General features: G+C 44.8%; 7 protein-coding genes and 2 non-coding genes across 11 annotated transcripts; 7 read left to right on the top strand and 2 right to left on the bottom strand.

Annotated features, from left to right (window-relative positions):
* The first annotated feature begins 4068 nt into the window (after window positions 1-4068).
* Window positions 4069-4860, top strand: LOC125523669 (pathogenesis-related protein 1C). Its single transcript, XM_048688727.2, has one exon. It carries the CDS (start codon window positions 4141-4143, stop codon window positions 4660-4662), a length of 522 nt encoding a protein of 173 aa, XP_048544684.1. The 5' UTR covers window positions 4069-4140; the 3' UTR covers window positions 4663-4860.
* Window positions 4861-16525: 11665 nt separating this feature from the next.
* Window positions 16526-16598, bottom strand: TRNAR-CCG (transfer RNA arginine (anticodon CCG)). The gene has a single exon. It is a non-coding gene; the product is annotated as a tRNA-Arg (tRNA).
* A 2409-nt stretch (window positions 16599-19007) lies between these two features.
* Window positions 19008-19080, bottom strand: TRNAR-CCG (transfer RNA arginine (anticodon CCG)). Its single transcript has one exon. It is a non-coding gene; the product is annotated as a tRNA-Arg (tRNA).
* An 11452-nt stretch (window positions 19081-30532) lies between these two features.
* LOC147962638 (uncharacterized) lies at window positions 30533-31770 on the top strand. Its single transcript, XM_087537446.1, has 2 exons — window positions 30533-31012; window positions 31099-31770. Exons 1-2 carry the CDS (start codon window positions 30533-30535, stop codon window positions 31768-31770), a joined length of 1152 nt encoding a protein of 383 aa, XP_087393572.1.
* A 1615-nt stretch (window positions 31771-33385) lies between these two features.
* On the top strand, window positions 33386-35347 carry LOC125526760 (putative UDP-rhamnose:rhamnosyltransferase 1). The gene is made up of 2 exons (XM_048691397.2): window positions 33386-33981; window positions 34063-35347. Exons 1-2 carry the CDS (start codon window positions 33538-33540, stop codon window positions 35068-35070), a joined length of 1452 nt encoding a protein of 483 aa, XP_048547354.2. The 5' UTR covers window positions 33386-33537; the 3' UTR covers window positions 35071-35347.
* A 1372-nt stretch (window positions 35348-36719) lies between these two features.
* LOC125522050 (putative 4-hydroxy-4-methyl-2-oxoglutarate aldolase 2) lies at window positions 36720-38612 on the top strand. 2 transcript variants are annotated; one of them, XM_048691399.2, is made up of 3 exons: window positions 36720-36879; window positions 36974-37049; window positions 37839-38612. In XM_048691399.2, exon 3 carries the CDS (start codon window positions 37860-37862, stop codon window positions 38364-38366), a length of 507 nt encoding a protein of 168 aa, XP_048547356.1. In that variant the 5' UTR covers window positions 36720-36879; window positions 36974-37049; window positions 37839-37859; the 3' UTR covers window positions 38367-38612. The 2 variants fall into 2 exon arrangements, with proteins under 2 accessions (XP_048547356.1, XP_048543078.1); XM_048687121.2 differs by having other exon boundaries at window positions 36970-37049.
* Window positions 38613-42796: 4184 nt separating this feature from the next.
* On the top strand, window positions 42797-45076 carry LOC125518571 (putative 4-hydroxy-4-methyl-2-oxoglutarate aldolase 2). 2 transcript variants are annotated; one of them, XM_048683387.2, is made up of 3 exons: window positions 42797-43125; window positions 43400-43543; window positions 44257-45076. In XM_048683387.2, exon 3 carries the CDS (start codon window positions 44297-44299, stop codon window positions 44801-44803), a length of 507 nt encoding a protein of 168 aa, XP_048539344.1. In that variant the 5' UTR covers window positions 42797-43125; window positions 43400-43543; window positions 44257-44296; the 3' UTR covers window positions 44804-45076. The 2 variants fall into 2 exon arrangements, with proteins under 2 accessions (XP_048539344.1, XP_048539343.1); XM_048683386.2 differs by lacking the exon at window positions 43400-43543 and having other exon boundaries at window positions 42808-43125.
* A 239-nt stretch (window positions 45077-45315) lies between these two features.
* Window positions 45316-49308, top strand: LOC125518570 (PPR containing protein). Its single transcript, XM_048683385.2, has 8 exons — window positions 45316-45726; window positions 46357-46480; window positions 46558-46896; window positions 46999-47161; window positions 48081-48201; window positions 48282-48344; window positions 48499-48756; window positions 49013-49308. The coding sequence occupies exons 1-8, from the start codon at window positions 45607-45609 to the stop codon at window positions 49112-49114; spliced, it is 1290 nt and encodes a 429-aa protein (XP_048539342.2). The 5' UTR covers window positions 45316-45606; the 3' UTR covers window positions 49115-49308.
* Window positions 49309-57903: 8595 nt separating this feature from the next.
* Window positions 57904-59151, top strand: LOC147962637 (uncharacterized). The gene has a single exon (XM_087536824.1). It carries the CDS (start codon window positions 57904-57906, stop codon window positions 59149-59151), a length of 1248 nt encoding a protein of 415 aa, XP_087392950.1.
* The last annotated feature ends 11059 nt before the right edge of the window (window positions 59152-70210 follow it).

Raw genomic sequence — 70210 nt, 5'->3', positions numbered from 1 at the left:
AGAGGGATGAAGCCCAAATGGCAGGTTTTCAAGAGGCTGCCGATGTGTGTGGCCTAGCTGACATCGGCTACATAGGTCTTGATTGGACGTTTGAAAATAAAGTAAGAGGAGGGCAGTACTATCGTGTTCGGCTGGATAGGGCGCTGGTCTCAACGGAGTGGAGCTCCATGTTCCCGTTTGCCACTCTACGTCACTTACAAGCAGCAAAATCAGATCATTGCTCGATCGTCTTATGTAATGAGTTAGATGCTGTAAACAATCGTATTGCAATAAACAAGCCTTTTCGTTATGAGAAGATGTGGGAGACGCATGATGATTTTTCCCCTATGGTTGACCGGTTTTGGGCGGCTGAGCAGGGCGAGACGCTACATGACCTGAAGACCAAAATGGAGCGTTTGGCAGGCTCACTGTCGAGTTGGGGCTCTAAAACCTTTGGGCATGTGAGGGCTGAGCTACGACGGCTGAAAAGGTGGCTGACTAATTTGAGATCGGACAACGCTAGATCTGGGCCATCCTATGAGGAGATCAAAGTTCAGGATAGAATCGTGGAGCTCAATTTTTGTGAAGAAATAATGTGGAGGCAACGGTCAAGAATTCAGTGGCTAGCGGAGGGGGATAGCAACACTAAAAATTTTCACCTAAAAGCTTCTATGCAGAAGAGAAGGAACCGCATATCTCAGCTTCGGCGGGAGAATGGTACTGTATGCAGCGATGAGGAGGAGATTCGTGGTATGGCCAGAGAGTATTATAAAAACTTATATACATCTGAAGGTACTATAGGAATGGAGGAAGTGTTGTCCCACATACCTAGAAAGGTTGATGATGGTATGAATGACATGCTATGTGCTCCATTCAAAGATTCAGAAGTCTAGGAGGCCCTCTTTCAAATGTTCCCGACTAAGGCTCCGGGCCCGGATGGCTTTCCAGCACATTTCTTTCAAAAGAATTGGGGCGTTTGTGGGGAAGAAGTTACCAAGGTAGTGCTACGGGTGCTTAATGGGGAAGAGTCTCCGGAGGTGGTTAATAGGACTTTCATGTCATGATCCCTAAGGTATTGAATCCAACCACCTTATCTCAGTTTCGACCGATCAGTTTGTGCAATGTGATCTTTAAAATTATTTCAAAAGTTCACGCCAACCGGTTGAAAAGGATCTTACCAGAGATTATTTCACATGAGCAGTCAGCATTTGTTCCTGGGCGACTTATTACTGACAATATCATAGCAGCTTGTGAGTGTTTGCACTTCATGAAACGATCTAGGAGTAAGAAGAATTCGCATTGTGCGTTAAAACTGGACATGATGAAGGCTTATGATCGCGTGGAGTGGGAGTATTTGCAAGCAATGCTGGAGAAGCTGGGTTTCAATCATTCGTGGGTGATGAAAATCATGGCATGTGTATCTACAGTCTCATTCTCAGTGCTAGTAAACGGGGATATAACAGAGGAGTTCAAACCCTCTAAGGGGATCAGGCAGGGAGACCCTATCTCCCCATATTTATTCTTATTGGCAGCAGAGGGTTTATCTTGTCTGTTGAAATCAAAGAGTACCAATGAGGATGTGAAGGGAGTGGTGATAGCCCCAACGACGCCCCCAGTTAACCACCTATTATTCGATGATGATTGTTTGCTCATGTTTAAGGCAAATTCAGGGGGTGCCCAGATTATTAGAGACACCATTCATCAATACTGTGAGGCATCCGGGCAGAGAATCAACCTCACAAAATCTAGCATCTTCTTTGGAAAGGGATGTCGAGAGGAAATAAGGAATGTAGTGAAAGGCATTCTGGAGGTCACCAATGAGTCACTCTCGGAGAAATACTTGGGCTTACCTACTGAGGTGTGCAGATCAACAAATGGGACTTTCAAGTATATAAAGGACAGACTATGGGGGAAGATTCAAGGCTGGATCGAGAGGTGTCTAGCAGCAGCAGGTAAAGAAGTCCTGATAAAATCTGTTGGTCAAGCAATATCAACTTTTTCCATGTCCTGTTTTCTACCTTCCCGAGGGTTGTGCCAAGCTATAGACACCATGATACGATAATTCTGGTGGGGAAGCAAAAATGGCGAAAGAAAGGCATCATGGGTCTCCTGGGATGTACTTACTATGCCTAAGTACATGGGTGGCTTGGGCTTCCGTGACACGCATCTTTTTAATCTTGCAATGGTAGCCAAACAAGCGTGGCGTTTGATACAAGATACTGAATCTCTAAGTGCGCGCTTGCTGAAGGCCGTTTACTACCCTTCTTGTGAAGTTTTAGATGCAGAGCTTGGGAATCATCCATCTCAAATATGGAGAGCTATTGTTCAGGGAAAGGAGGTCCTCAAGCAAGGCCTAGTTAGAAGAATAGGAGACGGGAGAACCACGAGCATTTGGAATGATAATTGGATCCCGAGGGATTTTATGCTGTGTACTGTACATCCTCGGTCCACTAATCCACCTGAGTTGGTAGCAGACCTCATCGAAAGCGTGGAGAGGTGCTGGAACAGAGGAATAGTTCTTGGAACACTTACAACCTATTGACGCCCGGGAGATACTTGGCATACCATTATCGACCATCCCTACAGATGACTTCTGGGCATGGCAGTATGAACGCCATGGCCATTTCTCTGTAAGGTCTTGCTACCGAATGCTTAAAGAAACCAAGAGGAGAAGAGAGGATTGGCTTGAGGGGATTGGAGGGAATTCAGATAGCAGTGCAAAAAAGCAACAATGGTGCGGCTTATGGGGGACTAAGGTTCCAGCAAAGTTGAAAAACTTCTTATGGAGGATGGCTCATAACTCAATACCAACCGAGGGAGTCAAATGTCATAGACATATTTCTGATTCTAGTTTGTGCAAAATATGCAATGGAGCCGAGGACAACTGGAAGCACGCCCTTATTGATTGTCCAATGGCAAAGTGTGTCTGGGCTATGGTGGATGAGGAGCTAGTTGAATATATGATAAAAATTCAAACCGGAGATGTAAGGCTATGGCTTGGTGAGCTTCAGCGGACAACTAATGAAGGTCAGTTTTTGAAAGCGATTGTGACACTATGGTCCATCTGGTGGGCTAGAAGGAAGGCCATTCATGAAGAACAATTCCATTCGCCTCATTCAACTCTGTGCTTTATCAATAGTTACATCGCAGACCTGGCTCTAGTACCAAAGAAGCAAGAGGTGAAGCATGGGGTTTCGAGACGCACTAGCTCAGTGCAGAAGTGGCGTCCTCCTCCTGCTGTGGGTTGGGCGAAGATGAATGTTGATGCTGCGTTATCTCGCAATGGTGAAAGGGGAGCCCTGGCAGTTGTGAGCCGGATCATACAGGCTTCTTCCTTGGAGCATCGGCACTGATGTGCGAAAGTGTTACTGATCCAGAGATCCTAGAGGCAATGGCATGTTGCAAGGGGCTATCTCTGGCTCTTGACTTAAACCTGCCACAAGTTCAGATTAGCACCGATTGTTCAGCAACAGTCAAGCATATCGGAGAGGCATACTTGGGGCCCAGCAAAGTTATTATGGACTAGATCAAGATGAAGAAGAATATGTTCCAAACCATGGAGATCATACATGAAAAACGCGAGTGTAATGTTGAAGCGCATGTGCTTGCAAAAACTGCTACTTCTTTGCCCTGTGGACGCCATCTTTGGCTCACGGGAACCCTCGAAATTATTTGTATATCTACTATGACTGTTAATCTTTAATAAAGCAGCTTTTATCCCTAAAAAAAACCACAACCCGTGCAAAATGTGTGCGCGAAATGCAATGTATTGTGTGGCTCTAGCTTCACTGCAAGTAATGGTCAAAACTGCTGCTAGTTTGTCCAGTCATGCAGAATTTCTGGGCCACTATTGGCAACATCTAGATAATTTCTCAAGCTTAGGCTTCATTGGTCATACTTTTCTTCTCATCTGCTATTGCGTGGTTCTAGCTACACCATAAGTAATGGTCAAACCTGCTGCTAGTTTGTCCACTCATGTAGAATTTCTAGGCCAATTGGCAACATCTGGAGAATTTCTCAAGCTTTGGCTTCATTGGCCATACTTTTCTTCTCATCAGCTATCTATAAATACGCATGGCTCTGTCCTAACAAATTCACTCATCCTCCTACAGCAAAGCTCGAGCACAGCAAGAGCACTAAAGCTAACTAGAGCTTCCAGCAATGGCGACCTCCGCGGTGCTCTTCCTCCTCCTCGCTGTTTTTGCCGCCGGTGCCAGCGCGGCCACCTTCAACATCAAGAACAACTGCGGCTCCACAATTTGGCCGGCGGGCATCCCGGTGGGTGGGGGCTTCGCGCTGGGCGCAGGCCAGACGTCCAGCATCAACGTGCCCGCGGGCACCAAAGCCGGGAGGATATGGGCTCGCACCGGGTGCTCCTTCAATGGCGGCAGCGGGAGCTGCCGGACCGGCGACTGCGGCGGCCAGCTGTCCTGCTCCCTCTCCGGGCGGCCACCAGCAACGCTGGCCGAGTACACCATCGGCGGCGGCAGCACCCAGGACTTCTACGACATCTCGGTGATCGACGGCTTCAACCTTGCCATGGACTTCTCGTGCAGCACCGGCGACGCGCTCCAGTGCAGGGATCCCAGCTGCCCGCCGCCGCAAGCCTACCAACACCCCAACGACCAAGCCACACACGCCTGCAGTGGCAATAATAACTACCAGATCACCTTCTGCCCATGAAGGCTGTTCACGTCGCACCACGAATCAATAAAAGGCGTACGTAGATATACGGCCCTATAAATAAAAGGCGTGCTGCTTAATACATCACATTATCATATTACAACCACTGTACTACTACATGTTAGCCCACTACTATGAACGTTTCATTGATATTTGAGTACACAGTACAGGGCAATAAAAATTTACCTATCTACCCTAGATTGGACAGCACCCTGACCCAGTAGGGTCAGCCATTACTATTACTTGCTCATGCCGATGTCACGACTTTGACATCGGTGTGGCAAAGGAGCCACCCCATGTGCGTGAACAGCACATGAGGCCCTACGCGGGCCACTATGTGTACAGCTAGCTTGTTTGTTTCAACATCAAAAGAAGTGGACTGTTCTCCTGCATGTTGATCTGTGGTGTTTGTTTTGAAGCGACTTGTTGTTCTTCTTTTCTTTCAGATTTGCATCATGTGAATAAAAATGAGACCAATTTAAGGGCTAATTCAACTTCAGCTGTCCAGTCAACGGGTCGACACCCTGTCGTCAGATTTGTGTCATGTCAAAGGCCTTTTTGCGGGCACGGAGGGGGGAAAAAGGCAAAGGATTTGCCACGGGAGGCGAGTTTTTGACCCGAAGCCTCTTCCTTTTCCTTTGCATCAAGTCAATTGGCTCACATCCTTTTTCCCCTGGTCCCATCAGCCAAGGCACCCAACATGAAATATCAACATGGATGCAGAGTTGGTTCGCTGCCGCAAGCGACGCTGACAGAGAGTTCATGATCCAGGGACTATATGGGCTGTGGTTAGCAAGGAATGAGGTGGGAGATGGTAAGAAAATTACAGATCCCCGGGTAGTGGCAGAATGTGTTTTCAATCATGCACTGGAGTGGCTCTCGGTGCATGCAAAACAGGCAATGATGCGAATGGAAACAGCATGGCCAAGGATGGATTAAAGTTAATACAAATGGTGCTATGTCGAAGGTGCAACACAAAGGGGGAGGCGGATATTAGTGCTAATCTTGTTACAAGGTCTGTCAGATATTGTATTAGACTTCAACTCCATGCATTTGTTCAGTATAGGCTAGTTTGTACGTGCATGCATTGGCTTTCTGTTTAATTAGTTCGCATGTACTCCCTCCGTTCCAAATTACTCGTCGCAGAAATGGATGTATCTAAAACTAAAATACATTTAGATACATCCAAACATGCGACAAGTAATTCGGAATAGAGGGAGTAGCAAATAACTAGGACCTGTCACGCGTATGTGCACGTACAGGTATAGATCGAGTCATAGTGAATTTGGTCAGCTTCCGAACGATTCTCCGTGGGATGGCGTGGGTAAAAAGGATCCTGGGGAGGTTTTGCATTGTAATCGGCCACGTTCAGTTGTGCGTGCTGCCGGAAAGAATAAGAGGAGAAAACAAGATAAGAGGACGGCAGTTGCGCCTTGCAAAATCTTGTGTCTTTGTGTTCCTCTCTCGTTTTTCCTCCACCGTGTAAGCGTCTGTACTCCGGCCTGTGATCCAACATTTGGTATACAGAGCCTAGTTGTGGCCGGAGGCGAATCGGCGGCGGTGTGTAGCGATGGGAGATCAGTCACCGAAAAAGAGTGACGCTGGTGGCGGCGAAGAGTACACGCCGCCGAGCAAGAGGCTGGGAACCAGAGGCACCGGCGATGGGATGATCATTGTGGCCACGCCGGCTGATCCAATACACGCAGCTGACAAAAGGTAATTATCAGTTGTGGGCAGGAAAGATGAAGATCATCCTCAAGCCAATGGGTGTGTGGTCTGCGATCACCGAAGAAGACGTCCATTAGGCCAAGGATCAAGGAGCCATGACTGATATCTCGCAGTCTATTCCCGACGACTTGATGATGTCCATCGTGGAGTACGAGTCAGCGAAGGAGGCATAGGCGATGAATGTGTAGTGCAGGCGCGCATCAGCTACTTACAAGGCGCTTCGAGCGGCTAACCATGGAAGATGGCGAAGAAGTTGGCGCGTTTGGGCGCCGACTCACCGCGCTCGTCGGAGAAATTTGAGCACTTGACGAGAACTTGTAGGAGTACGCTGTTGTCAAGCGGCTGTTCGCGGCGGCCCCGGATCGCTTCCTGCCGATAATCGGGACAATCGAGCAATGTGGCGACGTCAAGAAGAATCGGTCGTCGAGGCCATTGGGCGGCTGCGGGTGTTCGAGGAGAACGACTCCGAGCGGCGCCAAGACCATGGCGACGACGGCGAGAAGTTGATGTTGGTCTCACGCGCGCAACTGGAGGCATTGGTCCGGGAAGAAAAGAAGAAGGGAGAGGGCTCCAGCAACGGCGGCAAGGATGGCGACTGGCGTGACAGTGGCCGCGACCGAGACGGCGACAAGAAAAGGTCCCGCTGCAAGTTCGACAAGTCGAACCAGCTTCGAGTGCGGGCAGAAAGGACACTTCAAGTCCGAGTGTGGGGTGTGGAAGAAAAAGAAGGCACTCCTAGCTGCTGCCGACGTGGACGACAAGCCGGCGCTGTTGATGGCCGTGGCATGTGAGGTTGCGCCAGTCGTGGAGGTGAAGGAGGTGCTTCGCCCCTTGGCTGTCGAGGCCGAGTTGGAGGCTGCTAGGGCCGAGGCTAAGCAATTATGCGGCAAGCTGGCCGAAGCCAATGCGAAGCTGTATCCTATGTCCCACGGGTACATGACAGAGGCAAAGGATGTAGCGGCTGCAAGTGTTGATGACGAGTATATGTTGCTCCTCGAGTCCGTGAAGGCTGAGATGCAGGAATCACAACGCCTGCTCCATGAAGAGAATGTCGAGCTGCATGTTGTGGTGAAGAATGCAATGGCAATTGCTGTGCAAGTTGGCACAGCAATGCTTGCAACAACACCGGCGGCAACGACAGTGACTCGTACCGGCTTGCAGTGTCCAGCGCCAGACCAAGAGAGGGTTCGTTCTTCTCGAAAACAAGGTAAAGCCCAAGAGCTAGTATCATCCATATCTCAGTTATGCAAAGTGAAGGTGCATCCTGTAGCAGATTGAGTAGAGAGGATTTTCCTGCATGAAAGGAAAGTGAAGCCAAAACTGGGCTCTAGTGATGTGAATCATAAGAACACTTGGTATTTGGATAGTGGTGCGAGTAACCACATGACCGGCAGCCGAGAAAGTTTTGTTGTGCTGAATGAGTTCATAAAGGGAAGTGTGAAGTTTGGTGATAATTCAGTGGTGAAAATTCTTGGCAAAGGCACAGTGTTCCTCCAGAGTGTAAGCGGGCAGCAAATACTTCTTCATAATGTTTATTGTGTCCAAGCTCACAAGCAGTATACTGAGTCTTGGGCAGCTAGATGAAGAAGGGTGCAAATCAGTGCAACGCCATGGATTCATGAGTGTATTTGATCCATAGATTAAGATCGCGGGAGAAACGATTTCGCAGCGGCCTCTCCCAGCAGCTATTGCGGCCGCCATAGCGGGCAATCGCGGCAAATAGCGGAAATTTTTCTGGTGGGAGAGATGATTTTGAAGGGTTTTACTGATTTTTGAGCTATTTAGAGGGATATGTAGAGGATTTCGCGGCAGCTGCCATAGCTTAGCGGCAAGGCTCCCGGGCAGCTATAGCGCAGCTATCGCGGCTATTTCGCGGGCTATTTTAATCTATGATTTGATCGCTCTGGGAAGCTGCTAGCCAGAGCAAGGAAAACCAAGAATCGACTCTGTGCTGAATCTGAAGAAAGCGGCAGATGTATTCAATTCAGCTACAATGACAGCAGCTCAAAGCGGATGTTCTGCTCGGTGGCGCAAACGTGGAGCCGGCATGAGGGTGCTCGGTATGCAAAGAAATAAATTGAGTAACAAGATTAGGGAGATGATGTTGGTGCTAATCTTGTTACAAAGTCTGTCAGATATTACATTAGACTTCAACTCCATGCATTTGTTCTGTATAGGCTAGTTTGTACGTGCATGTGTTTATACGTGCATGTATTGGCTTTCTGTTTAATTAGTTTGAATGTAGCAAATAACTAGGACCTGTCACGTGTATGTGCATGTACAGGTATAGATCGTAGTGAATTTGGTTAGCTTCCAAACGATTTTTTGTCGGATGGCGTGGGTAGAAAGGATCATGGAGAGGCTTTGCATTATAATCGGCCACGTTCAGTTGTGCGTGCTGCCGAAAGGAATAAGAGGAGAAAACAAAAAAAAGAGGACAGCAGTTGCGCCTCACAAAATCTTGTGTCTTCGTGTTCCTCTCTCTTGTTTTTCCTCCACCGTGTACGCGTCTGTACTCGGGCCTGTGATCCAACAGTGGAGTGACCCTACGGGATCATGAAGTATGGGGGAGGAGCTGCAACGTTCTTACCCCGCGCTACTGACCGTGAAGTTGCTGAAGTGTTGGCTGCAAGTAAGAGGGGGGTTAAACTAGCGACAGAATTAGGAGTACAGAAAATTCAACTGGAACTTGACAACAAAGGGGTTGTCTCCATGTTGAATGACCGAAGCAAGAATCTCTCAGCACTGGGGCCTTATATAGAGGAGATCAAAGAGATGCTTCGATCTACACAAGAGTACAAGGTTATCTGGACTCGGCATACAGCTAATCTAGCTGCTAATGTTTTAGCTAGAGAGGGTGTTAGCAATGATTTAGAGATAGTTTGGCCTGATGTGCCACCGGAGTGCATTTTACATATTGTAGGGAACGAGATTCCCGACGTTGTTTAAGTAATAAAGTTGCAAATATACCTAAAAAAGCCAGATTTGGCTAATCGAGCAAAACATATAACTCTGCCTAATATGAACAAGAAATTTTGCTTATGATTTTTTTTGTCAAGACCTAGTTAATTAGTCAGAAACTGGTGAGTATATGATTAACGAGCGCTCCTTTGAAAGCCTCGCAACAATCAGCGCCACTCGGCACGCTCTCAGTCGTCCGGCACATGTCGTGCTCTGGGCGCTCCCTTCAGATTTTGTTTTTCTTTTTTTTTGCACGCGTTTTCGGCTTTTAAACCAGGTTTTTCGACGTTTCGGTTTTCCACCGGTCTTCCTTAACTTTTGGATCGGAATTTTTTTTCTGAAAAAATAATTTTTGCATGAATAAACGCGTTTTCTGTTTTTTTTCATTCCGCGAGAGGCACGGTTTTGCTTTCGAGAGAGGCACGGTTGTGCTTTAGTGAGAGGCACGGCCGTGCCTCTTGGAAATGAAAACAAACGCAACGCGTTTTCTGTGTTTTTTCCTTCCCAGAGAGGCATTGTTTTGCTTCCGCAAGAGGCATAGTTGTGCTTTCACGAGAGGCAGGGCCGTACCTCTCGGAAACAGAAAAAAAACACGTTTTTTTCTTTCGCGAGAGGTATGGTTGTGCTTTCGCGGGAGGCACGGCCGTGTCTCCTCGGAAACGAAAAAAAACGTGTTTTCTCTTCTTCTTTTTTCCTTCCGCGAGAGGCACGGTTTTGCTTCCGCGAAAGGCACGGCTGTGATTTCGCGAGAGTCATGGACATGCCTCTATCGGAAAGGAAAAAAACCCGTGCTCCCGGTTCAGTGTTTTTGTCCGTTTTTTCGTGAAAAAAAGTTCGTCAAAACCTATCAAGATAGGATCTAGTTTTGAAAATCTCGACGCGAGGAATCCAACGACGAAAAGGGTTCGAGATTTGGATGCACGGTTTAAGAGATAAAATGTTTTGAATAAACGAATCTACGAAAAAAGGGAAAACTTCCAGATTGCGACAAGTGGCGCCCATGCAGTGCGCCACTTGTCGCAACCTGGGAGGTGAGGTGATCTTTGCAATGAGTACTCCTCAACTAGTGATTTCGTCTAGCGTGTACTACAAGACTACACGACAAGCCTCTTTAATGGCGGAACACGGACGAACGTGCATTGAATGGGCGCAGTAGAAATCTGTCTCGTCCCGTCTAGTAAACGTCTCTCCGGCGTTGAATAGGTGCGGACACCGGGGACGCGGCATGGGCGGCACCCTAGGCCAGCGAGTCGCTTCAATGCCGGCATCAGTGAGAGCTCACATCCTCTCTGAGCCGACATCAATGCGGAGTGGCTGCTCTAGAGCGGTATGAATGCGGGCAGCTGGCTTCAGGCGGGAGAGGGTTTTTGGTGTGGGCGTGGCAGCAGTTCGAATGCCCGCGAAGCCTTCCCCTGTTCCCGGTTTTCCGGTTTGTAGTACAAAGCACGTCCGGGCTGGTCGGCGCATCGATATAGGATCACGTTGGATGGCAAAACATTTCAGGTCCGCGCGTTCCGAACACTTACGGATGGTTTGAGGGTCAGTGTTGAAGATGCTCTTACCGTTTAAGAAGAAAGAAAATCTAACAAGAACTAAGAAAAGAAAACCAATGGTGGCGGCAAATTAGGACACACCAGAGAGCACCGAGTGGCTTCGCTTTGTAAGGTGAGACATCGCTTGCATGCAACGCGGGCAAGGGAAGGTGAAATATCACGTGCGTGGTGTTCCGCTTCTTACCCGATCACACCAATAATTCCAGATCATGAAGAGAGATGAAACAAACTGCAACCTAGTACTTCCATTGTTGCGGCGACACTAAAAAGGCGGACTTGAGTCCTATAAATTCAAAGGGGAACATCGTCATACTTCATCATGGTGGAAAGCATGATGAAAGGGTAGTAAAATCACAACAAAAGACCCCATATTTCTAAATATAAGCAACTTATCCGGGCTGGTCGGCGCATCGATATAGGATCATGTTGGATGGCAAAACACTTCAGGTCCGCGCGTTCCGAACACTTACGGACGGTTTGAGGGTCAGTGTTGAAGATGTTCTTACCGTTTAAGAAGAAAGAAAATCTAACAAGAACTAAGAAAAGAAAACCAATGGTGGCGGCAAATTAGGACACAGCAGAGAGCACCGAGTGGCTTCGCTTTGTAAGGTGAGACATCGCTTGCATGCAACGCGGGCAAGGGAAGGTGAAATATCACGTGCGTGGTGTTCCGCTTCTTACCCGATCACACCAATAATTCCAGATCATGAAGAGAGATGAAACAAACTGCAACATAGTACTTCCATTGTCGCGGCGACACTAAAAAGGCGGACTCGAGTCCTATAAATTCAAAGGGGAACATCGTCATACTTCATCATGGTGGAAAGCATGATGAAAGGGTAGTAAAATCACAACAAAAGACCCCATATTTCTAAATATAAGCAACTTATCCGGGCTGGTCGGCGCATCGATATAGGATCATGTTGGATGGCAAAACACTTCAGGTCCGCGCGTTCCGAACACTTACGGACGGTTTGAGGGTCAGTGTTGAAGATGCTCTTACCATTTAAGAAGAAAGAAAATCTAACAAGAACTAAGAAAAGAAAACCAATGGTGGCGGCAAATTAGGACACGGCAGAGAGCACCGAGTGGCTTCGCTTTGTAAGGTGAGACATCGCTTGCATGCAACGCGGGCAAGGGAAGGTGAAATATCACGTGCGTGGTGTTCCGCTTCTTACCCGATCACACCAATAATTCCAGATCATGAAGAGAGATGAAACAAACTGCAACCTAGTACTTCCATTGTTGCGGCGACACTAAAAAGGCGGACTCGAGTCCTATAAATTCAAAGGGGAACATCGTCATACTTCATCATGGTGGAAAGCATGATGAAAGGGTAGTAAAATCACAACAAAAGACCCCATATTTCTAAATATAAGCAACTTATCCGGGCTGGTCGGCGCATCGATATAGGATCATGTTGGATGGCAAAACACTTCAGGTCCGCGCGTTCCGAACACTTACGGACGGTTTGAGGGTCAGTGTTGAAGATGCTCTTACCGTTTAAGAAGAAAGAAAATCTAACAAGAACTAAGAAAAGAAAACCAATGGTGGCGGCAAATTAGGACACGGCAGAGAGCACCGAGTGGCTTCGCTTTGTAAGGTGAGACATCGCTTGCATGCAACGCGGGCAAGGGAAGGTGAAATATCACGTGCGTGGTGTTCCGCTTCTTACCCGATCACACCAATAATTCCAGATCATGAAGAGAGATGAAACAAACTGCAACATAGTACTTCCATTGTTGCGGCGACACTAAAAAGGCGGACTCGAGTCCTATAAATTCAAAGGGGAACATCGTCATACTTCATCATGGTGGAAAGCATGATGAAAGGGTAGTAAAATCACAACAAAAGACCCCATATTTCTAAATATAAGCAACTTATCCGGGCTGGTCGGCGCATCGATATAGGATCATGTTGGATGGCAAAACACTTCAGGTCCGCGCGTTCCGAACACTTACGGACGGTTTGAGGGTCAGTGTTGAAGATGCTCTTACCGTTTAAGAAGAAAGAAAATCTAACAAGAACTAAGAAAAGAAAACCAATGGTGGCGGCAAATTAGGACACAGCAGAGAGCACCGAGTGGCTTCGCTTTGTAAGGTGAGACATCGCTTGCATGCAACGCGGGCAAGGGAAGGTGAAATATCACGTGCGTGGTGTTCCGCTTCTTACCCGATCACACCAATAATTCCAGATCATGAAGAGAGATGAAACAAACTGCAACATAGTACTTCCATTGTTGCGGCGACACTAAAAAGGCGGACTCGAGTCCTATAAATTCAAAGGGGAACATCGTCATACTTCATCATGGTGGAAAGCATGATGAAAGGGTAGTAAAATCACAACAAAAGACCCCATATTTCTAAATATAAGCAACTCATCACTAATTCATTTTTGGGTGTCTCCTCGAGTCCTCCTAACCACATCAGACGACCGAATGACGCCATAATTAGTATTGACTGTTCCAATGAGCACCCGATGCATATGGCACTGGCTTAACTCATGAAGAACGGTGCGTTTCGAGACTTTGAAGTGGGCTATCATCAAGACCGAGGAAAAGCATCCCAATAATAATCTGGTGTTGCGATGGATTAATAAGGATAGCAAATCCAACTTTGTGGGTTCACTAATTAAGTTCCTAGGCAGGCCGAACACTTACGGACGGTTTGAGGGTCAGTGTTGAAGATGCTCTTACCGTTTAAGAAGAAAGAAAATCTAACAAGAACTAAGAAAAGAAAACCAATGGTGGCGGCAAATTAGGACACAGCAGAGAGCACCGAGTGGCTTCGCTTTGTAAGGTGAGACATCGCTTGCATGCAACGCGGGCAAGGGAAGGTGAAATATCACGTGCGTGGTGTTCCGCTTCTTACCCGATCACACCAATAATTCCAGATCATGAAGAGAGATGAAACAAACTGCAACATAGTACTTCCATTGTTGCGGCGACACTAAAAAGGCGGACTCGAGTCCTATAAATTCAAAGGGGAACATCGTCATACTTCATCATGGTGGAAAGCATGATGAAAGGGTAGTAAAATCACAACAAAAGACCCCATATTTCTAAATATAAGCAACTCATCACTAATTCGTTTTTGGGTGTCTCCTCGAGTCCTCCTAACCACATCAGACGACCGAATGACGCCGTAATTAGTATTGACTGTTCCAATGAGCACCCGATGCATATGGCACTGGCTTAACTCATGAAGAACGGTGCGTTTCGAGACTTTGAAGTGTGCTATCATCAAGACCGAGGAAAAGCATCCCAATAATAATCTGGTGTTGTGATGGATTAATAAGGATAGCAAATCCAACTTTGTGGGTTCACTAATTAAGTTCCTAGGCAGGCCAAACAGTTCACACACATGCATGTTATGTAAAGAAAAAGGATAAAAGTATGAAATGATGGTGTGAAAAAGGATTACAAAAAAAGAGGTGATCGATCACCCGATGACGCCGTAATTAGTATTGACTGTTCCAATGAGCACCCGATGCATATGGCACTGGCTTAACTCATGAAGAACGGTGCGTTTCGAGACTTTGAAGTGTGCTATCATCAAGACCGAGGAAAAGCATCCCAATAATAATCTGGTGTTGTGATGGATTAATAAGGATAGCAAATCCAACTTTGTGGGTTCACTAATTAAGTTCCTAGGCAGGCCAAACAGTTCACACACATGCATGTTATGTAAAGAAAAAGGATAAAAATATGAAATGATGGTGTGAAAAAGGATTACAAAAAAAGAGGTGATCGATCACCCGATGACGCCGTAATTAGTATTGACTGTTCCAATGAGCACCCGATGCATATGGCACTGGCTTAACTCATGAAGAACGGTGCGTTTCGAGACTTTGAAGTGGGCTATCATCAAGACCGAGGAAAAGCATCCCAATAATAATCTGGTGTTGTGATGGATTAATAAGGATAGCAAATCCAACTTTGTGGGTTCACTAATTAAGTTCCTAGGCAGGCCAAACAGTTCACACACATGCATGTTATGTAAAGAAAAAGGATAAAAATATGAAATGATGGTGTGAAAAAGGATTACAAAAAAAGAGGTGATCGATCACCCGATGACGCCGTAATTAGTATTGACTGTTCCAATGAGCACCCGATGCATATGGCACTGGCTTAACTCATGAAGAACGGTGCGTTTCGAGACTTTGAAGTGTGCTATCATCAAGACCGAGGAAAAGCATCCCAATAATAATCTGGTGTTGTGATGGATTAATAAGGATAGCAAATCCAACTTTGTGGGTTCACTAATTAAGTTCCTAGGCAGGCCAAACAGTTCACACACATGCATGTTATGTAAAGAAAAAGGATAAAAATATGAAATGATGGTGTGAAAAAGGATTACAAAAAAAGAGGTGATCGATCACCCGATGACGCCGTAATTAGTATTGACTGTTCCAATGAGCACCCGATGCATATGGCACTGGCTTAACTCATGAAGAACGGTGTGTTTCGAGACTTTGAAGTGGGCTATCATCAAGACCGAGGAAAAGCATCCCAATAATAATCTGGTGTTGTGATGGATTAATAAGGATAGCAAATCCAACTTTGTGGGTTCACTAATTAAGTTCCTAGGCAGGCCAAACAGTTCACACACATGCATGTTATGTAAAGAAAAAGGATAAAAATATGAAATGATGGTGTGAAAAAGGATTACAAAAAAAGAGGTGATCGATCACCCGATGACGCCGTAATTAGTATTGACTGTTCCAATGAGCACCCGATGCATATGGCACTGGCTTAACTCATGAAGAACGGTGCGTTTCGAGACTTTGAAGTGTGCTATCATCAAGACCGAGGAAAAGCATCCCAATAATAATCTGGTGTTGTGATGGATTAATAAGGATAGCAAATCCAACTTTGTGGGTTCACTAATTAAGTTCCTAGGCAGGCCAAACAGTTCACACACATGCATGTTATGTAAAGAAAAAGGATAAAAATATGAAATGATGGTGTGAAAAAGGATTACAAAAAAAGAGGTGATCGATCACCCGATTACGCCGTAATTAGTATTGACTGTTCCAATGAGCACCCGATGCATATGGCACTGGCTTAACTCATGAAGAACGGTGTGTTTCGAGACTTTGAAGTGGGCTATCATCAAGACCGAGGAAAAGCATCCCAATAATAATCTGGTGTTGTGATGGATTAATAAGGATAGCAAATCCAACTTTGTGGGTTCACTAATTAAGTTCCTAGGCAGGCCAAACAGTTCACACACATGCATGTTATGTAAAGAAAAAGGATAAAAATATGAAATGATGGTGTGAAAAAGGATTACAAAAAAAGAGGTGATCGATCACCCGATTACGCCGTAATTAGTATTGACTGTTCCAATGAGCACCCGATGCATATGGCACTGGCTTAACTCATGAAGAACGGTGTGTTTCGAGACTTTGAAGTGGGCTATCATCAAGACCGAGGAAAAGCATCCCAATAATAATCTGGTGTTGTGATGGATTAATAAGGATAGCAAATCCAACTTTGTGGGTTCACTAATTAAGTTCCTAGGCAGGCCAAACAGTTCACACACATGCATGTTATGTAAAGAAAAAGGATAAAAATATGAAATGATGGTGTGAAAAAGGATTACAAAAAAAGAGGTGACCGATCACACTGGGACTCGAACCCAGAATCTCCCGCTCCGGAGGCGAGCGCCTTATCCATTAGGCCATGCGACCAATTTGTCAATTCTTCACGTTGACTCTAGAAGTAGAACATATTCGCCTGAGCCAGCTATGTGCCGGCTTCTGGGTGGATTCGAGAGAGAGGACACTCAATGAACACCATCTGTAGAAAATTAATGATGACATGATTAATCTTATTCCAAAGACACATTAATTTTCAATGAGGTGACGCGATTTCTGGTTGGTGCAGGACCAACATAAATGCTGAAAGGCCAATGCTATGCGTAGACCGGCTGATGGTAGGGGTTTCTAAACCGCCTTGCCAGCCGTTGATCTGCGTTAATTTGGGCCGCTTGATCCCTGAACCATAACATTACTTCCATCCCAACAAAGCATATATCTTTCCGGCACAGATTGGTGCATCCTCGCTCCCACAGGATGAGCTTCAGTTGGCCAACATGCACTAGCCGTAGCGCTCAGGTAGCAGCAGCTGCATCACCTGTCATCTCATGCCAACAACGCCGACAAGCTCACCATGCACGGTCCACGGCTGCAGTGTCCGGTTGCAGCAATGTCACTGCTGTGACCCCCCTTGAAGCACCGGAGCACCGACAATGCTCCGGCGGGCCGGCAATGCCCCAACACAGCGCCGACGATGCTTCGTTGCAACACCGGCAAAGCTCCGGCGGCCCCGATGATGTTCCATTGCAGCACCTGTGAGGTTTCGGCGGTCGATAATGCTCTATCATAGCACCTGTGATGCTCCGACGGCCCGAGAATGCTTCATTGCAGCACTGGTGATGCTCCGGTGGCCATGAAGACCGAGGAAAAGCATCCCAATAATTAGTATTTGGTGTTGTGATGGATTAATGCGGATGAAGAAGGAAATCAAAGCAAACTTTGTGGTTTCGCTAATTATAAGTTTGTAGGCAGGCCAAACAGTTCGCACACATGAAAAGAGCTACTGTCGACACCAAGGAAAGCAACCAATATTATCTTGCATTGTGATGGATTAACAAGGGATGAAGAAGGTTAACAAGGAAACTTTGTAGTTTCCTAATTAAGTTCTTAGGAAGGCCAAACAACTCGCAAATGCATGGTAACCTTTTGCTTATTTGATACTGATCAGAATTACTATATGTGGCATAAAGATCTGTGTATGCATGGAATCAAACAATTTTGTGGTTGTAGATTTCATCTCTCTTCTTACTTGACATGACATGTTATCCCTTCTGCTGAATTAAGAGATATATTTGTAAATTACAAATGTACAAAGGAAAATGGGATAGATAAAAATATTACCCGATCACACCAAAAATTCCAAATCATGAAGAGAGATGAAATGAACTACAAGATAGTACTTTGATTGTTGCAGCGACACTAAATAGGCAGGCTGAAGTACTATAAATTCGAAGGGGAACATTAGCATACTTCACCATGCTGGAAAGCATGATGAAGAAGTAGTAAAATCAAAACAAAAGACCCTATATTTCTAAATCTAAGCAACTCCCCACTAATTCGTTTTTGGTTGTTTCCTCCTAACCACATCAGACGATCGAGTGAAGCAGTAATGAGTATTGAGTGTTCCAATGAGCAGCCGATGCATACGGCAGTGGCTTAATTCATGAAGAACGGTGTGTTTTGAGATTTTGAAGAGGGCTGCCATGAAGACCGAGGAATAGCGGCACTGGCTTAATTCATGAAGAGCGGTGTGTTTTGAGACTTTGAAGAGGGCTGCCATGAAGACCGAGGAAAAGCATCCCAATAATTATTTGGTGTTGTGATGGATTAATGCGGATGAAGAAGGATAGCAAAGAAAACTTTGTGGTTTCGCTAATTATAAGTTCCTAGGCAGGCCAAACAGTTCACACACATGCATGTTATGTTAACCTAAGAGAAAAAGAGACATTTACATATTTATATATATTTGTAATGTAAAGAAAAAAGATAAAAATATGAAATGTTCGTGTGAAATAGGATAAAAATAAAAGGTGATCGATCACACTGGGACCACATCAGACGATCGAGTGAAGCAGTAATGAGTATTGAGTGTTCCAATGAGCAGCCGATGCATACGGCACTGGCTTAATTCATGAAGAACGGTGTGTTTTGAGACTTTGAAGAGGGCTGCCATGAAGACCGAGGAATAGCGGCACTGGCTTAATTCATGAAGAGCGGTGTGTTTTGAGACTTTGAAGAGGGCTGCCATGAAGACCGAGGAAAAGCATCCCAATAATTATTTGGTGTTGTGATGGATTAATGCGGATGAAGAAGGATAGCAAAGCAAACTTTGTGGTTTCGCTAATTATAAGTTCCTAGGCAGGTCAAACAGTTCACACACATGCATGTTATGTTAACCTAAGAGAAAAAGAGACATTTATATATTTATATATATTTGTAATGTAAAGAAAAAAGATAAAAATATGAAATGTTCGTGTGAAATAGGATAAAAATTGAGGTGATCGATCACACTGGGACTCGAACCCAGAATCTCCCGCTCCGGAGGCGAGCGCCTTATCCATTAGGCCATGCGACCACTTTGTTAATTTTGGCAAGCTTGATTTTAAGAATAATAAACAGTAACAGCGTGAGCCAACTCCATACAGACTTCTGGATGAATTCGAGAAAGAGTACTCAAGGAGGACGTGCCATTTTATTTTCTATTTAGAAAAAGGTACTCCCTCTTATATTATGGGACGGAGAGAGTACCATTTTTATTCGTAAGACACACTAATTTTCAATAAGCTGACACACGATCAACAAACTAGTGCTTCTCGAACTACCAATGCTAGATAGAAGGTTTACGTGGTCCAACAAACGATCTATGCCAACCTTAAAACGTCTAGACAGAGCCTTTTTTAATCTGTCCTGGAACACCTGCTTCCCCAACACCATCCTATCTTCATTACCACGCACCACATCCGATCATTGTCCCACTAATCTTACATATTCAGACTCGTGTGCCTAAGCCACGGCATTTCCGTTTCGAGTCCGCTTGGACTCATGCCCCAGCTTGTCACCAAATCGTACAAAGATGTTGGGCGCCCAAACCCCGCTCAACCCAACGATCAAACTCAGCTGTGACCCTGTCAAAAGCCCTAAAAACAACTCGATGCTCTCTCAAGCACTGGGCATCCACACGATCACCAGCCCTCTTCCGCGAAGAGGCTGCAAAGAAAATTATAAATCTACTTGACCTAAAAGAAGAAGCTCGGCCTCTATCAAAAGCCGAATTCAGGCTAAGAATTGTCGTCTCAGATGCACTTCACTTGGCTGTCGCTGAAAAAATGGCCTTCTGGAAACAACGTGGAAAAGTTCGCGCTGCGATACATGGTGAAGAGAACACACAATACTTCCATGCCGCCGCTTCCCAACGGCTACACAAGAACACAGTAACTTCTCTCCTAGTTAACGGGACAGAGTTCCACTCTCATGATGAAAAAGCGACTATTCTTCACGATCATTTCACTTCCATTATCGGCTCGCCTCCAACCACCACCTGGTCTTTCCAACCACAACATTACTACCCCCACCCGCTACCCCAACTCCTCACCCTGGAAACACCCTTTAAGATCGAAGAAATCAAAGAGGCATGACAGCAAAGGGGTGTACACTACTAGCTCTCTATACAGTATAATCAACTTTAGAGGAGTACAACATGTTTATATCCCCTCTGTTTGGTTCATTGTTGCCCCACCTAGAATTCAGGTTTTTCTTTGGCTTTTGTCTCATAACAAACTTATGACTAAAGATAACCTGCTCAAGAGGGGGATTGAAAATCCTCCAGAATGTGTTTATTGCTTAGAACATGAATCCATAGATCACCTTTTCTTTGGTTGTGTTGTAGCTAAGCAAATGTGGAGTGACATTTCCAATATCCTTTCGCATGAACTAGGGACCAATTACTTGTCAATCGCCAGATTCTGGCCTGCACATAAAAAACATATGGTTTTGAATTCTGTATGTGCATGTGTGTTATGGTGCATCTGGAAATATAGAAACTCTTTGGTTTTTTACAAGGTTAACTGGTCTGATTTGAAACAGATCTGGTGGTCGATTCATTTGACAATCAAAAAATGGATGATCCTCTTCAAAGGAGAGCAGCTGGAGGAGATGAGAACAATCTCTTCACAAATTTCTTTGATCCTCAGATCGCCATTCATGCTGACAGTGGGGTGAAGGTTTCTGACTTAGACACCGGAGGTGGCCCTGTTCAGGATACGATCACCCTAAGATCAGTGGAGTATGGCCTGAAGACATCCAGGATGAGGGACACTTCCCACTCCGAGTCGTCGCCTCCTAGGAGCCCGGAGATGATGCTTAAGCAACCTGAAGCTCCCAGTCCTGTCACCCCTCTGGATCTGCAACTCTCGCCTACACAGCCGTTGAAGAAGATGAAGAGTGAGCTCCTGCATCAACTTCGGGCGGTGCGGCTGGAGATAGTCTTGCGTGATAGGGCGGGGATTATGCAGGTCTGAAGCGTCAAGGAAATAGCAGTATAATGATATCTAGTTTCTGCTGCCTTGTGGTTCTTGCAGGTGGCTGTAATAATTAGCATAGCTATTCTTGGATTATTGTAGTTGTGCCAGTACTCCCTTTTCTTTCCGTTTGCTGCTATGCAGCCGTTGGACATGCGTCTTAGCGCGTGAGTACTGTTCTTCTGGTCTCCTTTTCAATGAAAAATGGGACCGGGAAGGCCTTGAGCCTTCCTTTTAGTCTAAAAAAAGCTCATAAGCAGCAGCAGCAGGTAGCATGCATGGTCTAATATCATAACTCATGTGATGCACAATGTTTCTGAAAATATAGGAGCCTGTGATCAAATTTAGGTTATGAGGACTGGAATACATATCACATACTAGCGACGAAGAAGCACGGCGAACGCCGCGCCCGTGGCCGATTCCGTCTGTATTTTGCCAAATAAGTAAGAAAACAACATGTATTATGCAAGAAAATAAAATAAAAAGGAGAAGAAAATTCTATCTTTACTATGATCCGTGTAGGCGAGTAACAAAAATTAAATGATTTAACAAATTAAGTAAACCGGTTGGCCTATTAATATTTCTTTCATAAGCACCTATTTTCCCTTTTGTAAGTAAAAAGAATGTGATGGACACGGTAGCAATATGTATTTGGATTCATTCTCATATGGCATGTTTCATCAACAGTGAGATCGAATGGGATTGTTACCAATGTACAAATGCTATAGTAGGGAAATATTTCTTGTCTAGTTTGTGCATATTCTTCACCTACATTTCATGCCCAGTTCCTAGTCGCCACTCTTTCATTCTCTCTCAAACATGGATTTATTTAATAAAATTCAAATTTAAAATTTTGTAAGTAATTTAAACCATAAATTTGTCATGGTGTAAAAATGAATAGTAATTGACGAAGAGCTTATTTAAACGCAGTATCTATGAATGGTAATCTGATAATAGGATGTCAACCCAATGCACTTTTGAAACAGTGATATAGGATAAGTGGTATATCCATACTTCGGACAATTTTGGCGGCTGAGGAATAACTAGTTCTACAATAGTTTTTTTAGCAAACACTACCCTCCAGGAATGATCCATTGTCTTGTATTTTTCTTTTTCTCTTTGAATCGGTCGGAGAAATAGAATAAGGAATGGAGTGAAGAGGTTGGTCGAGTGACAGTTTTTATTTTCATGTTGTCTTTTCTCGTTGGCTGCTTATAGATTGTCGTGATAGAGCGCGTCGTAGTGGTGGCTTCAGTGACATCAGTGTTGTTGGAGCCTCGATCTGGTTGGCCACAGGGAAGGAGAAGGCGAGGTAGATGACAGCAACAACATCGGTTGTTCTCCTTGCATAGGTGAATGCACCGAGGGAGAAGGAGTCTTAGTGTTTTTTTTTGGTATTTCTTCTGGATTACTGTTCATGTGAATGCATAATGCCGATCTATTGTTTTTGTTGCTCTGGTTTATTTGGGTGTGTTGCTCTGGGTTACAGTTTGGTTACTGTTTCGGGTGGGCTAATGTTTGTGAATTATTCAAGTGTTGTTTTGTTTCACTAGTTTTACTATTCTGGGTTAGTCGGTTTTGTTGTTTCGGTTTATCTGCACTATTGTTTCGGTTAGCAGTTATGGGTTTATTCACATATTGTTTCGGTTTTTACTCAGGTAATTGTTGGTGCACTGTTCATTGATGTCATGGTATAAAAAGGAACTGTAATCAGTCAAGGACTTATTTTTTTTCCACGTGATATTGTTCATGCAAATATACTGTTCTGGTCTACTATTTTGTCCCTTGGCAGCACCATCAGCGAAAAGGAATGGGAGACGATCGAGGCAGCTCTACATCGGTACACCAGTTAAGAGAAATGATGCGTAGAAAAATCTTAAATCTTAAACCTCTATATAAGGGCGCGAGGATGGACCAGGTGCAGAGAAATGACATTTTAAAAAATTCCAGTCTTTTTAACAAAGGGGTATTTTCTATCTTTGGAAACACTGTTCACATGGGTACTATTCATTGCTTGCCACTGTTCATATGCGGTATGCGGGGATACTGTTTCATGGTTATACACTTATACTTAGTCCTGGCCATGGGCAGCCCGGCCCAACCCAGCCTGAAAAAGCCCGACCCGGCCCGGCCCGACGCCGCTCCCGGGCCAGGCTCGGGCCTAGATTTTGAGCCCGAAGGCCGGGCCCGGGCCCATCGTTTTCATGTTTTCCTGAAGGACGGGCCGGGACGGCCCGAAGCCCGACGGGCTTTTACATGTTCAGGCCGGGCTCAGGCCCAAAAAGCAAGCCCGACGGCCGGGCCGGGCCGGGCTCGGGCCTGGGTTTTTTGCTTTGGGCTTGGCTAGGCCTGGCCCGAAGCCCGGCCCGGCCCGAGGTATGGCTAGGTATAACTTATACTGCTCATGTGCGGTTACTGTTAGGGGACTGTTCACGCATGGGTACTGTTCATTCAAGGTTGCTGTTTAACACCATCATTTACTGAAACCACGTAAATAAATTGAAAAAAAATCAAAAAGAACAGAAAAAGGAAATGCTTCGGCTGTAGTATAGTTCTTATTCCGACCGGCGTCCGAAAACCTTACTCTCAATTGATTAATCTGCCTTGCCATTCCTTCATTTTTTTTCTGGTTGCAATGCATTGTCATGTATGTTAGTATAAAATAAACTACGGTGGTTGTTCCTCTGTTCTCCACGCGAATAAAGGCAAGCTGGGAACAAAGTTTGTCAGTTCTTCCTCTTTCTCTTCTTGGATAAATTATTGTTGCGAGCCACACGCTGCCTTGCCTACGCAAAATGTGATCGGTATTATATTCCGCTCATCGACTACGGGAGACGACCGAGCAACCGACGATCATTAGCAGGATCTTTCAGACAAGAACCGGTTTGGCCTTTCACGGTGAGGCCGGAGCATGCAGGTCTGGGCGGAAATTTCTTACTTTAAAAACCTAATCTTTTTTAAATAGTCAAAGCGATCAAATTAAGGCCTCCTTTAGTTTATAGGAATTTCATAGGAATTCTAGAGGATAGGATTTTTATAAGATTTTTTCCTTTAGAGCCCTTTGGTTCATAGGAATGGATTCCTATTCCTACATAGTTTCTATCTTCCACATTTTATAGGAAAATAAAAATGAGCCTAGACTCAATGGAAAAATTCCTTTGGTGTCAACCAAATGACATCTTATTTCCTATTCCTACTCATAAAATTTAAGATTCATGTCATCTTATTTCCTACAAGATTCCTATTCCTACGATAATCCTATCATATGAATCAAAAGAGGCCTAAGTATCACACCTCCGCCTGTAATAACGTGCTCTACTTTTGGTTAGATCATTGAGCCAATGATCAAATATACTCGTGACACTGCATGGTGGTACAAGTTGAACACCGAACATGTAGCACACACAAACTTGTATTAAAAAAAAGATGTTACATGGTCCAGTCATGGTAACATAAGTAATATTTTTTTAATTCCAAAGCAGTTGCAGTACGTGAGGTTATTATTAATCAGATTAACCCTTGCGAAGGTACCAAAAAATATTTTAATCATTAGTGGCGCCTTCGAATTTCATATTTTATTATTATTGTCCACAATATATCTGAATGAGTGAGTGCATGTTACATCCCTAAAATCTTTACGCAAATGTTAACGGCCACATGTGTGGCACGAAGCAACATGGTCCAAACGTCTCCAGTACCATTCATTTTGCCACATCAAAACAGATGATATCAGCGGGAATCTTTTTGGTTTTCGGCTTAAAAATGTTTTATCTCCTAATTAAAAGTCCAATTAAAAATCCATTTTCACCATTAAACCCGTCTCGACGAGATCTTCAAAACTAGATCTCATGTTGATATGTTTCGACGAATTTTTTTGGCCAAAAGTTGCCATGATGTTTACACTGTAGTTGCCATAGTGTTACACTAAAGTTGCCATGTGGCAATTTTAGTTTATAGAGCATGGAAATTTTAGTATTTTGACCATGGCAATTCCAGTACTTTGACCATGAAAAATAATTTTTGTATGAACCATGGCAATTTTAAGTGCATGTATCATGGAAATTTTAATTTATGGTTCATGGCAAGTCTAGTTTCTTCATTCCCCGTTTTATAATATATCAAAATTTACTTTTAAATGTAGAAGAAAATAGCTGAAATATATCATGAACTTCAGTGTAAACACCATGGCAATTCATGTGCAATAGACATGGCAACTTTAAAAGTCGTCGAAACATATTGATATGAGATCTAGTTTCAAAGATCTCGTCGCGATGGATTTAATGGTGAAAACGGATCTTCAATCGGACTTTCCATTAAAGAGATAAAACAGTTTAAAAACTAGAAATCCAAAAAGATTCCCACATGCATGCATGCACTGACGTGACGTAGTCTGTGTGTTATAGGATATGTGGGCGGGTGTCGCTCCCACCACACGTGTGGGCATTATCAGCGTCCAATCTCTAAGCTCCATGGGAATAGAAGCCTCTAAGGAGTTTTGGACTTCCTTTGTGATGTGGACCCCGCTAGTCAATGGGAGGTCGTGTGTGTGTGGGGGGGGGAGTTGTAAACTGGTCAAACCTTGCACCGTATGTCGCTCATGCGAGGGAAATTCACCGGTGCCATCCATCTCCTACACCGCCGCAAGAGGAAAAACTAAGATTGCTCTCTCCTTTCTTTCCAGAACTGCACTGACAGCTCGCAACATGCAACATGCTGAAAGTGGATGACCACCACTTCCGTGTGCAACCCACTGCTTTGTGGAGGATTAAAACCCTATAAGCACGTCATCTCTGTACAGACTGAGCCATGCTCACCTTCCAGGTTGGCAAGGTGATACGTCTCCGTCGTATCTACTTTTTCAAATACTTTTGCCCTTGTTTTAAACTCTGACTTGCATGATTTGAATGGAACTAACCCAGACTGACGTTGTTTTTAGTAGAATCGACATGGTGTTATTTTTGTGCAGAAATAAAAGTTCTCGGAATGACCTGAAAATCAATGGGGATTATTTTTGGAATATATAAAAAATACTGGAAGAAGAATCCATGTCAGGGGGCCCACACCCTGTCCACGAGGGTGGGGGCGCGCCTACCCCCCTGGGCGCGCCCCCTGCCTCGTGGGCCCCCTGACGCTCCACAGACCTCAACTCCAACTCCATATATTCGTGTTCGGGGAGAAAAAAAATCAGAGAGAAGGATTCATCGCGTTTTACGATACGGAGCCGCCGCCAAGCCCTAAACTCTCTCGGGAGGGCTGATCTGGAGTCCGTTCGGGGCTCCAGAGAGGGGAATTCGTCGCCATCGGCATCATCAACCTTCCTTCATCACTAATTTCATGATGCTCACCGCCGTGCGTGAGTAATTCCATTGTAGGCTTGCTGGATAGTGATGGGTTGGATGAGATTTATCATGTAATCGAGTTAGTTTTGTTAGGGTTTGATCCCTAGTATCCACTATGTTCTGAGATTGATGTTGCTATGACTTTGCTATGCTTAATGCTTGTCACTAGGGCCCGAGTGCCATGATTTTAAATCTGAACCTATTATGTTTTCATGAATATATGTGAGTTCTTGATCCTATCTTGTAAGTCTATAGTCACCTATTATGTGTTATGATCCGTTAACCCTGAAGTGACAATAATCGGGACCATGACCGGTGATGATCGTAGTTTGAGGAGTTCATGTATTCACTATGTGTTAATGCTTTGGTCCGGTACTCTATTAAAAGGAGGCCTTAATATCCCTTAGTTTCCAATAGAACCCCGATGCCACGGGAGGGTAGGACAAAAGATTTCATGCAAGTTCTTTTTCATAAGAGCGTATGACTATATTCGGAATACATGCCTACATTACATTGATGAACTGAAGCTAGTTTTGTGTCACCCTATATTATAATTGTTGCATGGTCGATCGCATTCGACATAATTCTCCATCACCGATCCAATGCCTATGAGCTTTTCCTATATTGTTCTTCGCTTATTTACTTTTCCGTTGCTACTATTACAATTACTACAAAACCCAAAAATATTACTTTGCTACCGTTACCACTATTATCATGTTACTTTGCTACTAAATACCTTGCTGCAGATATTAAGTTTCCAGGTGTGGTTGAATTGACAACTCAGCTACTAATACTTCGGAATATTTTTTTGCTCCCCTTGTGTCGAATCAATAAATTTGGGTTGAATACTCTACCCTTGAAAAATGTTGCGATCCCCTATACTTGTGGGTTATCACAAGGCAATTGACATTTTTTTGTGGTATTCAGTCAGTTGATGGATTAAAGAGTTTCCCATTTCTTTGGACACTACACTACTTTTAAAGATGGTGACAACATCAGTACGTAAGTGTGTTAGAAAAATGTACATAAACATACTAGAAGATATTAGAAACTTGAAGTTGCTAGAAGCTCTTCAACTTCCCGGATGCAAGTTTAGTGGAACCATCCTTTGGCCAATTGGTCTCATAATTTAAAATTTTTCCTGTGCAAACATGTTTTTTCTTTAATTTGTGTGGTTCATGTAGCCTCTATTAGTTTGTACTAGAAATTGGCCGGTTCATTTGTAGTCCAGTGTGCAAACTAAAAGTTTCAAGTGAAGCTCATAAGCATTACTGGTAGTTGTTTGAAAACTTTGATTTAAGTTTCCATCAGAGATGATAAACTGTGGATGTTCGTTGATGCATTTAAATATGTTGTGTGTATTGATTCCGTAATGATTTGCCAATATGCATCATAATAAAAGGCTCCAAATGCAATTGTTGTTAGGTCATGTGTCTCTTGTTATAGTTCTTTGTGCACTTGCTTTACCCCTACATGTCTCCACATTTTTATTTGTTGTGCTTGTTTCAATATGACTTTCCTCTTATATGAAGTAAATTAGGGAATATGATGGTATAACAATATCCCATTGTCCCAATTACATTCTCTAGAAGTTTTTATTTCAATTTTTATTGTAGCATTCATGGACAGCCAACTGTGGCTTGTGTTCCGAATGTCTGGGGTTGTGCTACCATAAGTTAGCACCTTGCATTGTACCATTTTGGTATGTCCACTTAACTAAGTGAAACTGTGTCTATTTTACAAAATAGAAAATCTATTATAAAAGACCACGCGCAATTTTTTACCCGACGTGTTCCACATATCTTGTTTTTTATGCTTACCTCTTACTGTTGGATAGACTAAAACATTTTTCGGTCACTTTATCTTGATGCAGTCTGATTAGAGTCAGATGTGTGTGTTAGTTTTTAGAAAGTTGACCGTATACATTATTTGAACTTGTTCTCCGGAATTGAAATTGTGTTATGGTTTCAATTTTTTAAAGAATTAGATTATTGCTGCTTACCCAATCAGAAATGGCTTATGCAAACTCTTGGATGGCAGTTCCATTTCATAAGGTAAGTATTATCTCCATTGCTTAATCCTGATTTGTGTAGCTATATGATATGCAATTCCATCTTATGCTAGTCATAGCTTCCAAATTCAAATGATTAGTACCAGCCACTAAACTGATAGAAGAAAGTAAATTATAACACATTTATTGGATGTATCCATATGGTTTGCATAGTTCTGCAAAGTTTTTAAACAACTGGAAGGAAACGTGCTTTGACCATTGATCATAACATAGTAATGATGCCTTAAAAACACATTGGTGTATACATAGAAAATTTAGGGTAAAGTTTGCTTAAAAATTTGCCCCTCCCTCCAATGAAGGTATAATAATGTGATCAAACATTGTTGCCATGCCACTGGGAAACAATATTTAGAAATGAGTTCTTCCAAATAAGTTTGAACCATGTGAGCAGAAAATAGAGTGAACTGATATGAAAGTATGCTTTAGGTAGAATGCAAGCACCTCAGGATAATATTTGATGCAAATGCACAAGATGACTTCTTTGTTGACCCAATACGCATGCATGGGCATGTGCATTCCAACCATTTTCATATTGTACCAAAATAGAGTTACTCTTAAATTGTGCTTGTAGAAGTGACCATTGATTCTATATGAATTCAAAGATGACCTGGTTTCTCCATGGGCTTATATTGTTGTCCTATATTATACTTAAGTAGGTTGTGTAAATGTAACTTTTATTACATTGACCTTGTGTAAATGAGTTTCTCACTTTTACTTCCATGCAAATATCATATATAATTTTAAAACTAGAGGTTTATTTTTTTCTTATTGATGTGCTTCTTTGTCATTTTTTGTCTAACGTGATCATGTGATCGATTATGTTTGTTCACCCAGGACTGTTTTTCTTATACAAAAGAGGAATTAATGTTGCTTCTATAGGCACACAAAATAATATTCAGTCCAAAACATAAAATTAAACATATAGACAAACAATATAATGAGAGTAAAATGATAAACACGATGGAAAAATGGCATGAGAAAGTTGTGATTGCTTCTAGCAGATTCTATTGTGAAAGCACCACTCATCGTGAGATTCCAGCACAAAAATATTGGGCTTGAGGCAGTTGGACTATAGCAACCGCCCCAACAACACATGCCATGATGCAAGGCGGGGACAAGCCAAATCTCGTCTGCAGGAGATGTTAGGCGGCAACATGCTACTCGCAAGTTTTTCACGATACAAGTTATGGACTAATTAAATGTTCTAAGATAACAACATTTGGGTACTGAAATAAGAAATCAGAACACCATAAGTCAATAAGAAATCACAACGCAATAAATCAATTGTCAATGATCAAACTACACCACGACATTTGGACAACCATCCAATTATCAAAAATCCCACATACCCAAGGTAGACTACGCAAGCATGATTAACAGGTGATGAAAATGTACATTCTCCGTGAATAGCGGATAACAACACCTAAATATGATGACATGTCATTGTATGGGCTTTGGGAATCTTCAAGATCACCCGTACTCTATCTTATCTTAGAGCAAGTCTAGTAGAGCCCTCAAACCCTCAAACCCCTAAAAATAACCGCTTTTTACAGTTTTCGCCAAAAAAACGCCATAGACTAGAACCTCAAAACCCTCAAACCCTAAAAAAAATTTAGAGGTCCAACCCTCAAACCAGTTTGCAACCTGTAGAAGTAGGGGTTGAGAAGAAAATCTCCCCCCCCCAACCCGCACTCCTCCTCCTCTTTCGCGCGGGAGGAAACTTCCTCCTCCTCCCGGCCTCCTCCTCCCGCCGCCTCCCGCCGCCTCCTGCCGCGCCGGCCATGGAGGGCCCCGCCGCCGCGCCCCCGCCCGCCCGCCTCGCCCGCCCCCGCCCACCCGACCGTGGCCGACATGGTGGCGGCGACCCACGTCGGGGCCAAGCGGCGGCGGGCGGGCCTCGCACCTCCTCCTGCCGCCTCCCCGGCTCCCGCCCCGGCCACCAAGAAGAGCCGGCCGAAGGCGGCCTCTCATGAGCCACGAGGGGCGGCCTCCAAGGTCGCCGGCTCATCCCCGGCCGTGAACAAGCCGCAGAAGAAGCCCGCGGCCCCGCCCGCCGCCGTCGCCGAACCTCCTCCCGCCGCGCACGAGGTGTTCGAGGAAATGGCAACCCCATCCTCGTTCATGGACCTCCTCCAAAACGCGGAGGTGGACCTCGGAGCTCCGCCTCTAGACCCCTTTAGGGTTGGTGATGACTTGGAGGAAAAGGAGGAAGACGAGGAGGATGAAGGGGATGACGAGGAGGAGGTGGCCGAGATAGGGGAGGAGGCATTCACCGCCGCTTCCCGCCCACACGCGCGGTCGACAAACTACACCGAGGCGGAAGATATCCTCTTGGTTCGTGCTTGGGCAGATGTGGGAATGGATGCAACCACCGGCACCGATCAAACCGGTAAACGGTATTGGCAAAGGATCGAGGACACCTATTGTAGGATCAAGCCAAAGAATAGTGGGTTCATCTCTCGCACTTACTGGTCGTTTCAAGGCCGGTGGGAGTTGATCAAGCCCGCTTGTGCTCGTTGGAGTGCGGCCATGGACCAAGTGAGGGATGCACCACCTAGTGGAACCGTGGAGAGTGACTATGTGAGTACATATTTCTTCACTATTTTGATTATGTGTGTGCACTATGCTATTGGTGGGTTCTTATGTGATTTATGTGTGGTTGATAGGAGACAATTGCCGGCATGAGGTACAAGGAGATGGCCGCTTCCAAGGGCAAGCCATTCCCATTTAAGCATGCTTGGACAATTCTTCAAACCTTTGACAGGTGGAAGTTGAGGGATCAAGAGACCGCACCCAAGAAGTCGACAATGCTTAGGATGGATGATAGTGAAGATGAGGAGGAGAGGAACTTGGGTAAGCCCGAGGGAACCAAGAAGGGCAAGCTAAGGGTGAAGATGGAAGAAGAGGCGTCAAGCCTAAGGGAGAAGATGGACCACATGATGAAGGCAAGAGAGGAATTGACAACGGAGACATTGGAGACGAAGCTTCTTATCACCGAGAAGAAGAAAGAGGTCAAGCTTGCACAAGTTGAAGCAAAGCGTGAAGAAGCAAAGCGTGAAGAAGCAAAGCGCAAGGCCGAGTTGGAGGAGAGGATGATCAAGCTCAAAGAGGCAAAGGTATGGAAAGAACTCATGGTGGAAGAGAAAGAGCACATGATGATGTCCAAGAAGGACATGGATCAAGACCAATTGCAATGGTGGAAGGACTACAAGGACGACATCGCAGAGAGGAAGAGGATGTTCCGTGTTGCGTCCTCTACTTTTCGAGGTGACACTCCGATGAGTAGTTGTGGTGATGGCGGTGTGTACGACTCCACCGGTGCCCATGGAGATGCTTGATGGAGCCCGCATGTGGTCTAGGAGATGGCGCCGAGGTGCAACTTTTTGGTGATGGTGCCGATGAGAGGAGGAAGATGATGATTTTGTGATGTAAACTATTAAACCATGCATCAATGATTGTCATTTGGTAGTTTGTTTGGAAGTTGATTGTGTTCTTGTTGTTATAAATTGTGAGATGTCAAATGATAGATATAAAGGTTGGGGTCGAGGCAAAGACTAGAACCCTCAAATCCAATCCTTAAAGCAGTTTAAGGGTTGGGTTTGAGGGTTCTAATATTTGCCCCTGTTTTTTCACCATTAAAAGTGTCAAAAAGTGGCACTTCTCAACTCCCTTAAAACTGCTTTAAGGATTTGAGGGTTTGAAGGTTCTAATAGTAATGCTCTTACTAGGGAAGGGCTCGGTGCGGAAATGGAAAATATCTAGTGAAATCCAACATCACAAAGATTAGGGATATTGTTCCTTATTTCTGGTATCATCCGTCTACGATCACAATTGAAGAGAAGATTGGGTCTAGCCCTCCAAGGAAGCGCATATATAAATAAAATATTATACATCTACGAATGCAAATCATAGATCCACAGACCAGCCCTATCCCTCACTAATCACCCACCCTATTTCTAATCAACTTTTGGCATCTCAGCCTACCAGTGGTTGGCAGAGGGGAAATATGCAGGAAATTATTAAACAAAATGCAGTTTCCACGTCTGACTTTGCACAATAGCTCTTGAAACAACAAGTAAATTATGAAAAATAAGAAACAACAAGTTGCTTTGTTTCTTCAAGTGGAAATTCATAACAAAGCTCCCAAAAGACAGTTTGGCATAGAGTTAAGAATATACTATATCAAGTGGTCAAACTGTGAAGGAGTACTAGTACCAGTAGGCCCGCAAAGTTTTTATCCTTTCCAAAAAAGGCAACTCCTAAGCGACAAGTGCTTCCTACAACAACAAGCTTTGCCCGGCATCGATGAGGGAGGGGCACTGGCGACGGTGCGCCTTGGACTTATTTATAATTGATCATGTATAGTTATAAAATATTTATTGAATATAAATACAATTTTTTTCTTTGCGAATACGCAAAGGTTACGTATCTTTTTATTGATATAAGTACAATAATAGAATGGAAAAAATTCTCATGCATGGTTGCATATGATGGCGGATTTTTTTCATGCATAGTTGCATGTTGGGGTGAGCTTTATCCCATGCATAATTGTATGGTGATGTGGCGTGGTTGCATGTTAAGTTAAATAAGATAGTGAGGATGAACTTCTTAGATGTTACCTCCGTTTTTATTTAGTATGCATATTAGATTTGACTAAAGTCAAACTTTGCAAAGTTTGACCAAGTTTAGAAAAAATAATATAAACAATTGTCATAACAAATTTATATGATGTGAAAGTACGTTTAGTAATGAATCTAATGGTATTGATTTGATATTATATATGTTAATATTTTCTGTCTATAAACTTGGTCAAAGTTTGCAAAGATTGATTTTGACCAAAGCTAATACGCGGAGTAAATATAAAATAGAGGGAGTATATATATAGGACATTAACAAGGTGGAAGAAATGTACCACACCGCATTATTGGCAGTGGAAGATCTAGAAAGTAGGACTAGGACATATATTTCTAAACAACTAAAGCACACATCACAAATGGTTTTGATATTGAAGAAGATAGGAAGTACAAGCACATCGTTGAAGTTCACAATATAGCTGTGGCACGGTCGCGTACGTACGTACGTACGCATGTCTCCTCCGGGACGCCATGGCAGAAGCCAGCAGAGAGGCCACCGGTGCAGCGCCTCCGCCTCTCCACGTCGTGGTGTTCCCATGGTTAGCGTTCGGCCATTTCGTCCCCTTCCTCGAGCTCTCCGAGCAGCTCGCCAGGCGCGGGCACGCCGTCACCTTCGTCTCCACGCCGCGGAACGTCGCCAGGCTGAGGCCCGTCAGCCCCCGCATCCGCCTCCTCCCCCTGCCCCTGCCGAGCGTCGACGGCCTGCCGGACGGCGCCGAGTCCACGGCCGACGTCCCGCCAGAGAAGGTGGACCTCCTCAAGGTGGCCTTCGACGGCCTCGCCGCCCCTTTCGCCGGCTTTCTTGACGAGGCTTGCGCCGGCGGGGACGGTGCGACGGAGTTCGGCAGGAGGCCCGACTGGATCTTCGTCGACTTCGCACACTACTGGCTCCCGCCCATCGCTGAGCAGCACAAGGTACATGCATAGCTTTTTCATGGCGTGCGTGCATGGCTCCCATCCCATCAGGCCATCACCATGCTCCATGCTGGCTTGCAGGTGCCGTGCGCCTTGTTCCACATCTGCCCGGCGCCGTTCATGGCCTTCATCGGCCCCAAGGCGGCGAACGACGCGCACCCGCGGACGACGGCGGAGGACCTGATGGCGCAGCCGCGGTGGATCCCGTTCCCGACCACCATCGCCCACCGCCTCCACGAGGCCAGGGACATGCTGGTCCAGACGTTCCGCGCCAACGCGTCCGGCCCGTCCGACGCCGGCCGGCTCTGGCAGACGGAGCAGCGCTGCCCGCTCGTGATCCTGCGCGGCAGCCGCGAGGTCGACGGCCCGCTCGGGCCCTTCCTGGCCGACCTCTTCGGCAAGCCCGTCGCCCTCTGCGGCCTCCTCGCCCCATACGACGCCGCGCTCGCCGCCCAAGAAGGAGCCGACCATGTCGACGACGAGAGCGAGAGCGCGAGCCTCATGCGCTGGCTGGACGAGCAGCCGGCGAGGTCCGTCATCTACGTCGCGTTCGGGAGCGAGGCGCCGCTGACCGGCCACCACGTCCGCAAGCTGGCGCTAGGGCTGGAGCTCGCGGGCGCGCGGTTCCTCTGGGCGCTGCGGGGGCCGAGCGCCGCGCTGCTCCCGGACGGGTTCGAGGAGCGCGTGGCCGTGTCCGGGCGCGGCGTGGTGCGCGTGGGGTGGGTGCCGCAGGTGCGCATCCTGGCGCACGGCGCGGTGGGCGCGTTCCTGACGCACGCCGGGCTGAGCTCGCTCGCGGAGAGCTTCCTGTTCGGGCACCCGCTGGTGATGCTGCCGCTGTTCCTGGACCAGGGCGTGACGGCGCGCGGCATGGCGGCGAGGGGCGTCGGGCTGGAGGTGCCCAGGGGCGAGGGCGACGGGTCGTTCGGGAGGGACGACGTGGCCGCGACGGTGCGGCGGGTGATGGCGGAGGGCGAGGAAGGGAGGGCGTTCGCGCGCAACGCCGGGGAGCTCCAGGCGGTTCTCTGGGACAGAGCGAAGCAGGACGAGTACGTCGACGAGCTGGTGGAGCACTTGCAGCGCCGGTGATGCTGAGCCTGAGGGAGGCTCGCTTCTCGTGGACAGTGAGTGTGCGATGGTGGCCGAAATCAAAATGCACGTCGTCTCATGCTCAGTGCTCAGTAATGCTATTCGTACGTACTCCCTCTGTACAAAAAAATATATAAACGTTTAGATCAGTAAAATAGTATATAAAACAGTATAAACAGTAAAAAATATAAATGCTATTTGTACGTACTTCCTCTATACAAAAAATATATAAGCGTTTGTATCAGTAAAATAGTATTGTAAATGCTTTTATACTTCTTCACGTACCAGTCTTACAAAAAAATCTACGCACTAGTTCAAATCTAGTGCACTCTGCTTCGGGGACTCCCTCTCCTCCTTTTCACCCTCACTGACGCCTTCCCGCGCATTGTCGAACGCACCTTCCAGACATACCGCACCTCCTCATCGAGGCCGCCATCGCGCTCCCTGGTGGCTGGACCCCAACCGTGTCTTCCTCTTCCGGGGTGAGATCCACGTCCCGCCGCCCTCCCTCTTTCCCCCGACATGCCCTCCTTCCACACCTAATACTCCAACACCGTCTAGGCCACCATAAAAGCACTGCATCATTGGGACGTCGGATAGGGCCATTGCCGACAACCTCCGCACAACATGCGTCATCGTCCCAACGCCCGTGGCCAAGGTGCTCAAGGAGGATCCCTACCGCATCGTGCGGCCGGTCGAAGGGTTCTATGACCGACAGGGGTTCCATACATCGCCACATCGTCGGGACGCGCTTGATTGCGCGTGAGGTCGAGGTGCAGTCAACGCAGACAAATAGAGAGGAGAGAGTAATTTTTACATTTTTTGGGACGGGTCCCACATGTAAGGAGGTTCCCGGTCAATAGTCAAATCAACCTCTAATGAGTCAAAGCCGAGCAAAGGGATGATTGCTGAACGAGGTAGTTAGTTTGGGGTTATGGTGGTGAGCCGAAGAGGACTAAATACGGTGTGAATCGGCGGGTAGTGACCCAATTCCTCCTCCAGCTTTTTTGAGGACGTGCACGAGCTTGCGCCATCTCCCCACTCGCACAAATTTGACGCCACGGTTCCCCACCATGCACTCTGAGAGCCTAACTGAGTGGGAACGGCTGATTCGGTTCTTCCTTGCGGGGCCTGTCTGAGATGTGCTTTAAGTTTCGTGATATGTAGACCCAACAATGCTTGCAGGCAACCGTACGGGCCAAAAATGCACCCCCGAGACCTAGCTGGAAGGTATGCAGAATACCAAGCACGCCTAAATTGTTTCTCGCACAATGGTCTTCTTTCCTCGTAAATGATGCTTGGAAGAAGATGCAAACCCCAAAATAATTGTGTGACCGCCTACGCAAAATGGCATGAGCATCACGACCTATGATCCAAGCTGCATATGCGGCTGGTTTGGCCGCACGCCTTCGCCGCCGCCGGGAAGGAGACAACAAAGGAGGGGCGCACAATCCTGGCAAACGGCAACGAATGTATTTTCGAACACAAACATCCGAATAAAATGAAAAATGACGGGCCATCAAAATGAAATAGGGGTTTTCGGTATTCGACGATATTCGTTCGTTCCCGTGCCCGAATTCCATTCGTTTTCAAAGAAAAAGTGGGACCGGTGGGCTCGTGCCGCGGACTACTCGTGGTTCGCCACCCACCCACCACCACCACCACCATCGCCATCACACCACGGGAAAGAAAAAGGAAAAAAGGAGCTTCCTTTCTTCTCCCCCGCTCCTCGGATTGGATCCCTCCCCTTCCCTCCTCTGATTCCATTCCGTTGGAGCCCGGCAAGGTGACGGCGGAGTGAAGATCTCGGTAACGAATCCGAATCGCCTTTTTTTCGGGTTTCTCCTTCTTCTTCCAATCCCTCCTTTCTTGATCTCATCTCTCCCCTGATTGGTTCAGACAGGACTGCCGGCGCCCCTCCCTCCGCTGCCTCGCTCCCCACGGCGGCGAGGCGAGACCCACCGGCGACGCGCGGCCAGGTAACGCTCCCTCCCTTCCCCTTTCCTCCGCTCCGTCCAATCACCTCGTTCGAGCTCTTCGATCCGTATTCCATAGGCCGCGGCACTCGCGCGGATTCGGTAGAGGACGATGGGATCCACCATTGGAGATGAGAGGCGGATCCGTTTCTCCCTCCCATCTTGGCGGAGAGAGTGGACATTTGAGAGAGAGAGAGAGAGGGAGAGGGGAGAACGCGTCGACTTACCCAGTGGCGGCTGTACTGTCGACATGTATGCTGAACCTCATGTCTCAACAGTGTCAGAGCTTCAGGCCATGACAACCTCTTTCTTTACTGTATTGCCTCGATCATGTGAATGTATCTCTGTTTAGCCTGGTTCCTCCGCGTATCCGTCTTCTTTAGGAATATCAAGCCTCTTATTTTTCTTTGCTGAGTGTTTGTTTTGCTCAGCTCAGTGACAATCAGACAGAAGTGGTCTGCTCCTTGCCTAATTGTCTGAGACCACCTACTAAAAAGAAAAAGAAATGCCCGATGCTTGTTGGCCGATGGAATCGCCTCATTTGTTCTGTTTGAGATTGACGCACAATTGCTTAGCTGCGTAGTTCAGGATGGTACTGTATATTCCTTATTGCCGTATGACTGGTATGAGCACAGGTGCATGCATAATTTCCATGTCTTTTACATTGGGGAATATATAATATGTTGCCATGTTGAAGAAATTAGCTGCTTTGGTGGTTACTGCTGTCAGCAACGTTTGCCCTTGACTTTGTTTTTGGTGAATAATGTGCCTCTTCTGTTCATGTCAATGCAGCCCTGAATTGAATCAGCTACCATGGCGGCCTTGCCGTTAGCCACGGCGGAAGTCTGCGACGCCAACTCGCACCTCATCACCGGCGGCGAGCTGCGCGCGCTGCAGCCCATCTTCCAGATCTACGGGAGGCGGCAGGTCTTCGCGGGCCCCATCGTGACGCTCAAGGTGTTCGAGGACAACGTGCTGGTGCGCGAGTTCCTGGAGGAGAAGGGCCAGGGCAGGGTGCTGGTGGTGGACGGCGGCGGCAGCCTGCGGTGCGCCATCCTGGGCGGCAACCCCGTCCAGCAGGCGCAGAACAATGGGTGGGCGGGCATCGTGGTGAACGGGTGCATCCGGGACGTGGACGAGATCAACGGGTGCGACATCGGCGTGCGCGCCCTCGCCTCGCACCCCATGAAGGCCAACAAGAAGGGGATGGGCGAGAAGCACGTCCCGGTCACCATCGCGGGCACCAGGATCTGCGACGGCGAGTGGCTCTACGCCGACACCGACGGCATCCTCGTCTCCAGGACCGAGCTCATCGTGTAGGAGAGGCTGACGCCTCGTTGGCCGTGTTGTTCCACTCTGTGGTTGTATTTGCTTGTCTGTAACATGATGGATGAACTGGGCTCTGCATAAGAGAGGAGGGTGCTTGCTGTTGCTGCCTCTGCCCTCCCTTATTGAATGATGTTGTATCTGAACTTCAGATTCAGAAGCCTGTAATAATTGTAAGCTTATCTTGCCTGATCAAATGGAATGAGGAATGGGAATAAAATTATTAGTTGGGTGCCTGCATTGCGCTGTCAAAAATGTCAAAGAGAGGAGGGCTGCTGCTGCTGCTTCAGAAGCTCTGAACTGAATGGCCTTGTATCTGCACTTCAGATTCAGGAGCACTGAACTGAACTTAATTTTTTTTTTTTTTTGAGGGAGCACTGGACTGAACTTGTAATAATGTTAGGCGTGTCTTGCTGAATCAAACGGGAAGAAGACCGGGAATAATAATATCAAGTGGATGCATGCATTTCACGGAATGAAGCTTGCTGAGACTGATAAAAATGTACTGCAAATACATTCATTTTGCCAGTGGATGAGCTTAAGCCCGTCGTTGGTCAATTAGTTATCCTCACACACATCCACCTAATTATTTGCGTTGGGGCCGCTCGAGGTCTGCTCATGGCGATTCCGGGAGAGACTACGCCGGCGTTGGGCGCAGGGTGAGTAAAACTCTGCCTGTAGTCGGTGGATGGGCTGTGCTGTTTCTGTTCTCCATATTCTCTCGTCCTTACCAGCTGGCATGCGTGCCGAAACTGCAGATCGGCCAGAGAGGCACATGCTCTGGTGGTGCGCGAGGTTGCCGAAGCGGAGTACGCCGGCGCTCCCATCCTGCCTGAAGCGCCCGTTGGCGGGGGCACGCCGGAGAGGGGACCGGTGGTTCAAGGGCAGTTCGGAGCCTTGCCAAGACCAAGAGCATGAACAGGCACAGCATCATTGTGTTCCTCGCTGTGTGATGCGTATGTCGTCCATGGCGCCGTCCATCACGAACATGACGTTGCTTCCCCCTCCGGCCACCTAGATGAGTGGGCTCGAGCCAGTCTGTGCTGTCCGGCGACGTGTGCGAAGGTCGTCTTCGGCCATTTGTCAGGGAGCGTACATCCTTTGTGTCAGAATGTACTGTCAGATTGGTCTTTCGAATACGGATAGACGACGCACGCCGAAAAACAACTTCCACCTATACTCTTACTAGCACTTTATCCTGATACGAATCGCGAAGGGGGGCACGCCGTCGATGGCCTGCGTGCAGATGCCGCTGCGTCCAGCGCTGCACTTCTCGTGATAGCAAGATATACTAGACATAAGCTAGTAGGCGGCTAAAAGTGTACAAACCTTGGTAAGGAGGGCTGAGCTCTGAACTGAATGGTCTTAGATCTGAACCTGAGATTCAGGAGCTATGAACTGAACTTGTAATAAAGGTAAGCAGTTGGATGCCTCCATTGCACTGAATGAAACTTACTCGGGCTGGCCCAAATGTACTGGTGTTTTTCAGTGGAGCAAAGCAACCAATATCAAGTTTTTTTGTAATATACGGTGAACATTTAAAAAATTGAAATGAACATTTTTTTAATATACAGTGAACATTTTTAAAATTTTATTATATGGTGAGTATTTGTAATAATGATAAGCTTGTCTTGCTTAATCAAATGAAATGAAGAACGGGCATAATAATAAAGCCAATTGGGCGCCTGCATTCCGCTGAATGAAACTTACTTGGACCGATGAGAGTCCCTTCCTCCGTTGCATTCCGTTGTAAGAGCATCTCCAACAGCCGCGCTAAACTAGCGTCGCGCCGCAAATTAGGCCGTTTTAGCGCGCGTGCAATGCGGCGGGTCGCTCCAGCGGGCGCGCAAAAACGGCGCGCGCGCTATAACGGGTTGGGCGCGCGGTTAAAAACACTTACCCGCGCGGCGTATTTCGGGCGCCAGCTACATGGAGGAGAGGAAAGTGAGCAACGAGGAGCGAGCAACGAGGAGCGAGCTAAGTTGTTGGAATGGGAGAAGCACTTATTCTTCTTGGACACATCTAACCTCAATGCGGCGCAAAAAGAGTATGTCAATCTTGCCCAACAAAAAGTCTTAATCCAAAAAAGAGCCTTGGTTCGTGCAATGGGTGGCGGTGGCCTCGGCGCCATGGGAGGCATGGGTGGCTTCGGAGCCATGGGAGGTATGGGTGCACATCCGGCCGCCATGGGAGGCATGGGTGCACCTCCGGCCGCCATGGGAGGCATGGGTGCACCTCCAGCCGTCATGGGAGGCATGGGTGCACCTCCGGCCGCCATGGGAGGCATGGGTGGCTTTGAAGCATCCTCCGACGCTATGGCCGCCATGGGAGGCATGAGTTTTTCTTCTCTCATGGGAGGCATGGGTGCGCCTCCGGCGCCATGGGTGCAATGTCTTTCGATGTGCCTTCTCACACACATTTCCATGAAGATGCCGTTGAAGATCTTGCCAACACCGTCGGAGCTTCACATCATGCGGTGCGTGATGAGGAGAGGGAGAAAGATTCATCTTCGGAGGCGGAAGAGTCGTCTTCGGAAGATGAGGACGAAGACGAAGACGAGGAAGATGAAGATTGATGTGTTTTTGATGTCTTGAACTTTAATTTGCATTTGAACTTGGTTGGATGAACTTGTGGGCATGATTTTGAACTTGTGGGCATGAACTTTTATTCATCAACTTGTTTGTGTTAAATTTCACATGTTCATTTTTTTTCCAAAATATCATATATGCAAAATGCCCGGCGAGTCGCGCGCGCTGTATTTTTGCGCTCTGATGGAACGGCGCGCGCTGCATTATAGCGCGGCTGCTGGAACTAGCGCAGGCACATGCGCAAAACCAGCCGCAGCGTTTGGCTGTTAGAGATGCTCTAAGTAGGTGAAGTTACTCTAGCCTCGGGTCCGTCGTGGAAGAAATGGGTCCTAGCAAGCGCGGTGGCACGTTGCCGACCTCTTGCGCGGGTCTTGTGTAGTTACTCTAGCCTCGGGCATGGGTGCGTACTGGTGACTGACGTGCAACCTGTTCCCGATTATACGTAACTCTTTGCCTACTAGTAAGTGGCATGTGCTTCGCACGTTGATGGCATGCACATTAACTATTCATATTGGCATTTCATCATGTAGTATATACAAAATATGCTCCAACTAAAAAAATGCATGATACATATGTAGCAGCTAATTTTTATAAATCAACGTAGCAACTAAATTTTTTTTAGTCGATGTAGCAATTAATTAGAAGTACAATATTGTGCGTGCTGATGCCTGCTTTACTATGTCACGTTAGCCAACCGTGAGTCTTCATTAGGCCTATCAACGTCATATGATTGGGAAGAAAAAAAATCCAATATGGCCCACTTGACTCGTCGGAGCACCGCATTAGCAAATTCACACTCTACTTTCTGAGACTGCCCTGCAGGCTGCACAGTGCACACGACAATCTACTCTTCTCTGGAATTCTCAAAAAAGGATCTACTTGTCTCTAGAACTCTCCCTTCTCTTCCTTCTCTCCCTAGTCCCTGCTCCTCCCCGCCTCCTTTTATGTTTCTCAGACCCGCTGCAGAACTTCCTCATATCTTCTCTACAACATCCTCTGCTACTATTAGTGCCATCGTTCATGGTATCTGGCCGTCGCTCAATGTACCGTGGCTTAATTACCGAGGTCCCAGGCGGTCGTTGCTACTGTAGTGCACAACTTCTTAGTCCACATCTGGGCCACCATGGTTTTGGCTGATGTTGTGGACCTGCGAGTTCTTCTGCAAAGAAATCACGTCAACATTGGGTTAGACACTTTAACAAGGTGGGATAGTAGGCAGGGAGGCAACCAGCAAGGCCGTTGAGAAGAAGAGCAGGTACAGGTGCATCTTCCAACCGTTGGATCACGAAATCGACGGCTCATGTTGTACGGATTTGCCACATCCTGGCCATTGGATATGGAGATCGGACGGCCTACATTTCTAGTTATTCTCACACTATATAGTGGTATAGATGTTGCCGGCACACCGGTGCCGTTTTGTGGACTCGGTTGCGCGATGCCCTTCGACCTTCGGCTTTTGTGGTCGTTGAGACTGGTCTGTACGGCGTGAGTGAGATAAGCTCCTTATTAGTGGTTTTCTTTTCCATTTTTTTCCCGGGCGTCAACGGTGATCCTCGTCGTGTTGTGCATTTGAGTCCTTGAACGACGTTTTTGCCAACCTGGATTGTGCGTTTGAGTCCTTGAACGACGTTTTTGTCTATCTCTTGGTCTCGAATTTTTGATATGGTTCGACGACGTTGGCAATACACCGGTGTCTCTATCTTCTCTTCGCCCCCACAAAAAATATCTTCTCTTTGCCCTATATTATTATTATTATTATTATTAAAGTGGCATGGCATACCATTTATCATTCAATTTACTCAATAAAAAGAAAAAGAAAAGAAAAGAAAGGAAAAACCACACGATAATGATAGAGCAGAGCTCCACCCTGTCTCCTCTTCTTGCTCTGCTCTGCTCGAACCAACCGCAGACCAGAGCCACGCTCGCCGGCCGGGGCACCTCCTCCTCCTCCGCCGCCGCGCTGATTCATCCCTCCCTCACTTCAAGCCTCTACTGCCTCGCCAGTCTCCCACCGTCGCGACGCCGCGGTCGAGGGGCTAGTCTGCCTTTCCTGTCGCCGCCGGAGGGAGACGACCGCCCGCGACCGGAGCAGACGAGGGAGGCACGCGCGACCGGGAAGGCGCTGCTTTCGCTCGAGCCGTACGCCGACGCCGGTGGCCACTCCGGTAAGCGCGCAGCGCGACTACATGCTCCTTCCTTACTCTTGTCAATGTCCTCTCTGCATCTACACTACTAATTACTCTGAATCTTTTAAACTCAAGGCAAGCCAAACTTTGGGTAGTCATTTATATGCACCGCCTGATTTGTCTGCCTCCACGTAGAGGCAAAAAATGTTTCCTTGCTGAAGGCAACTGTCTGAAATTAACTGTAATCCTATTCCATCTGGCTACTCCAGCATATTCAAATAGCATCATTACTGACAAAACACCTATACAGCAGATGGGTATTCCTATCTGATGGCATGGCACGCACTAAGAACTCACCGCTACCTGATGCCTTGCCTCCCACCGGCGGCGACCAACTAACTGAAGCTCCCTGGAGTCTGTTTTTCGCTGTCAACATTGCCTCCTCACGGCTTTGCCGGTAAGAGTGGCATCACCACCACGATAGCAAAGCAATCTCATGGCTTTCTTCAGTCTAGGATGACTTACGGATACGGAACTTCTGAAAATTGCACATCATCTACGTGTTATTAAGTTAGCTTAGTCCGCCCGCCCCTGGTCCGTTATATGAACTTGACTAATTTTTTGCTGATTTGGTTTGATCATGTCCGGTGGCCAGGGAAATCGCCACATTTTTCTGCTTCTCTCTTAATTATTTTTAAGGAAAAGAGTTGCTCAGATTGATTCTGAGAGTACTGATGACTTGGGAGGATCCCTAGTCAGGGCCTGATAGATGAGCAAACAGCAAGTGTGAGTGCTAAAAGGCCGGCTTGGTGGTTACCTTTCTTCTGTCAAAACGTGAACGTCTCATCAAATGAGGCTGACTTGGTGATTCTTGTGTTTCATGGAAAATTTTTGTTTACCCTATGTTCATAAGAAAATGGTCCTTTAGATGTTCCAATCACATGAAATTTCATCATGTTTGTTTCCTAAATGGAGTCCCAGCATTTCATCCGCCTGAGATCTATGCAACTGTTAAGCCACATATAACTGAACAATATGTCTTCCTTATTGCAGTATTATAAGCTCAAGTGCATGATTTGCATACATATCTTTGGAGAACCTGTTGCTGTTATGCAGATTGAATGAGCAGCTTTATTACTCCTGCTGACAACACTTGTTTTTCTCGAAAAGGTGCTGACAGCGCTCGTGCAGCAGCCCTGCTGAACCCAAAATGGCGGCCTTGCCACTGGCCACCGCGGAGGTCTGCGACGCAAACTCACACATGATCACCAGCGGCGAGCTCCGCGCGCTGCAGCCCGTCTTCAGGGTCTACGGTGGCCGGCGGCTCTTCGCCGGTCCCGTCGTGACAGTGAAGGTGTTCGAGGACAACGTCCTGGTCCGTGCGCTCCTGGAGGAGAAGGGCCAGGGCAGGGTCCTGGTGGTCGACGGCGGCGGCAGCCTCCGCCGCGCCCTCCTGGGGGGCAACATCGCCATGCTGGCGCAGAACAACGGGTGGGCCGGCATCGTGATCAACGGCTGCGTCCGGGATGTTGATGAGATCAACGAGTGCGACGTCGGCGTGCGGGCTCTCGGCTCGCACCCGATGAAGTCGGACAAGAGGGGGATGGGCGAGAAGCACGTCCCGGTCACCGTTGCTGGTACCAGGATCTGCGACGGCGAGTGGCTCTACGCCGACGCCGACGGTATCCTCGTCTCGAGGACCGAGCTCAGCGTGTAGTGCAGGCCTTCCAGTTGCCTGTGTTGTTCCTCTCTGTGTATGCATTTACTTGTGTGTAAAATGATGTATGTATGAACGGATGAACTGGGCTCTGCACAAAACAGAGGACGTCTGTTGCTGCTTCAGAACAGAAGCTCTGATATCTGAACTTGAGATGCCAGGAGCTCTCAACTGAACATGTAAATAATAATGGCAGGCTTGCCTTGCTTGATCAAATGAAATGAACAATGGGGAATTGGGGATAATAATACTAATACTTATTGGATGGCTTCATTGCACTGTCAAGTTTCTGTATTATGTTGTGCTGAATGAACCTTATTTAGAGTTCAGGCTGATAATGATGAGATTGTATGCACATGTGTTCTATGATGGAGCAAAGTGAAGCAGATCAAACAATGTGCTTATGTTAATCTTGATGGAGATCCTAGATAGAAAAACCTAATCCCCATCTTCTGGTAGTAGTAGATGTTTGCACTGCACTGTCAAAATGTGTCATGTTCTGTCAGCAGTCCGGTAGTGAAGCAGAGCAGAGCAAACAATACTCTGCTACTCCACCAACCAAACCCCCCTTCGACCCCCACACCCACGCCGCCCCTTCCCAAAGCGAATCCGGCGCCGCCGCCGGCCGCCGCCCCACGGCCCGCTCCCAGCTCGAGCATATCCTACCTAGGGGAAACCGCCGGCGGGCGTAAGAAAAAGATGCTCTTTTAGGGGGAAACCAGCCAGCCCCCGTCGCCATGCTGGTGCTGGCGCTGGCGCCGGGCGTCAGGCTCTAAACCCACCTAGGGTTTCGGCCGGCGGCGATGCGGGCATACTCCGCCGGCGCCGGGGCCGGGGCAGTCTTCCTCGGCGACGGCGACGTCGACCCCGAGGCCCTCACCGAGGAGGACAGCCTCGTCGGCGGCGGCGACTCCAACTCCGTGGTAACCTCCCCCCCTCCACTGAACCCATGGCTGGTTAGCTCGTTCCAATCGGTGGTGAAACCCAGTGTTGCCCGGAGCAGAGCAGACTGGCTTCAACCTCTAGTGAGCCTGGGGTTGGATTTGTAGTGCTACAAATGCTTTTCTTGTTAGGATTTGTCCATTTTTACCATGTGTTTCATTGTAATAACCAGCATGTGAACCTGAATGCATAATGACAAAGTAAAAAAGGCTCTGTTCATTGCTGGGCATTTACTTCGAAAAATGCTGTGTATTTAAATGCACATAAGTACAAGGTTTCCGTGCCAGAAATTTTGCCTTTGGCTTTGTGGAATGGGGCGGCAGGGAAGTGTCATTTTGTGCAATGGAAATGCTGTGTATTAATTTTTTGTATTTTTCAAGGTAGACAGTTGGCATTTACTTTGACCGGCCAAACATGCGGAGGTAGGAATGTGTTGTTTTGTGAAATTAAAACATTCTGTGTATTTATTTATTTTTCAAGATTGACTGTTGGCAGTTACTTCGACCGACCAAAAATGGATGCATATCCTTTAAATGCCCCAGAACAGCATGTTTCTTGTAACAAAACACAACGTCATGGTTTTGAGTGTTGACCGTTGCTTTATCTGCTAGGATTGCTTGCATGGATCATACAGCAGCTCTTTAAGCCTCCACGGTGTCAGAGTTGACGACGAGCACTCGGCTCTTGAGAACAGCAGCAGGCCTCCTAGTCATATTAATATCCTAACACCACAAGGTACAACTCTTCGAAATTCATCCTGCTCTGTCTGCTGTTACTGCTTTCTCTGTGCCTGATTCCCCTCTTCATTACAGATGTTGTGCCCATCGAAGTGGCACGGTCTAGGTTCCTGGACATCATCATTGACCATTTTATTGGCCAGAATGTTATTGAGGTGGGAGAACCCTCTCTCTATGACTCTATCCTGGCCAGCAATAGAATCAACAAAAGAAAGCAACAAGAGGTGCAATACGAAGGCGACCCGAGGTTTGCTTTGCCCTTGATGTACATAGCCAACTTGTACGAGTCTTTGGTGAGCGACGTCAATGCACGTCTTGCTTCCTTGACTGGATCCCGTGAGAAAACTATTGGGGTAGCTCTTGAAGCTGCCGGCGGCTTGTACAGGAAGCTGACCCAAAAGTTTCCCAAGAAAGGTATGATGATGATTAGTGAATGGAAATTTGTATTTGGTCGCGCCCACTCTACTCTGGTTATTTGTTCTTCTCATCCGAGTCTCCTTTGGTGTTATGTGGCAGGAAATTGTAGCTTCAGGAGGAGGGAGCTGGCTACTTCTAATGCAACAAAGACCAAGTTTCCTGAACTTGTAGTGCAGGAAGAAAAGCGGGTCCGTTTTGTTGTAATCAATGGTTTGGTGATCATAGAGAGGCCAAATAATATGAGAATGCAGGATGCGGAATGGTATTTTCTCTGATTCACCCTGTATTTCCTTCCTTATGCATCTGTTGCTTGTTCACTTTTTCTGTATTATCATATCTTAGGAAACTTTTGTTATACTCCCTTCAGTGCTACTCCTAGATATTATCAAGCCATTTCTGAGTAACCCTTTCTTATACTCCCTCCATTCCGTAGTAGTTTTCGCTGAAACGGATGTATCTAGACGTATTTCAGTGCTAGATACACCCGTTTGAGCGATGTATCTAGACGTATTTCAGTGCTAGATACACCCGTTTGAGCGACAACTAATATGAAACGGTGGGAGTAGTAAATATGGACTTGAAACTGATAAGTTCCTTGATAATATTTCTTACTATAAACGATGCTCTCTTGTAAATTGTGTGAAAGTTACTGCATATTCTTGAATTGGTGGCCCAGTTACAAAAAAAAAAACTTTTCCTTTGACCAAATTCTGCTTCTAGAAACCCTTCCTTGTTTTGAACTTACAGACTCTGTATTAAATATGCACTCGAAACAGATACATTGCTTTCTAATATTTCTTACTATAAACCATCGTCTCTTGTAAGTGGTGTGGATAAAGTTACTGTTTTCATAAGCCAAAATACTGCATATTCTTGAATGACAGACTCCGTTCCTTTGTTGGCATTTCCTTGGAACAAATCATATATATTTTGTTTCCTTGCTTAAGGTAACTATAAGAAATTGACTGTATTCTTGTCCGATTGCTTTCAATATAGGATGAATTATGAATACGAAACTTCAGAAGTTTGCTAATATAATCAAATCTTCAGTTAATTAAATTAATTATAATTATAGGCAAAAGCTTTATTTATCCTCACTTTTCCACTTTGACTCTTGGTACCCTCTGATATGCCATGATTTATGTATTTCTAAGTCTTGATTTTTTTTTCTAAATGTGCAGGTTCAAAAGATTGACCGGTCGAAATGAAGTGGCCATTTCATCTAGAGATTACAAATTCTATTCACCTCGACACAAGTACAGGCGTACCCTGCAGCCAGTATTTGACATTCCTGGCACGTCCGTAAGTGTATACTGGATTTAAGATTCTAAGGTTGCAGCTAAACCAATTCCATTATTCATTTAATTGGTTCCTCTGTCCAGGTTTTGTCAGAGGATGAGACTTCTCCATTGGTTTGTTCTTCAGAATTTCGTCCACCATTCGAGGTAACTCTTATCTTTTGATACCTGTCATGACTAGTGACAATATCCCAAATTCACAGTGACTTCTCCGGTCCTTCTTCTTTGTTAAATGAGATTATTTTTTTCTGGTTCATCCACCTTTTCAGTTGGTCACCACTAATAGCTTGCTCTCTTCCAGATGCAAAACCAACATGAGTCATCATCGAAGCGACACATTGAACAGATAGAAAGTCAACCTTACTTGCACTTTCTCGATCAAGCAGAGCATGACAACATCCAGCAAAACCAACATAGTTCTCAGTTCCCTCCCATTCATCCATGTGCATCGTCCTCGCAACTGTCAGATAACCCCCAGCAGCACCAGTCCTATCTATCTCCGCATCTATCTTCCATGCAAGCTGGACACAACCACCTTGGAGGACGCTCGAATATTCTTGTGAGTGAATCTTTATTTTTAGTACTGGCCAAGTCACATGCCAAATATAGTACTCCCTCTGATCCATATTACTTGTCGCTCAAATGGACGGAGGGAGTAGTATCAAAACGTTCATCATGCAGTAATTAGTTGCAAGTCATCCTGTCTGTTTGCACTGCATTATTTCGACAGCTGAACAAAAACAGAAATCTACTTTTAATGTTCAAATCAGGTGCACTGTTATTGAATTGTCTTGATGGCATGTTTTGTATTTCAGCCAAGCAGCCCTGCAAAGTTCTGCGACGAGTGCGGTTCGCCGTATTTAAGGGCGACATCCAAATTCTGTTCAGAGTGTGGCACCAAGAGGCTAGGGATCTGACTGAGTGATGCATAGTTAAGCAATTTTGTCGCAGTTTGATGTTGTTCCTTTTTTCTGCGGGGAGTTCAATGCTGTTTCGGCCATGATGCAGAACCCTGTAGAATGGGTTTTGGTTGTTGTAACTGTACTTGAGTTCACTCTTGCTTCCTTCAATGGAAATATATATGGATGGATGTGACTCCCTCATGCATCAACTGTTGCGCCTTACTATGATCTACCACAGTATATACTTTTTCTTTAAGTGAAAACAATTTATGGAATAAGTGGAATATATTTAGCCGTTGTAGTCAGCAGCATACAGTTTACGAAAAAATGAGCCATTTGCTTTGTGTAAATCGAGAGGAATTTTGCATATCCATTTTATCACTTTCATTCTAAAATTGTCTCCTGGTGCAGAATCTCATAAAATTACATTACTTGTCAAACAAATCATGAACCATTGGTCTTATATTTGAGACCGAATTAACACACCACAAATTGGTGGTCACTTATTTCTTCAGCAAAATATTTTCTTTACCAAATTAACTTGAAGCCATTTGTTTTGTCACTTGCCATCTCATGCAACTCCATGTCTATCTCCTTCAGAGCGTCCTTGATGCTCGACAGCTTCAACTCGAGCACCCTCAACCCCTTCGTGGCGCGAGCCCGCTCATCTTTGCCGCCTCTATTCCTTCGTGCAGGTGATCTGCTTTCTCGAGAAGGGTGAGGAGGCTGTCGGCGCGCTCGCGCATGAAGCCAAGGTCCATGCCCATCATCTCAAATAGGGGTGGAAACGGATCGGATGCGGATCGGATAGTGCTCTTACCACTTTCATTTTCATATTTTCAAAACGAATACGAATCCGAATACGGATGTTATCGGATACGGATACGGCTCGGATATTATTCGAATACGGATACGGATATTTCTTGATTCGGAACGGATACGAATAATATCAATATATTGCTTAAGTAAATTAGTCGATAGCTATGTGACCTAAAATAATCAACGTGTGACATACAATAAGTCAATGATAAATAGGTTTATGAATAAATACTATTGTAATGCATAATTATTTATAAGTTTAATCATATAAAGAGTAAAATTTGACCACTTATTTGGCTTTTATGTTGGATAATTGGAATATTGGGCTTAGGATTTTAAAAATTACCTCCCATAATCTTATTCGGATATGGATATATCCACTTCCATATCCATATTTGTGTCAAAATCTCCTACCATATTTTATTTTTTATTTGTTTAATAAATTCAGATACGGATAATTTCCATTACCATTTTGGTTCAGATGCGGATGTTTCGGATACGAATAGGCATTTTCTCGAATACGAATATTGGATCTTTCGAATTATCCACTACCACTTTCCACCCCTAATCTCAAAGGACTCCAGGGCCTTCTTCCACCGCGCGAGGTCCTCGCAGGACGGGAAGGCGGCAGAGGCCATGATGTCCTCGGCTATGCGAACCGTCTCGATGATCACTCCTGCAACGAGCAAAGGGCATATGGGCTTCTGGATACGCTCGTGCAGGAGCGACTTCCGGTCGGCACAGAGCCCATGGTACGCCCTACGCGTCTCAATGGGGAGTAGTTTGTTGTCGATGGCAGAACCATCGACGATGACCTTGAAGCTTCTGAAGCATTTGCCGACGTCGAACTCAGTGCCTGGTTCCGAAGATCCAATGCCATCTTCTTTGTTCTTGGCTGATTTCGAACCCGGTGGCCTCCCTCTCTTGTTCTTGGCGGTTTTGAGAACTGGTGGCCTCCTCCTCTTCGTCTGTAAAACAACCAATCAAAGAGTTGGCTATTTTTTCCCAATAAGAAATTTAGGCTCTTCGTCTGTGAAATACATCAATATTTGAACAGTAAAAATTTCTGAAGAGACAGATTTAAATTATTGAATGTAAGGCCTTATGGGTGGCTGAAAGTCATTGAAAATGTCTTAAGAGAGACAATTTGAAAATATTTCATGGAATGCCTTACCGGAGGCTTATAGTCATCACTCTTGTCACTCTTGGCATCGCTGCTACTGCCGCTGTCAACCAACATTGGCTTATGCTCTATCGTACTGTTGGCTGGCCACCTTCTCTTCCTCTGAAAATAAAGTAATCAACCAAAACAAAGCAACAAATTCAGCATGTGTTTACATATGCCGCAGAGATAACAGATAATCTGAGACATGAAAAGTACTTTTATGAGAATGACCAAAATTTCCTTACTTTGTAGTTGTAGGTAATAGTGATAGTCCTCACTTCATACCGAGAGCCTGGACGCTTTACTTGCTCATTTTCTGAACCGCCGTTGTCGACCAAAGTGAGCTTTGGATGTGCCAACGCCATCTTCTGCCCCATCTCGGTCTTGACAGATTCGAGGGAACCCGCTGGCATCCCTCCCTTCCCCTGGAAAATAGTTAGGAAACCAAGTCAGATGACTCATTGTTATGAGCATAAACATAAATTGCACACTAATTTTTGTTACTGTACTAAACTTTAACTAGTGAATGTAGAAATAAGTAACAGTAGCAGTCACTAGTCAGTTCGTCAAACGCCAGAAACAAAAATCTCCCGCAACATTACCCCAATGACGGATCGCGGAATACAGTCTCGGATAAAAATAGACAATCTGGCATGTAAGGTAGCACGCGTGTGTGGGTTGTGTTGTGCGCGTCTATATTAGTTTACAGAGGGAGTACTCGCTTAATTAGATAAGAAAAGACATTAGACATATCAGGGAGTTTCAGCAAAATTCAGATGGGCCTTTTCTTGGCATGTAAGGTAGCGGTACCACCAGCAAAGAGAGAATAACAAAAATGTGTATCTCACTCTCAGGGATTGGGAAAATGAAGAGGACTCTTTTCTTTGTCCTTTTTTTCCTGTGCCGGGAAGAGCTCACTAAAAACTGTTCACATATAAGTAGATAAATAGACCAAAGCATGAAGAAACCTCATAAAATCCTTGTATAATAAATAAAAAGTGCAATAATATTTAGTTTGTCGCCACATTACCGATGAGCACTAGAAAAAAAAAGATGAGCACTAGTAGAAGGAACAAAGGGGTTCCAAATGTAGGCGTGGCTGAAGATTCAGAAACAAAAGGTGGAAAGGCTAATTAAATGGTCGACAAAGAAAAAAGACTACTGAAATGGCCTCAGAACAATCTCACTAACTTTAAATTTTCCTATGTTCAATTCATCGACCGACGCCCAACCCGCAAACTGAGCCATATATATGAAAGTGGCTTGCTGTTTTTATCCGAGTCATTGGATATATGATAACATGCATTTGACGAGTACTCTGAAGCTTGGATAAGGCTGAATGAACTGACTAAAATGCAGCAATGTGAGATTTGTTGGTTCCATGAAGGTTCTAACCATGGGCGGGGAATCACCTACCGGCGTGCCTCCCTCCCTCTGGAAATTATGCGACAGAGTTATCTGTAATTGTCAAGCGAGTAAAGGTCAGTCAGATCTATAATTAATTTTGTCACTGAATCTCATGTATTAGCAATCTTTTTTTTTGAGAAAAATGTATTAGCAATCTTTTTTTTTGAGAAAAATGTATTAGCAATCAGTAGTGGTCACTAGTCAGTCCATGGAAACGAGCCCAATAAACCAATGGTTCAAGAAACGGTACAGTCCATGGACGTTTTTTTCCGTAATCTTCTCAAGTGCTATCCTATAGCAAAGGTAGGGTCAGGTGGGCCAGGATGGGCCGGGTCCGATGTGGCGAGCGCGCCCGGCCCCCGTATCCGCCCCATATTTAGCCTGGATATGGTGGGTGTCGATCAGCCTGGGCGTTTGAGACCCATTTGAGGCGTCCACCTGGGTCGAAAAAACGTGACCGGTCAGTGATCGGGCGGCCCGCCTAGACGTACGAGGTGGGTTTGAGAGGTCCGACTGTAGATATTCTAACTACTCCAATTTGTTGGTCAACCCTTTATACCATAGTTTTAAAAACCAGATCAGTGACTAAACCAGTGAAGTTGTCGGTTCATATTTTCATCAATTGATTGGACCGCCGGTTCAGCGGTTCGTCATCTGGTTTTTTAAGGCCACGCACGTATTGAGACGGCCCACTTTCGCTGGTTTTTATCCAATCCAATGTGATTTTGATGCGTTTACGGCGCCGCTATGTCTAGCTTTTAGCGAGACAGTAGCTCGAGGGATCCCGTAGTCGCCCTGCCAATAGGGAGTCTTGCACTGTTTCGTTTGCTTGCGTTTGATTTTTATATACATTTTATATTTCTAAATATTTTTGAGTATTAGTTTATTTATTTATTTATTTTATTTACTTTTTAAAATGTTGATCAGCATTAAAAAGTCTTCATGTAATGTAAAAAAGTTGTTTGCATAGTTTGTAGAAAATGTTCACAATATTCAAAAAATAATTTTCATATTTGAAAGATGTTCATATGTTTAAACATAAGTTCGTGGCATTTAAAAAAATAATTCATACAATGTCAAAATTTGTTTGTGCAATCTTCAGAAAATGTTTCGTACCATTCAAAAAAGGTTCATGAGTTTGAAGAAAATTTCCGTAGCACTTAAAAACTGTTTGCACAACTAAAAATAATATTCATGGCATTTATGAAAAATGGTCATTGTGTGTTTAAGAAAATTTCACATTCTATTTTGAAGATGTTTAATGTACATTTGACAAATGTTCAAGGTGTATTTAAAAAAGTATTCAAATTGTATTTGGAAAATATTTAACGTATATCCAAATAGGTTCAACATGTATATGCATTTTTCAATTTGTATTTAAATAAAGTCAACGTGTATTTTAAAAATGCAAAAAAAGGGAAAGGAATGAAAAACATAAAATTCAATAATGAGACTGATGAAAACCAATAGAGAAAATAAACAGGCAATAAAAATGAAGTATACCAAGAAAACACCGAATAACAAAAAAGAAAAAATAATTCGAAAGGTTCTAAAACAAGTTTTGTTTTGAGAAACTGGTTCTAAAACAAGTCTGTACCAGTCAGTACTACCTTCCCAAATCCGGACCATTGGGCCCACCCACTAAGGTGGCCTCAGAGGCGAGCTCAGGTTATATCTTGCTGTACAGCGAGATATAGCTTTTTCTCAGTTGTACAGATCTATTTTTGAGCCATTTACTAGAAAACTAATTAAAAGGTTGCCTACTGTGAAACTTTAAACAAATGCTGACAAATTTTATTCCTTTTCAACATCTTTTCAAGAATTTTAATAAATGCTTCCAAGTTTGAAAAAAAATCAGTGGATTTTAAGAATGTTTGCAACTTTATAAAAATATGTTATGTAATTAAAATATTTTTTAGGATGTTTAAAATGCTTATCAAATTACAAATATTCCCCAATTAAAAATAATTTCTGAAAATTTTAAAATGGTCTCAAACTAAAAAAATCATGCTTTCTAAAAATAATATTAGCAAATTAAAAAAACATTCGTGAATTTGTGGGAAAAAAACACCACCTCAATGTTCTAGCATGCATGCCTCTTCGGTGAGTTCTAGTAGACCAAGATTGTCCCAAACCTCCCTTGCAACATTACATTCAAATAGCACATGCTTTATATCTTCATAATAGACTGAGCACACTGTACACAAATAGTTACTCATTACAATATTCTCGTATGCTATGTATGTCATTTGGAGAAGCTTAAAAACATATTATACAATGAATTAGCTCTTAGCCTAACAAGTAACTTTTACACGCTCTTAAAATAATGCGATGGTTAAAATTAAACTAGAAAATATAAGAGATGACATCTAGTACATTGGTTAGAATTGTCTTATCTTCTTTTCTTGAGAGACCTTCTCTTAGGTAAGAGATGGCAAGCCTTTTTTCCTCCATTCACTCTCGTTAAATCATCAATGATCTTAGGTGACATTGCGAAGACAGGATCATTGTACACGACCTAAGGTAGCTAGCTCTATACGAGTGTGTCATGTGGGAGGGCTGGTGCAGGATGCACTGATGACGGCCCACATGACTCGAAACGACAACAAATGTATCATTGGCAGTGCCAACGATACCTGCCATTGTTCGCACCGACATGTCGGAGTACTACCGGTGAAATATTATATTTTAGAAATTTATGTCATAAAAATAATATTTAAAATATTCCCCCAAATGACATGTACTACCTTGCTTGTGTCCATCTAGTGGCCCCACAACCACCCGAAGTCAGAAGGGAGTACCTCGCTTTTGTACACCCCAGAGAGTGCCACCAAAGCATTAATGAGCCATAGAGAAAGACATTCATTTATTCATGTTAGATGAGCCCGAATTATTGTGTAACTGGCCCGTGCCTGGAGCCACCCACCCTATATGGATAGGAAATCATGGAATACCTTACTTTCCGTCCGGTTATCCAACCAAATGATACCATCAATGGGCCCTAGAGAAAGACATCGATATATTTGTGCAAGTCACCATTTTAGCATGGATTAATGTGCATGTGGTTCCATGTCAGAAGATGCCCACCTCACGCTTTCAAACAACCTAGTCGAAATGTGGAATTTTAAAGAGCCTAAAAGAAAGACATGGATTTATTCGTGCTAGTCACTGTTTCTGTTTGGATTAATGCACATATTACCGGGAGCCATCCGCCTTAAATTGGCAGGAACCAGGGAGTATCTTGCTTCTGTCTAGTTGTCTAGCCGAATAGTACCATCAATCATTTGTTGTAGAGAAAGACATCAATTTATTTGTTCTAGTCACTACATAGATGGCTAGATGCCAAGAGTCGTCCCCTCAAATTGACAAGGAGTACATTACTTCCGCCTGGCTATCCAACCGAATAGTACCATAAATTATTAATGAGCCTTAGAGAAAGATAACGATTTATTCATGCTTGTCACCATTTTAGCTTGGATTAACGTGCCGATGGCTACATAGTGGGAGTCGCCCATTTCTAATTGGTAGGAAGAACCTCGCTTCTGTCCAGCTACCCAGCAGAAGAGTGTCATCAAGTAATACTGAGCGATAGACAAAGCCATCAATTTATTCGTGCTAGTCACAATTTTAGCCTAGACATCAAACCAGTAGGAACCAAGGAGTACCTTGTGTCTATCTGGTTATCTTGGGGAACAATATTGCCGAGTATTAATGAACCCTAGAAAACATCAATTTTTTCATGCCAGTTGATATGTCTTATACGTATCTATATTTTTTTATTGTTTCATGCTATAATTATATCATGATGGCATAATATTGGCATCAAATTTTATATTTTCTTGATTAACCTATTAATACAGTGCAAAGTGCCAGTTGTTGTTTTTTGGATTTAAAAAAAATCAATTTTTCAGGGACCAAAAAACCAAGAAAAATACTAAGTTTCATGAAGAAATGAAGCCGGAGGGACCTGGACCCACCTGGACCCCCTAGGCCACATGCCACTGGTCGGCGCTAGCATCCAAGGGGGAGCATGGCCGCCATAGATGTTGCCTCCATCGCCTCTTTCTTCCGCTGCCTTTATATACTCTTGAAAACCTCACAAATATTAATAGAGGATTTTTGCGCCGCCCACCTCTCTGCTCCATGAGATCCAATCAGGTACTCTGCCAAGGAGGAATTCATCACACATATCATTTACATGAACATTGCTGCCACTGTGTTCATGTGTGAGTAGTCCTTTTTGTACTATTGGAACATAACTATTTTTTCCATTATAATATGGCATCAGCCCACATCCTAATAAGATGGCATCATCCCACGTCCTAATAAGTTGGATGAACCATTTTTCTTCTTATAATGGCAATGGTGGGTAATTATTTCACTCAAAACTAGTCTAATTGTTATAAAATTCCAGCCTATTAAATAGTCAGTCAGATGTTTTTGTTTTTAAGGGGTTTTCTAGCATTTTTTATCTTTTTTCTCGGGAGCCCGTCGATTAATTTTAATATATAATAGATTGTCAGTCAGATGTTTTTAGTTTTGAGGGATTTTCTAGCATTTTTATCCTTTTCTGGTGAGCCCGTCAATTACTTTTAATATATAATATATTAGGTTGTGTTGGCTCCTTCCAAAAAAGCCTTGTACATATTGGTTTATGGGCCATAAAAAACTAGGGCCCAATATATACATGTGTAACCAATAAAAACACATCTTCCGTGGGAACTGGGCTTACAAGGAGGCAGGTCGATGCTCAGAGTAACATATGTGTTATACCATGACTTACCAAATGTCTTGGTATTTTCTAGTTTCTCTTAGTGTATCATTCCTAGTTGCTATCTCAGTTTCTAAGTTAAGGCCCAAAGCAAGGTCCATGTTATACTGGCGTATTATGGATTAAAGGACGACCACTTCTAGACTAGATAGTTCATAGATAGTACAGGATATGGATGTAATAAATGGGATCATTGATATATTAGGACGTAATCAATGTGATCAACAAAGGATTTGGACGCAATTAACAACCAAACAAATTTGACCACAATTATTTTGTATATTAGAGTAAAACTTAGTTGGGTTTAACTCCCATTTAATACTTCTTGATAAGGATATGGATGTAGTCAAATGGAAATCATTTAATATTTCAATTTTTGTAAGTGTTAATAGTTCTATATATGGATGTGAATACTTACATCATAAGAAAGACATATCAGTGGTTGCAAAGAAGGATGTCAATGCATTCACATATGTATATTTGGACGAGAGTTAATAGTATCCATAAACTAGCACCTTTTATGAGTTATGTATGTTAATTCTTACTAAATATTTACATAATCTTAGCATAGTCAAATAGCACTCCCATACAACCCTTTTATTCTATATAAGGGGAGTACATCTTCTCATATCCTACACCAATATGCTGTTAGCCAATAGTACCTGTAAATCTCTAGTTTTTTGTAGATACTTGTGCTTCCTATTTGTAGTAGTAAGTTTCTTCCTCTTTGTCCACAATAGTATGCCGAGGAAAGAGAGGCGGTCAGGTGTGGCATACATCCAGAATGACAAAGACCGTGATCTCACCTTCTACAAGCGACGTTCCGGTTTGTTCAAGAGGGCGTCTGACATCTCTGCCCTCACTAGGGCTAGGGTTGCAGTCGTCCTAGAGACAAAGAATGGAAAGATGCACTCATTTGGGACGCCATTGGCCGATCCCATTGTTGATGCTTTCCTATTTGGAGCTCCACCAGCAGTTCCCTCCACCAATGAGGCAACCACTGCTAGGATTGGAAGCCTACAAAACGAGGTGGCTCAGTTGGACATGGAGAACATGACCGAGGAAGACCGAAACAAACTTTCGATCCTTCGTATGAAAAGTATCCAAGAAGAGAATCCAAGTATGGTGGCAAATCTTATCTTCACGAAGGAACAAGATCTCGGTCTTGAAGCTCTAAATAAGCTCTTCAGTGAGCTCTCTCGGGTCCAAAAAGACATTAGATGCCGGCTACCTCCATTGCATGGTCGTGAAGCCAAGACCAGTGGCACATGTGTAGCACAAGATCTGCAAGTACCAAGTGTTCTGCTGACAGATCATTTGGGTACTACTCATTCACTAATGCAGCCATCGTGGCCTCACAATCTCTCACAACTCCAGCCACCTGCAGATCCACTACCATCACAACCAGAACAAACTTCGGTACCACTTTTTCCTATGCAGGTACCACAAATGTTTGACTTTGCGCCACCATCTTTAGCTCCACACTTGGCTTCCCATGTCCAACCCATACCAAATCAGGTACATGAGCAAACTCAACCCGAGGAGTTGCATGTTCAGAACTATGAAAGTCCTTGCAACATAGTGCAGCCACAACAAAGTGATGCAAACCACGACTCAACCTTAGGGCATAATTTGGAGGCCTCTCCACTATTTGGGTACTCGAGTGGCAATGCCTTTTCTATTAATGACCCATTTAACACTGAACAATGGGGTCATGCTCTATCAGATCAGTCGTTCTACAATAGTTTCCTAGGGATGGATGATTACTTAGGCTCTAGCGGTACTGATCTAGGACAGTCTTCCATGGTAAATGGTGGATGGGTTGATGTGCCGCCCTCTTCTACTGGACAAGATATTGATGGTCTTATAGACTATGGAGAGCTTTTGTAGATGCTATTTAGCGCTTACATTTAAGAGCTAAATTGAAATAAAATATATTTGTTTCCAAATTCATTATCCTTTGGACTATTTTCTTAATTAGGATCTTTGGGAAAAATATGCATGCTAAGTGTTCCAGGTCTTGGTCCATGATGTGTTTTCATCAATACCTACAATTTTGTTTTTTATTGTTGTTTAGATTATTTTCATCTTACGAATGAAGGAAGTGGAACATGTATTTCAACAATGCACCTTTTATAATATTGTGAGGCAAACATTAGCGTGTCAACTAAAAACAGAAGCCATGCTCATTAAATAAATAAATTAAAAGATAGAAAACAAATCCAAACTTCAACTCAAGAGACTAGAATCCATTACTTCTGATTGCATAACACTACCAAGAACAACAACTGCACCTCATATTAATTAATAAATATGAGAAATCATGGTTTTCTTAATAGACGTGAATAGACCGTTGGCCAGCGACGGTGATCGGAGATATTTATGGTTGGGATTGTTTACCGTTTGGCACCTTTCCAAAAGAGCTAAAAATTAGATGATTTGTTTCCATCTAACCCAGATATAAATTGATACATATCTACTGTTGGGAATGGGACGTTCCGTTAATAGCATCTACAGCCGGGACTTGGCAAATCCAATCCCTCAAATGCCCGGACACGTGAATTACCATATCTCAAATCCATACAAACCATGCAACTACGTCGATGCACACACATCGTCCGACTACTCCATCACACTACACTATACATGCCATCGGACTAGCAAAATTTGGCATGTCTATGGTGGAGTTTACCCACGACTGCCCTTGCCCTTCCCGACGCCTTTGCTGTCCTCGCGGAAGTACCGGTCGAAAAAGCAGTACAGATCGAGCTGGATCTGCTCGTCGCCGGTGCTGACCTCGCCGTCTTCTTCGATGGTAGTCCAGCCATGGCACGGACCGCCCGTTTCTTCTCTCGGGCGAGGGCGCGCGTGTTCCTCCGCAGCCGTTTCTTCACAATGCGGGTGCAGATGGCTTCTCCTCTGCGGCCGCCTGCGCCGCCGTATCAACCGCCTCCACTGCCGCCATTTTCGCCGCGATACGGGACTCGGCGGCCCTTATCCTCTCCTTCCCACAGCGGGCCTCCCGTTACCGCTGGGACTCATAGTCTCCCCGGCCGGTGATGAGGAAGGAGAGGTGTTCCGGCTGCCGGGTGAAGAAAATATGCCCTAGAGGCAATAATAAAGTTATTATTTATTTCCTTATAATCATGATAAATGTTTATTATTCATGCTAGAATTGTATTAACCGGAAACATAATACATGTGTGAATACATAGACAAACAAAGTGTCACTAGTATGCCTCTACTTGACTAGCTCGTTAATCAAAGATGGTTATGTTTCCTAACCATGAACAATGAGTTGTTATTTGATTAACGAGGTCACATCATTAGTTGAATGATCTGATTGACATGACCCATTCCATTAGCTTAGCACCCGATCGTTTAGTATGTTGCTATTGCTTTTCTTCATGACTTATACATGTTCCTATAACTATGAGATTATGCAACTCCCGTTTGCCGGAGGAACACTTTGGGTACTACCAAACGTCACAACGTAACTGGGTGATTATAAAGGAGTATTACAGGTGTCTCCAATGGTACATGTTGGGTTGGCGTATTTCGAGATTAGGTTTTGTCACTCCGATTGTCGGAGAGGTATCTCTGGGCCCTCTCGGTAATGCACATCACATAAGCCTTGCAAGCACTGCAACTAATATGTTAGTTGTGAGATGATGTATTACGGAACGAGTAAAGAGACTTGCCGGTAACGAGATTGAACTAGGTATTGGATACCGACGATCGAATCTCGGGCAAGTAACATACCGATGACAAAGGGAACAACGTATGTTGTTATGCGGTCTGACCGATAAAGATCTTCGTAGAATATGTAGGAGTCTCGAAATGGTCGAGACGTAAAGATTGATATATTGGAAGCCTATGTTTAGATATCAGAAGTGTTCCGGATGAAATCGGGATTTTACCGGAATACCGGGAGGGTTACCGGAACCCCCCGGGAGCTATATGGGCCATAGTGGGCCTTGGTGGAAAAGAGAAGGGGCTGCCCTAGATGGGCTGTGCGCCTCCCCCTTCCCCTAGTCCTATTAGGACTAGGAGAGGTGGCCGGCCCCCTCCTCCTCTTTTCCCCCTCCGCGAATCCTATTCCGACTAGGATTGGGGGGGGGGGGAATCCTACTCCTAGAGGGAGTAGGACTCTCCTGCGCCTCCCTCCTTGGCCGGCCAGCCTCCCCCCCTCTACTCCTTTATATACGGAGGCAGGGGACACCTCTAGACACACAAGTTGATCCACGTGATCTATTCCTTAGCCGTGTGCGGTGCCCCCTGCCACCATATTCCTCGATAATACTGTAGCGGAGTTTAGGCGAAGCCCTGCTGCTGTAGTTCATCAAGATCGTCACCACGCCGTCGTGCTGACGGAACTCTTCCCCGACACTTTGCTGGATCGGAGTCCGGGGATCGTCATCGAGCTGAACGTGTGCTCGAACTCGGAGGTGTCGTAGTTTCGGTGCTTGATCGGTTGGATCGTGAAGACGTACGACTACTTCCTCTACGTTGTGTCATCGCTTCCGCAGTCGGTCTGCGTTGGGTACGTAGACAACACTCTCCCCCTCGTTGCTATGCATCACATGATCTTGCGTGTGCGTAGGAAATTTTTTGAAATTACTACGAAACCCAACACCGGGACCACAAGGATCCAGCACCAGAGGACCCGAGCGCCCGGTGAGCTGACGCTAAGGCGTCGCGGCGCACGGATGGACCCGTCCGCTGGCCAGGCACTATCATTGTCAGCGGAGGAGTGCAATGCGGACTGCCATTGCCTCTTCCAACCCACACGGGATGACACCCCGGTCGACGAATCCAGACTGGCCGGAGTCTGATCCGCTGCCTGCCATGGCGGAGAAGGCCGGAAACCGCCGGAGGTGAGCTGGGGTGGCAGAGGGGAGTGGAGTGAAGTGGCTAGGGTTTGCTTTGGCGAGAGGATGGGGACGAATATAAGTAGGGTCGGGTGGGCCAGCATGGGCCGGGTTCGACGTGGTAGGCGTGCTCGGGTGTCCCATATTTGGCTTGGATATGGTGGATGCCGATCAGCCCGGGTGTTTGAGGCCCGTTTGAGTCGTCTATCTGGATCGAAAAAACGTGACCAGTTAGTGAACAGGCGGCCCGCCTCGTGCGTGAAAGATCGTGGATGTCACCTAGAGGGGGGGGGGTGAATAGGTGTTTTAAAATAATTACGGTTTAGGCTTGAACAAATGCGGAATAAACCTAGCGGTTAATTTGTCAAGCACAAAACCTAAAACAACTAGGCTCACCTATGTGCACCAACAACTTAAGCTAAGCAAGATAAGCAACTATGTGATAGCAAGATATATGACAAGAAACAATATGACTATCACAAAGTAAAGTGCATAAGTAAAAGGGCTCGGGTAAGAGATAACCGAGGCACGCGGAGACGATGATGTATCCCGAAGTTCACACCCTTGCGGATGCTAATCTCCGTTTGGAGCGGTGTGGAGGCACAATGATCCCCAAGAAGCCAGTAGGGCCACCGTAATCTCCTCACGCCCTCGCACAATGCAAGATGCCATGATTCCACTAAGGGACCCTTGAGGACAGTCACCGAACCCGTACAAATGGCAACCCTTAGGGGCGGTTACCGAACCCGTACACTTTGGCAACCCTTGGGGGCGGTCACCGAAACCCGTCAAATTACTCGGGGCGATCTCCACAACCTAATTGGAGATGCCGACGCTTGCCCGAAGCTTTACACCATAATGATTGAGCTCCGAACACCACAAAGGTTGGGGTTAACTCCCCAACGACACCACGAAGCTTTACCACAATGGAATATGGCTCTGAGGTGACCTCAACCGTCTAGGGCGCCCAAGCACCCAAGAGGAACAAGCTCAAGGGTCCCAAGCACCCAAGAGTAATAAGCTTCTCAACTTGTAACTTCCACGTATCACCATGGAGAACTCAAACCGATGCACCAAATGCAATGGCAAGGGCACACAGAGTGCCCAAGTCCTTCTCTCCCAAATCCCACCGAAGCAACAAATGCTAGGGAGGAAAATGAGAGGAAGAACAAAGAAGAGAACACGATGAACTCCAAGATCTAGATCCAAGGGGTTCCCCTCACATAGAGGAGAAAGTGATTGGTGGAAATGTGGATCTAGATCTCCTCTCTCTTTTCCCTAAAAAACTAGCAAGAATCCATGGAGGGATTGAGAGTTAGAAAGCTCGAAGAAGGTCAACAATGAGGGAAGAACACGAGCTCAAAGGATAAGGTTGAATGGGGAAGAAGACCCTCTTTTATAGGAGCTCCTGAATCCAATCGTTATGTGCTCAGTCCGCGCACGAGCGATACTACCGCTAAGGGGGGCGGTACTACCGCCCGGGCGATAGAACACGGAGAGCGGAGCGAAACATAGTGCGAGGCAGAGCCGTATGAGCGGCACTACCGCTGGAGCCAGCGGTACTACCGGTGGCCGCAACGGTACTGCCGCTTGGCCCAACGATACTACCGCTGGGACCGCGCATAGCGCCTACCACGAGCATAGGGAGAAGGAACAGGGAGGAGGGCCATTGAGCGGCACTAGGGGCGGTGGTAGCCGCGGTACTACCGCACATGAGCGGTACTACTGCTCCTACTGCCGCCGAACCCGACACGAGAAAACCACGTCTCGAGTCGAGGCGGTACCAGCGCGGATCCGGAGCCGAACTATCGCTTATGGCCATGGGCGGTACTACCGCTGTGGGACAGCGGTACTACCGCTTGTGGCGATACGCGGTACTGCCGCTCTGGCCCAGCGGTACTACCGTTGGCGCCATCCTACAGCCACTTCCACGAAAACAAGAATACTCCACGGAAAACCAGAACTGCCATAACTTCTGCATATGAGTTCCGAATTGAGCAAACTCAAGCTTGTTGGAAACAAGAGGACGAGTAGCATCAAAACATCGACTGATTATAGTAAGAAGAGGCAGGGTAGGTATGCCTAACAAATAGAGGAGTGAAACCTCCAACTGAGAAGAACCGGCAAAACCTCCAACATCGAAAACATCATAAAAAATGCATGTGAACTCCGTTTTCGATGAACTTGAGCTTGTCATTAAGATGACCATAAGCTCCAAAACTCTCAAAGAGAAGAACCAAACAAGAACCAAAAAAGATAATGCAAGGATGCAATGGTTTGAGCTCTCTACGAACGATACGATCAAGCTACTCATCGAGAGCCCCCCTTGATAGTACGGCAATCGATCCTATAACCCGGTCTCCCAACTACCACTATGAGACCGGTAAAATAGAAAACCTATCAAGGGAAAACCTTTGTCTTGCACATGGTCCACTTGAGCTAGATGATGACGATCTTGACTTCCTCAAGTTGGATCACCTTTCTTGATTGTGTTGGCTTGATGAAGACTAGTAGATTGCTCCCCCATACTCCACTATGGGTGAGCAACTCTTCCGCACATCTTCACAAGTCCATTGTCACCACAATGGACGGCAAGCTTCAAGCACTCGATCTCTTCGTGATGCATCACTTGAACTTGCACACGGCAACCTAACCCCACATCGAACTCTCACGAAGACCATGGATTAGTATACAAAGCGTAATTGACAATGCTTACCATACCATGGGATCACTTGATACCTCAGTACATCTTGTATACTTTGTGTGTTGATCAACTTGATTCATTCTTGACTTAATCTTGATCAACCTTGAATCTTTCCAATTCTCTTTATTTGGATGATGTCTTGAAGGTAGACATGAATGATCACACAATCTTCTTCTTCAAGACATGCTTGCAATAAGCTCAACACTCACATGACCAATCTTTGGATAATTCCTTGAATAGCACCTTGGTCGACACCAACTGTCCTTGAAACCAACATATGTACTCCAAGAAAAATCTATGGACAAAACCTTCAAATATAACTCAAGGCAATCATTAGTCCATAGAGATTGTCATCAATTACCAAAACCAAACATGGGGGCACCGCATGTTCTTTCAGCGCGTATGAGGCGGGTTTGAGAGGTCCGGCTGTAGATGCTCTAAATACTCCAATTTGTTGGTCAACCCTTTATACCATAGTTTTAAACCAGTGAAGTTGTCAGTTCAAGTTTTCATCGATTGATTTGACCGTCGGTTCACCAGTTTGTCATCCGATTTTTTAAGGCTACAAAAAGTATTTTATTTAGTAGTAAAAGATGGTCAAATAAGCTCATTTCCATTTCTTTTACAGCATCATGTACTTTTTTTTGGAATGAGTGGATGACAGCAACGTGGACTAGGCCGCTGTTGCTGGTAGTCGAGCAAACGGCCACGCATGTATTGAGACGGCCCACTTTGGCTGGTTTTCATCCAATCCAATGTGATTGTGATGCGTTTACGGCGCCGCTACGTAGGCAAATCCTATTTAGCATTGCAGGCGTCTGTTAATGTGCATTCTGCAAAGGAGCTGGGCCGCCCCATATAATTTGTTTTCCAAACACAAAAAATGAGCATGATCCCGGTTTCGAACCGGCAACCACTTCACGGTGAGCCTTCGTTCTCTTTATTGCGTCCACTGCACCAGTAGTTGACTGATTGTTCTCTTTTTCTCTTATTCTTTACTTCGGTTCTGCTTTTTTTCGTCTTCTTTTTCATTTTTTCTTCTGCTTTTCTGTTTCTTATTTTTGTTTTCTTTATTGCGTCCTTATTAAAATTCATGAACCTTTTTTTTCTAAATTGATAAACTGTTTTTATATTTTGATGAACGCTTTTCAAATTCCATGAACTTTCTTCAAATTTGATGAACTTTTTTTTCAAATCCGATGAACTTTTTTGAAAAGTTGATGAACTTTTCTAAATTCGATGAACTTTTTCAAAATTTAGTGAACTTTTTCAAATTCGATGAACTTTTTTCTAATTCATGATGGTTTTCGAATCTGTGGACATTGAATTTTTGTTCACGTTTATGCTTGAAAAGAAATCAAGTTTTGTAAATAGCGCGGCTACTATTTTGTTATTGAAATCTACGGGCACCAATATTACAACCAAGGCATTGTAGCACAAGTGGTCAACCGAACGCGCGTTGAACGAAATGGCGCCTGTTCGACCCCCCCCCCCCCACAAGCCCCTTTTTGGGTGTTTTTTCGCACTATTTAATAATTTTTGCGCTGCTGTTCATGGGCCGGCCCACTGGCGTGCTGCAGTGAGCGCCAGTTGGCTCAACTGGCGCCTGAAGCGCTGATTAGGAGGTGCCCGCTATGTCTAGCTTTTAGCGAGATAGTAGCTCGAGGGATCCCGTAGTGGCCCTGCCAGTAGGGAGTCTTGTTATGTTTCGTTTGTTTATGTTTGATTTATATATATTTTATATTTCTAAATTTTTTTGAGTATTATTTTATTTATTTATTTATTTTATTTATTTTTTAAAATGTTGATCAGCATTAAAAAGTCTTCATGTAATGTAAAAAAGTTGTTTGCATAGTTTGTAGAAAATTTTCACAATATTCAAAAAATTATTATCATATTAGAAAGATGTTCATGTGTTTAAAAATAAGTTCGCGGAATTTTTAAAAAGAATCCATACAAAGTTAAAATTTGTTTGTGCAATCTTCAGAAAATGTTTCATACCATTCAAAAAAGGTTCATGTATTTGAAGAAAATTTCCTTAGTACTTCAAAACTGTTTGCACAATTAAAAATAATATTCATGGCATTTATGAAAAATGGTCATTGTGTGTTTAAGAAAATTTCACATTGTATTCTGAAGATGTTTAATGTACATTTGACAAATGTTCAAGGTGTATTTAAAAAAGTATTCAAATTGTATTTGAAAAATGTTTAACGTGTATCCAAATAGGTTCAACATGTATATGCATTTTTCAATGTGTATTTAAATAAAGTCAACGTGTATTTGAAAAATGCAAAAAAGAGAGAAAGGAATGAAAAACATAAAATTCAATAATGAGACTGATGAAAACCAATAGAGAAAATAAATAGGAAATAAAAATGAAGCATACCAAGAAAACACCGAATAACAAAAAGGAAAAAAATAACTCGAAAGATTCTAAAACAAGTATTTTTTTTGAGAAACTGGTTCTAAAACAAGTCTGTACCAGTCAGTACTACCTTTCCAAATCCGGACCATTGGGTCCACCCACTAAGGTGGGCTCAGAGGCGAGCTCAGGTTATATCTTGCTGTACAGCGAGATATAGCTTTTTCTCAGTTGTACAGATCTATTTTTGAGCCGTTTACTAGAAAACTAATTAAAAGGTTGCCTACTGTGAAAATTTTAACAAATGCTGACGATTTTTTATTCCTTTTCAACATCTTTTCAAGAATTTTAATAAATGCTTCCAAGTTTGAAAAAAAATCCGTGGATTTTAAGAACGTTTGCAACTTTATAAAAATATATTATGTAATTAAAATAATTTTTTAGGATGTTTAAAATGCTTATCAAATTACAAATATTCCCCAATTAAAAATAATATCTGAAAATTTTAAAATGTTCTCGAACTAAAAAAATCATGCTTTCTAAAAATAATATTAGCAAATTTAAAAAACATTCGTGAATTTGTGATGAAAAAAAACACCACCTCAATGTTCTAGCATGCATGCCTCTTCGGTGAGTTCCAGTAGACCAAGATTGTCCCCAACCTCCCTTGCAATATTACATTCAAATAGCACATGCTTTATATCTTCATAATAGACCGAGCACACTGTACACAAATAGTTACTCGTTACAATATTCTCGTATGCTATGTATGTCATTTGGAGAAGCTTAAAAACATATTATACAATGAATTAGCTCTTAGCCTAACAAGCAACGTTTACACGCTCTTAAATTTATGCGATGGTTAAAATTAAACTAGAGAATATAAGAGATGACATCTAGTACATTGGTTAGAATTGTCGTATCTTCTTTTCTTGAGAGACCTTCTCTTAGGTAAGAGATGGCAATCCTTTTTTCCTCCATTCACTCTCGTTTAACTCATCAACGATCTTAGGTGACATTGCGAAGACAGGATCATTGTACACGACCTAAGGTAGCTAGCTCTATATGAGTGTCATGTGGGAGGGCTGGTGCAGGATGCACTGATGATGGCCCACTTGACTCGAAACGACAACAAATGTATCATTGACAGTGCCAACGATACCTGTCATTGTTCGCACCGACATGTCGAAGTACTACCGGTGAAATATTATATTTTAGAAATTTGTGTCATAAAAATAATATTTAAAATATTCCCCCAAATGACAGGGACTACCTTGCTTGTATCCATCTAGTGGCCCCACAACCACCCGAAGTCAGAAGGGAGTACCTCGCTTTTGTACACCCCAGAGAGTGCCACCAAAGTATTAATGAGCCATAGAGAAAGACATTCATTTATTCGTGTTAGATGAGCCCGGATTATTGTGTAACTAGCCCGTGCCTGGAGCCATCCACCCTATATGGATAGGAAATCATGGAATACCTTGCTTTCCGTCTGGTTATCCAACCAAATGATACCATCAATGGGCGCTAGAGAAAGACATAGATATATTTGTGCAAGTCACCATTTTAGCATGGATTAATGTGCATGTGGTTCTGTGTCAAAAGATGCCCACCTCACGCTTTCAAACAACCTAGTCGAAATGTGGAAGTATTAAAGAGCCCAAAAGAAAGACATGGATTTATTCGTGCTAGTCACCGTTTCTGTTTGGATTAATGCACATATTACCGGGAGCCATCTGCCTTAAATTGGCAGGAACCAAGGAATATCTTGCTTCTGTCTAGTTGTCTACCCGAATAGTACCACTACCACCAATCATTTGTCTTAGAGAAAGACATCAATTTATTCGTTCTAGTCACTAGATAGATGGCTAGATGCCAAGAGTCGTCCCCTCAAATTGACAAGGAGTACATTACTTCTGCCTGGCTATCCAACCGAATAGTACCATGAATTATTAATGAGCCTTAGAGAAAGATAACGATTTATTCATCCTTGTCACCATTTTAGCTTGGATTAACGTGCCGATGGCTACATAGTGGGAGTCGCCCATTTCTAATTGGTAGGAAGAACCTCGCTTCTGTCCAGCTACCCATCAGAAGAGTGTCATCAAGTAATATTGAGCGATAGACAAAGCCATCAATTTATTCATGCTAGTCACAATTTTAGCCTAGACATCGAACCAGTAGGAACAAAGGAGTACCTTGTGTCTATCTGGTTATCTTGGGGAACAATATTGCCGAGTATTAACGAACCCTAGAAAACATCAATTTTTTCATGCCAGTTGATATGTCCTATATGTATCTATAATTTTTTATTGTTTCATGCTATAATTATATCATGATGGCATAGTATTGGCATCAATTTTTATATTTTCTTGATTAACCTATTAATACAGTGCAAAGTGCCAGTTGTTGTTGTTTTTTTGGATTTAAAAAAAATCAATTTTTCAGGGACCAAAAAACCAAGAAAAATACTAAGTTTCATGAAGAAATGAATCCGGAGGGACCTGGACCCCCTAGGCCAAATGCCACTGGTTGGCACTAGCATCCAAGGGGGAGCCTGGCCGCCATAGAAGTTGCCTCCATCGCCTCTTTCTTCCGCCGCCTTTATATACTCTCGGAAACCTCACAAATATTAACAGAGGATTTTTGCGCCGCCCACCTCTCTGCTCCATGAGATCCTATCAGGTACTCTGCCAAGGAGGAATTCATCACACAGATCATTTACATGAACATTGCTGCCACTGTGTTCATGTGTGAGTAGTCCTTTTTGTACTATGGGAACATAACTATTTTTTCCATTATAATATGGCATCAGCCCACATCCTAATAAGATGACATCAGCCCACGTCCTAATAAGTTGGATGAACCATTTTTCTTCTTATAATGGCAATGGTGGGTAATTATTTCACTCAAAACTAGTCTAATTGTTATAAAATTCTAGCCTATTAAATAGTGAGTCAGATGTTTTTGATTTTTAAGGGGTTTTCTAGCATTTTTTTAATCTTTTTT

The sequence above is a fragment of the Triticum urartu genome, chromosome 7A, assembly GCF_056163025.1.
Source record: "Triticum urartu cultivar PI428250 chromosome 7A, HENAU_Tu73, whole genome shotgun sequence".
NCBI lineage: Eukaryota > Viridiplantae > Streptophyta > Magnoliopsida > Poales > Poaceae > Triticum > Triticum urartu.
Note: the sequence above shows the minus strand (reverse complement) of the source record. Positions and strands in the feature narration are given on the sequence as shown.

Coding starts and splice junctions, on each gene's coding strand:
- LOC125522050 (XM_048691399.2), top strand. CDS start 37,860: ATGGCGGCCTTGCCGTTAGCCACGGCGGAAGTCTGCGACGCCAACTCG.
- LOC147962638 (XM_087537446.1), top strand. CDS start 30,533: ATGGCAACCCCATCCTCGTTCATGGACCTCCTCCAAAACGCGGAGGTG. Junction 31,013..31,098: donor GAACCGTGGAGAGTGACTAT/GTGAGTACATAT, acceptor TGTGGTTGATAG/GAGACAATTGCCGGCATGAG.
- LOC125523669 (XM_048688727.2), top strand. CDS start 4,141: ATGGCGACCTCCGCGGTGCTCTTCCTCCTCCTCGCTGTTTTTGCCGCC.
- LOC125526760 (XM_048691397.2), top strand. CDS start 33,538: ATGGCAGAAGCCAGCAGAGAGGCCACCGGTGCAGCGCCTCCGCCTCTC. Junction 33,982..34,062: donor CCATCGCTGAGCAGCACAAG/GTACATGCATAG, acceptor GCTGGCTTGCAG/GTGCCGTGCGCCTTGTTCCA.
- LOC125518571 (XM_048683387.2), top strand. CDS start 44,297: ATGGCGGCCTTGCCACTGGCCACCGCGGAGGTCTGCGACGCAAACTCA.
- LOC125518570 (XM_048683385.2), top strand. CDS start 45,607: ATGCGGGCATACTCCGCCGGCGCCGGGGCCGGGGCAGTCTTCCTCGGC. Junction 46,481..46,557: donor TAATATCCTAACACCACAAG/GTACAACTCTTC, acceptor TCTTCATTACAG/ATGTTGTGCCCATCGAAGTG. Junction 48,345..48,498: donor AATTTCGTCCACCATTCGAG/GTAACTCTTATC, acceptor GCTCTCTTCCAG/ATGCAAAACCAACATGAGTC.
- LOC147962637 (XM_087536824.1), top strand. CDS start 57,904: ATGCTGTTAGCCAATAGTACCTGTAAATCTCTAGTTTTTTGTAGATAC.